The sequence below is a fragment of the Wolffia australiana genome, chromosome 3, assembly GCF_029677425.1.
Source record: "Wolffia australiana isolate 7733 chromosome 3, ASM2967742v1".
NCBI lineage: Eukaryota > Viridiplantae > Streptophyta > Magnoliopsida > Alismatales > Araceae > Wolffia > Wolffia australiana.
This window is the reverse complement of record NC_135837.1, coordinates 14309714-14367894: the sequence shown is the minus strand read 5'-3', so window position 1 is coordinate 14367894 and position 58181 is coordinate 14309714. Positions and strand designations below refer to the sequence as shown.

Genomic DNA, 58181 nt, shown 5'->3' with positions numbered 1-58181 from the left:
CCGCAGAAAATAAAATATTGACCACTCAATCTTCTTTGAAAACTTATTTCTATGCTGAGACCAAGACATTTCTTAATCCCATGATTAGGGTTGCTATAGATCATACATAAATTATAATTAACCACGAGATGTTTCAGATATGAGAACAACTTACGCAATAGTGATATGAATCAACTGGATTGAGTTTAAGGTATAAAATTATCAAGGGACTAATATGTATAAATCAAGTGTTCTCTATCTCTAAAAAGCACTAACTATCTATCTTTATTGTATCCACACAAATGATTACATGATCATCCATCCTCATATGAAAAAGCAATGGGAAAGTTACTATATATTGATATTTGTTGGCCTTCTCGAATATCCTATGAACAGAAATTTTAAGAGTATGTATTTGAAGGCAATGGATCACCATAGTTTGACCGCATGATAGTTCAGTGTAGAAACACAACATGTGAATAATAATAAACATGGTTTATTTGAATGAACTTACATGGTACATAGAAGTATGATCGGTTTACATTTCATTTAATAAAATTACACGAGTAATAATCAATATGATTAGTATTAATCAGATAGTCTTTAGATATTTTAGGATAATATTATTATGTTATCAGAATCTAATATTGGATATTCCCAACGTAGAAAGGGATATCACTATCGGTATCGATATTCTCATCCAATATAATCTGACTACATGGACCACAAAATCAAAGATTTTGGCAGCGGGATATCAGATAATTTTTCAGATAATGGATTAAACATAAAAAGACTTTTATCCAATCCCTAGGCCCTTACACGATTAGTGAGCCAGATGGAATTTTGTGATAATCAATGTGAGCCAAAACTAGTCTAGAAGCTTACCTGCAGACAAACTATTGGGTATTAATATTCCAAAAAAAATGTTTAAAAATGTAAGGCTTGCCCCCTTGCCTTAATATCGAAGCTTCTCAACATGCATGTAGGCTGATTAAAAATATTGGTTTCCAGTACCATAGGGCTTACTTTTTTATAATACTTCTTCTGCAATTCAAAGGCTTATTTATTACAAGTAATTTTTAAATATAGTTTATATTAAAAATCAGATTCTTTATATATTAAACGTGGGAAAGATCTCCCAACCAATTACTTTGTGATCATGGCTTTCCTTGCACACTAATTCATGGTTTCTAGATATTTAAAACCAATATCCAGCATCTGACATCCAATTGTGGCATTCATTATCGACCACAGGGTGGTAATATCCAAACATATATCTGAAAACCAATGTTTGATACAATAACAGCATATGTACGAGTAAATCTTATTTTCAACTACCGTCATCCCATTTTTTCGGATATCAGATATTTTATGGTCCACTATTGGATATCATGATTTTTCTGATATATGATTCTGAAAAAAAATGTATGATTGGCTTATAGATCATATAAATCCAACGATAATTTTCTTCAATAATGTGCATTCTTGTGGTGTTTTCACTTTCCAGCTTTCCTTTTCGAAAGATTGGATAAGTCCCCTCTTATTGTCAACCCACAAGTTAAGCTGGACATCATATTCTTATGATGTGTATCCCTGTCTTGGGTTAGTTCTCCTGGTGCATAACTGTTAAGAGATATTTTCAAAAGTATTTCTATTAATATCGATGAAATGATCTTTGTCGTCATCTAGAAACTCAAAAAAAAATTGTGAATTTTAAATTTCATAAATCTGTGTGGTGTCTCAATATTACCAGGGTTTACAACCAGTTGAGAAAACAGTAGGTCAGAAAATTTGACCATGTTCCTTGTTATTAGTTAAATTATATTCTGTAAATTGGATGCCTGAGAATTCCTGATTCTCTCTAATTTTCACTTTGTCTCGTGATTTTTCATCATCGTCTCCTTCATTGGATCCATGATTTGAGCAAGGAAGATTAGACATTAATGGGTACAAGGGGTTGCCAAGGTTCCAAAGTTCCCTATTATGCTTGGAATCACAAAATATTATTAGCTCAATCATAAATTAGGCTTGTCATGTTGACTTTGTCATTTGACATGTTAAATCAATTTTTTTTTATTTTTTAGAAAATTAGATAATAAATATTATTATTAATTCCATAAAATGTATGGTACAAAATCACAGATTGGATCAGTAAAAAATGCATTAAATTTATATTTTTGATCATGAAGGCAACATGTATTAATAATAGAGGATTTCTCCAGTAGAGGATTTCTTAAAATTCTGTGAATATTTATAAATGCATAAATTTTATTAAGCCAAATTTCATATGAGGTCATACCATCAAAATATGAATTTTGTAAATCAAATTAAACTTCAATAAGCATCAAAATGCTGCTATAAAGCCTCAGTAGATTTTAATTTAGAAATAACATAAAATTATGTTAGTAAATTTTTTTTTAAAGGAAGTGTGCAGATAGAGATGGGACCTGAAATAATGAAAAGAGAAAAAATGGGTGTAAGAGATAAAAAATTAATTAAAAATTGTTGATAAACAGATAAAAAATTTTAAAGAACATAAAATAAGGAAAAATAATTCATAAAATGTTTAAAATATGATACTTCAGTTACAATGCACTTTGGGTCTGGCAGTAACGGATCTTAAGGTAATTTGAGAATTAAAATTATGATATTAAAAAAAAAGCTTTTGAGACCTCCCAAAAGCAAAAAAATAGCACGTCATGATGTTGTAATATTTCAAGAAACAGATATAACAAGTGGGGAGAAATGCAAAATCAACTCATATATACACGAATGGTAGCAGTAAGATGGTGAGAGGCATGCATACCACTTGGGTGGCCCTCCGTAGAGCATTGTGATATATTTAACTACCTCGTTGTCTGTGTTTTCCCTACAACATGAAAATTTGTGAAAAGTAAACAGACATGTAGTTAATACCAGAATATCCATGTATAGAGGCTTGTTTAAATCTTAATTATGCTTCAAAAAAGTTATAAATGATTGATATTAATAAACTACAATCAAGATGGTGTGCCTTAAAAACATTCATCATCATGATAAATCTATGAAAAATTATCTTTATGTATCACTAAATAGTCCTGAAAGGGTATTTTGGGGTTTTCTTCATTTTTTGGTGACCAAGAGTTTTAGCCTCATACGTTTTAGCCTCAACTTATTTTCGTGAATTAGTCTCTTTTTTTATGGATTAAATCCAAAAGAGATATTTTTTAAAACATAATGTGGTATATTAAGCTTTACATTCTAAAAGTTGATAAAGTAACTTGATTCGTTCAGTGAATCTATTCTCCCACATCTTTGACTCTTGACAGCTATGTAGCCCAAATAACAGTGACAATCTTTTTTCTTCCCTTAAATTTATGGATTACCAACTAGTAGATTTTTTTTATTTCTAATGTGAAGGTTACACCATGTCAAAGAAACTCAGAAACATAAAGAATAAATAAGTTAAGTAAAAACAAACTTTTCGACAAAATCATATCAAGTTATGACAAAAACCTAATATTGGACATGGTTGAATAATAGAAAACTAGCTTTTTAAGAAACGGATGGCGTAATTGATTCAAAATTGATCTTTAAATTAATACATCATATGTACCTTATGGAGAACTTTTTCCAGCCTTGACTTGTGATAAACCAGAATTTAGGTTAAATAAATCATTTAAGGCTCTGATTTATGCAACAATATTGATGAAATTTTCCTTACTTAGAATAGGGTAAGTAAGGGTCCAATCCTCAAGGAGCAAGTAATGAGAAAGTAAATTGTAATTCAAATATATTTTGAAATAACTCTCTTTGATGATTTTATAGATTTTTAGATTTTTAAGTATTTTGTAAAGAGAAAACTAACTAAATCATAGAAATCTAGTCAAAACTATTTTAAATTAGTAAAATTAGTATTTATGTTGTTTATGATAACTTCTAATAATTTATTATGATTTTACAAATGTTTCTAGGGCAAGAAAAACTCTAAAGATAAATAGAACCTTAGGCCACATTTCGTGAAATTACGTTAGAAATGAGTAGTGGCCAAAATCGCTGTAACTTTTGCTACAGTAGGAATTTTTTAGTTTTATCTGATGCATTGGAAAGCTTGAATTCTAGCTATCCTCTGAAACGTTTACATAGACAAAATGGTGAGAAAATTCAAACAAAAACGTGAGGATATCACATGAACCTTGTTGTCACATCCCCCAAGAGCCAAGCGGTGCTCTTTCTCCAAGAATCTTGATCAACCTTGAAATTTCTCTCCCACACTCTTGTAGAAAAATAATGGATCACAGAAATCTGATGCACTAGGCCTCCAACAAGTTGGGAGCAGAAATCCAAGATGAGACACAAAAAGAGGAGAGAACAAAATAAATAGAAGTGACCTAACTCTCCCAGCCATTGGATTTAATTCCAAGGGATTTGAGGGCTGAGATTTCGTGATTTCCAACCTAGACCCATGTGCCGTTCTTCTCAGATTTAAAAATAGATCATTCAAATTCAAATTGGGGGTTAGTTCCACAATTCTTGCCTTTAGTTGTACCCGTCTTTAAGAAGGTTTGAATGGACTTCTAGAATGGGCTTCACGTGTATTGGGCCTCCTCTCATAATCCATTTGATTTCTAATTTCCTCCAACTAGTATCTAAAATTCACCATTACATTAACCTAAGTCCTGTCTATCAAATAAAACTCCAAGAAGATGTGAGAAATCCACTTGACTCTAAAGAATCAAGTGGGGTTAGTCTCAAAAATTAATAAAATATATAACAATAGAGCTTAGGAAAATAAAGAATAAATTTATCATTTTATCCTTAAATGGTGAATAATGCTAGTACAAATCTAAAAATATGAGGTAAAAATTAAGTATAAAAACATTATTTTACTGATATAATTTTACGTTATCAACCTGCTTACTTTTAGATTGTTATGAAGTCATTCACGTGCCTATCCTCTAGAAGTCTACATGTGATCACATTACCCTTGGATCCCACTTCTTGTCCAACTCTTCTTCAAAATCTTAAAGATCTTCTCACCATGAAGACACTCTCCTTGGTTGAGTAGAGAAGAGAGCAGATTGGAGAAATAGAGGGCTCTCAATTCTGGTTGGCATGGGTGCTTAAAATGAGTGACCCTTCCATATTTATATTTCACTTAAGTTTTTCTCAAAAACCCCATTGAGTAAAATTTATTCACCAATGCCCCTATTATCTTATGTGTGTGACCCTCTAGGCCCATCTGTCATTATAGTGGCTGAATAACAATTATTCCCCAACCTTATTAATTAACTATATCAACATATAGATTATTTAACTAAGGATTGATTTAACCCAATTGATAGGTTTATTTTCCAACCCATGAGGTGCCAAACTATACGAGATGCTCCATAAGATACCGAGTAGTTTTCAAATTCTCTTATGTATAATCCTTCATCCGCGCAAGACTCTCAAAAAATTTAAGGTATGGTTGATCATCAAACCCTAATCCATCATTTGATTAGTATTGATGTGTACCACTGATCATTGGAGAGTGTCTTCTCCAATATCCTCACTACCGTTGCCAAGGATTTACCTGCATCATATTCCTTGAGTCCATATCCTCTTATACTAAGGGTGAATGATCCCGTCTTGACCACTCAATCATCTCCATGACCTTCTTCCTAAATCTAAGCTATGACTTGTTTGAATCCCATGATTAGAAACTTGTATGTTGTAGTCAAAATATATTTGTCCATCGATGAGATGTCCTTGGTGTCTAGGTCACTGGACCACTTATACAACTGTGACATGAATCAACCAGATTTATGTTTAGGTATAATAACATTCACAGATTCTTCAGATCAATTTAGTGAACTCTTTCTCCAAAGAGTACCTACTAAATGTCCTTAGTGTCATCACACTAACATCCATAGGATCAACTGCATGTATTTTATAACTAGGATCATATAGTGATGTTCAATCTGACTATCCATCAAATACGAATATTTTGATTACATATTTAAAAAACTAGCGATCACCATATTGTGACATCATCATAATTCATTAATTCGTTGAAAATATTCGGGGAATTGATTATAAAGATCACAAAAGAATTATAATGAGTAAACATTTCATTTAATGAACATAAATAAAAATATGGTGGTGTGATTGTCTTGAAAGTTACATAATATCCATCATTATCATCCTCTCAAATTCACCTTATAGACAAAGCTATTTACCTAAGATCCATTCCTTGTGAGGATGACCCTTGGTCATAACTAACAATTCAAATTATTCATTAATGAAGGTTTATAAGTTCTATTAATTAAACTCAAATATGCAACAATGTAATTTTACCCAATTTTGATTTTATCACCGATTGAGTTGAAATTTTGAGGGCCATTTTGCCTTTTTCTCCTTTATCTAACAATACATTTGGATCTTTAAAATAAGCCGGTAATATTTCTAAAAACATCGGTGAACTTGCTTCCTCTTAGAGAGGCTGATATAAAAACAGTAAGGCTTAGAAAAACCATCAAGGTTTTCTTGCTATCCTGAATGTTTGGAGAAGGTCAAAAGAGGCATTGAGAGGCTTATGTGTATAAATAAATTGCCTAGATCATGGTGGAACATAGGTATAAGGTTAGTCTATTTCCTTACATTGCCCATTCTTCAACACATCATCTATATAAATCCACATGATCCCATCTTTCCATTTCAATCCATCTTGATTACCCCACATTTTTACATCATCTCCATCACATCCCATTTTCCATTCTCCACCCGAAGTGCAAAATCCTAAATCATCACATTCATCTCCTTCACTTATCTACTATCTTACCCAACCATCAGCTTCTCACATATCTTATTATTTCTCTTTTGTCTCTTTCTCTCATTTGATATATCTATGTATTACCTCTTATTTTGCTTCATCTCATTCATATATCCTAGACCATATCATCATCTAATATCCATATTTTTCATCACACCACTATCTATATCGTTTATGCATCCCATCTCATCCTGAAATCACTACTTATAGATTGTTAAATCCCTAAGATCCCTTCCATGTGGAGACTACAGGTACTAGATATATAAAGTGAGTATCATGTTATAAAATTTATCGATTAAACTCAAATCAAAGGATGACATAATTTTAAACCCTAATTTTTATTTTATCATATTTTATATTGTAAAATAAATCAACTTATATCTCACATCTCTTAGTGTTCTATTTTATGATATTCCTTCCATCTCTTCATCAAGATAATGAGAAGTAATTATTTAATTTTGTTTATCCTGATGTTTTATATAGTTTTCTGTCATTTTTTGTCAAGAGTGAGCTGACAGGATACAGATCTGGGAGATCATCACAATGACTTGAAACAAGATTAGTTTACTGGATTGTGATGTGATAGATGACAATAAGTCCAGATGGGGATGATGGAACGTTATGTCCCAATGACAGTGGGGATGCTCTCTCTCCATATGCTTCACTCTCTCTCTTCCACAAAATTATCATCTTATGTTCATATAGTCTGTGGTGACAGAGAGATATAAAGAGTGAAGAAGGGAGAGAGAAAGAGAGATAAATAGAGCTCTAAACTGAGCGAGAGACTGTTACTTTCACCAAGCAGTAAAAAAATGTTTTCCCCAGTTAGAAAATCTGGGAACAAAAAAGTCACCATCATGGAAACAAGGTCATGGCATGTGGACTATAGTGAGAAGATAGGAAATTTCTGATGAGGAGCAAAGTTCATCTTTTGATAATGTCTGAATGGTCCAAGATGATCTATCTGACTGTAAGATGGAGGACGATGGACATAGTTTTTTTACTTTTGTACCCTCCATAGTGATGAGAAGAAAAGGAGTTATCAGACGGATAGGTAGTATGTTGGGAACAATTACACTTTAAGACCTTCCCTACTGCTTTACTCTATTTTTATTGAATGGAATAACATATAATACCTAGGTTTATTGATTCTCATCACTTACAAACTATCCTTAACATGATGAAAAATAATTATTTAGACACAAGCTCATGTCAACATTTTTTATAGAAGCTATTGTGTTTAGGAGAATTGTTGAATTTAGGTTTGAATAATCAAGATTTTATTTTCTTCATATACAGATACCCCCAAGTATTTGGAAGTGTGAATACTCTCTCCCACAATCTTGATCAGATCACTAGCTTCATCCCCATACATCATCATTAAGGCATTTCCGCTAGCTGTGTCCAAGAGGTATTGACTATTGTCCCCTGACCATTGATAGAATATTTGGAGAAACTCTTTCTTTGTTCCCTTTTTTTTCAAGTTTTGATCCAGATTTTGTTTCTCACTTTCTAAGGAGGTGTTCAAAATGAAGAAAGAACATAATAAGAAAAATGTGGATGTAAAGGAGTTTCATCATTGACTTTATATGGTAAGGAGTCTATGGGCAACCTTGAAGTCACCTAGTAGAAGCTTCAGGGATATTTGATAAGCCGAAAATAGGGGTAAAAATTATGAATTTTTAGCCCTTGTCGTTGTGAATTCTAGCTTATGCAATAAATTTTATAAAACTCTACTTAACATGTATAGTGATAAGTGTGAGTGTCGTCCAAGGGAAGCAAGTAGGAAGTTCAATATGATTATCTTTTTAGTGTTTTAATCCTAATTAGAGTGAATTTGATCTTCAACGAGGATCAAGTCACCCTAATAAGATGAGAATTGAGAAAGGGGGGTAGAAGAGGTGAGAAGAATAGAAGAAATGTGGGCTCTAGATTGAATTAATTGCTTCAATTGGATGGATCAAAGAATTCAATTAGAGAGGTTGGTAGGAATTTTTAATTTGGGTTTGTTTGATTTTTGCAATTTGATAATTCAGAACTAAAATGGGGTAATTGAGTATCCTAAGAATTAAAACTAAAGTTTTTAGAGTTTTCTTTTGGAATGCAATTGAATGCCCAGGTGAATCCCTCAATTTCTCCTCTCAATCCTAATCAGGGCTTGTACATGCCGCTCAAGCCAAGCGATTTAGAAGTTCAGATCAGAATAGAGATGAAGAAACAAACAACTTAACCTATTGCATTCAAAATGCATAAAAGTTTGAATACAATGAAATAAAAAAATACCAAAACTGTTGATCCAGGCTGGGACTCCTCTCTGTCTTGCAGCTGTGATGAAGCACCCTCCAGAATGAGCTCCCCCTCTCTAAATTCAGCTTTTATACCTAGGTCTCATGGTGAAAATCACCATTTTACCCCTGTTTAGTATTTAATATTTATCTATCAATATAGGCTAGATCTGAATGATCCAACCATATAGATAGAAAGAGGGGATCAAGACGAGAAAATCCATAAAAAAATCATCTCAATCGGACTTCAGGATCAAAAGTTATTAATAAATCAATTTTAACCAATTTTAGCCATTGGATTAAAGTTTGATTTATTTAATAATACACGCCATGACATGTCGACAGCCCATTGGCTGCGACGTTTTAAATTCTTTTGGCGGGTGCTCTCTCGTGGCGCCACGTACCCCCTGCGAAAAAAAAGAAAACATAAGAAAAATCGAAAGTGCATAAAATGCATACGTATCATTTGCGCGCGCCTGCGTCGCGTCATGAGAAGACCCGCTGAGAAGTCGCCACGTCACCCCCCGTGCGAGCGCTTTGCATGCGCCGCACGGGCGGTGATCTTACCGTTCGCACCCTCTCTTTCTTCAAAATCCATTCCATCCGCATCCGACGGCCACCGATGCGCCACGTCGCCCCCGCCAAGCTTCTTTCTGACTTTTTTGCGCGAAACCCCTTACAAATCATTCTTTTGCAAATAAACGCCGCTCAAATGTATTTATACATATATCGTTTTTTGCCTTCTCTCTCGTCCGATTTTCTCTAAAATATTAAAACAATTAATAATGGAATTTCAATAAAACCCTGAATGATTTTAAATAGGATCTTTACGCCTGCAATGGCGACCGAGAGCCGTTTTCAGGGTCTTTTTGCAACGAAACGTTGCAAAAAGGCCCCGAAAAGTCTAGAAATTGTATAAATACATTTTTTTCTCTTATAAATATGCCCTTTTTTAATAGAATAAATGCATTTCTTCTTGAAATAAATCCCAAAAAAAATCCTACAAATTCGTAAAAAATTCTAGAAAATTCCAGAAAAATCACTGATTCATTCCCATGCTGATAAATGTCAAAATAAAATATTAAATATGCCATTTTCATCCCAAAATAATTATTTCGAGCTTCAACAAATCCTTAAAAATTCATATAATTAACAGAAAATTAGGGAAAAATCAGAAATTACTTGAAAACATTATTTTCGTGTAAATGTATGATAACAACCCAATTTTAAGCTCTTTAAATGCATAAAATCATGCTAATAACATGAAATAAAGACCGAAATTAGGGTGTTATCAATATTCTACCATTCATGGTCCACTCAAGATCACTTATTAAGGTTTAATAATCTTTTTTCATAGAAAATATGTGTCATTTAGGCCAAACAACCTTCACTCTCATTCAAGTAGAACCATTAAAGGACTCCCTTTCACTATGCAACAGTAAAAACAGAAAGGAGTAGAAAGATAAGAAATAAAGTTTTCATTTAAATCTAAATCATAATTTTTTTCATTTTCATTTTGACTTTTTTAATACATTTTGGAGTGAGTGGTATTTATAATTAGTAATTAATGATAATAACTTATCTGTAGTTTTAACTTTTAGATTTTCAAAAATATAATTATTTAAATAAATGGTATATATTTATAAAATTATTTATAAATATTTATTTAGTTTATATACTTTAGCTGGAAGAGGATACTCATTTATATTTCATAACCACAGAAATATACATGCAAAATAGTACCAGAACAGGATATACCTCTTCGCCAAGAAGGAAAATCTATGAAAATCAAATATATGTGATTCATAAAATCCTAAATTTCAATTATATATAAAGGGAAAAGTGTGCCTAATCAATTTTATGCTCCCAAATATACAACCAAAATCCCAATTTATGAAATAATGAATTATAAATATTTATTAGAAATTTTATTTGATCCAGTGTTTCAGATAAACAATTTCATAAAAATATAATACCTTTTTGTTTCTTAATTAAGCTGATAATATTTATGGTATAAAATCTGATATCAAGATGAAGTTTCAAAGAGACGTAGATCAAGCACCTATTGTTTATGTGAAGATAGCCTTGTTCAAAATCTCCCATTGGAGCAGAAGTTTGACCCAAAAATGATTTAAAATGCAAAAACTCACCACAATCAGGACCAGTGTTCATTTACAATTGTTGTACTTTTAGATTCGTCTGTATTTATGTTTTTATCAATCATTATTTAATTATGAGGCATTCATATGCTTATTGGCTCCAAATGATTTTGATTTTAGTGAGAATAAAAATAAAAAATTATTTATAAACCTAGAATTTTTCTTCGGTTCTGGATTTCACATTTGTAGTTCAAACTTTTTCTTAAAATATTAGTATATTCTTAAGTATTATATGTACATATTTAATTTTATTTTTATTTTGGTCGCACACTATTGGTTTTATATAAACACATACACGTCTATAGATTTCATGACCCTATGAAACCATAGTTAAAATAATTTGAGTGTCTTAGGCATTTTGAATTGAGTGATACATTATAATCTCTTTATAACTGTTAATTTAAAAAAATAAGATAAAATTTAAGTGGCTTGAATATCATAAAAATATATTTAATCAATATGAGTGACTTTCAATCCCCTCAACTATCAGGCACATGGAAGATCTATTATCAGTTAGAATGGGCCCATCACCATTAACTATGGTGGATGCGCATTCCAATAAAAATGTTGGAAAACTGCCAATGAATTTTATGAATTCAGTAACAATATAGTTTATTGAGTACCAATATGGTAAGATATCTAGATTAAGTTTTAATATCTCAATATATGTGTGCGTATTTATCCATAGAATGAGACTAATGGTCTTTTTAAAAAGCTAACAGAATGTATAAATTACAAAATTTATCTAATTAAAACTATAAATTTATCATAAAAATAATCTGCATAATTTTTTTTCTCTGAGTACTTATTTTTACTGATCTGATCTCAATTGTTTATTTCTGGTAAGCCAAAAAAATAGGGGTGAATTATATAATTTTATTATCCCTTATCGTTGTTGATTTTAAATTATACAATAAAATTGATAAAACCTTGTCTTAAAATTTATAATGATAAGTGTAGATCATCCAAAAGAAGCTAGTAAGGACTTCAATTAGTGATTTAGTTGAATAATTTGACCTTAATTTGAGTTAATTTAATCTTACATAAAGATGAAATCACCTTAATTAGATAAAGACTTTAGAAAAAAGGGTAGAATAGATGCGAAGACTAGGAGAATTAGGGATCTCTAAATTGACTTCTTTGATCCAATAAAAAGATTTAAAGGATTCAAGAAAAGGGGTTGAGCAGAAAAGTTGATTTTGGTTGTTTTGGGGGAATTGGGTATCAAACTTCACTAACTACAATCTCATAAACACACCCTAATCTTCCTAGAATTCAAATTTTTAATAATTTTATTGTCCTTAATTTGGAATTGGAATAGTTAGATTGAGTCAATTCTCACTCCTCTTGATCCTAATAAGGACTTGTACATTCCGCTCACGTCTAGCGATTTAGCAATTCAGACAAAGATCAAGAAGAATAATCAAATTTTTCACTACACTTGATGCAAATCACACTAAAAATCAAATACAATGCAGTAATAAGGTACCAAATACAGTTGACCCAGGCTGGTTCTCCTGTGTGTCCTGAAGCTGTGAAAGAGCCCCTTCTAGAATGACCTCCTCATCTCGAATTTCAGCTTCTATAATTAGGTTAAATGGTAAAAATTAAAATTTTACCCCCAATAATTAATTAATTTATCAATCATACATACTTGATATACAGGCTGGTTAAATGTAGACTTGATATGAATGATCCAATCATACATGTCGAGATGAGAAAATCCATAAAAAACTGACCTCAATCCGACTTCATTATCAAAAGTTGTAAATAAATGAAAATTGGCCAATCTGAGCCGTTGGATAAATTTTCATTTATTTAATTTAATTTTTTCATACATGCAATGTTGTGTCCTTCTCCCATTGGCTGTCACATTTAACTCTTCAATTTTCATAATATAGATCAATTAATGTCAGATCAATTAAACCCAACCAAAGGTCAAGTCTCCAACACGTGGGGTGCCAAGCTACACCTCGTATTCTAGAAGATACAAAGGAGTGTGTATTGACTCACTCATGGAACCTGTTCGTCATTGGTTACCATGTACGTATAATCCATCATCCACTTGACGCTCCTTGGACGACTTAGGGTATGGTCAACTATCAAACCCTAATCGGTCATCTGAGTTAGTATCGATGCATTCGGAAATCATTAGAGAACACTTCTTCGATATTTCACTGCCTTGGCCAAGGACTTCATCGCATGGTGTTCCTTAAGTTGTCACCTCTTATACCAAGGTTGGATGATCTCATCTTGACCACTCAATCGTCTTCGTGAACTTCTTGATGCACCCAAACTAAGACAGTTTAGAATCCCATGATTAGAGACTCGTTGGTCATAGTCAAAGTACAAGCATCCGTCCAGAAGATGTATTTGGTGTCTCAGATCTAAGGAACACTTACACAACCGTGACGTGAATCAACTTGATTGACAGTTCAATATAATAAAATTCAGGGATTTGTACGGATCTATTCAATGAACTCTTTCCACCAAAGAGCACCCACTAACTATCCTTAATGTCTCCATACTAATAGCTACGGGACCGGCCATACTCATCATATGAGTGAGGCTAGATAGTGCTATTCTATCTGGATACTTCGACATTCTTCTCGTGTATCCTTCAAATTGGAATGTTTAGAACAAATGCTTGAAGAATAGTGATCTCTGTATTACGATCTCATCATAATTCACCAAGTCTGATCATGTATTCATGGACTTCATTTTAAGTATCACAAGTGCATTATAATGAATATACTCTATTAATGAACATAGAACGAGATATGGAATGTGTGATTGGCTTGCTGGCCACGTATATTTCCATCAATAAATTCAAGGGTGGAATAAGCTCCCCACGGCATACTTCGTTCAATTTGTTTTAATGATCAATTAAGGATCAATAATAGCTTTTGTTGCATAGAAAAAAAATTTCTATATTTCAAATCAAGGCACCAGAATCGAACAGATTGACCATTGTAATTGAGATGAGGTGCTCCAATTTGAAAGCAAGTGATATGGATGGATGACACACAAGGTGAAATACATTTTAATTTTCAATGTGTTTTGAGAGTGCTCAATTTTGTGTCTATGTAAAAGGTGGAGGAGAGTAGTTGGATGGCAGAACTAGATGATGATTATTTCACAGGGTAATTGAAATGGAATAAATTTTATTTTTTTAGGGGAAAAATTGTATACAGTAAATAACATAATGTTTGGTATTATTTTGTGTCTATGTAAAAGGTGGAGGAGAGTAGTTGGATGGCAGAACTAGATGATGCTGATTTCACATGGTAATTGAAATGGAATACATTTTAGTTTTTTAGGGGGAAAATTGTATACAGTAAATAACATAATGTTTGGTATTATAGAAAAAAAAATTTCACAGGGTATATTTGGAAATTCTAAGATTTATAAATCTCTCATGTCTATATTTTACTTAGAAATCTCCTAATCTGTTTTACTTGAATCAGGAAAACTTCAACAATTATAAAATTCACTTGATAAAAAACTAATTACAACACTGATGCATCAATGTGGACCCTAGAATCCGCCTTGTCATTTTAGTCAACATCTACTAGAGAAAAAGACAGAATGAGGAGAGATAAAGAGAGAAATGTGAATATAGGAAGAGATTACATGTACATATGGTATGATTACCAGTGTCTCTATCCCTAATATCTTAAAGCTGAGAATCCAAGATTTAAAATTTATTTATAACTTCCCACACAAGGCTTAATGTTGCATTATCCTAATCCCAACAGGCTTTAATGATCACTTATAATGCACAATGAATTTTCCAGAGTATAGAAAAAATAATAATTCATGTAATTTGAATGCATGACATTGGAAAATACTCGCTTCTTGACTTGTACGAACGCAACACGGTAAATGTTGAAGTTGAGTAAAGAGATCCATTTTGCAACAAGTGAGATTAGACTATTAGATTGAAACGACATTTGAAGTTCTCTTAAATCCATTAGTGAACATATAAATTATGATTAAAGATAATATTTATTTTCATGAATATTCATAAATTTCAATGAATAACATACAATCATAAAACTCTTGAAATAATATCAAAAACTGGAATTCTTAGACTTATTGATTATACTAATCCTATATAATATACGTATAATCATGTATTTAAGAATATTTGTAAAATTTAAAAACCAAATCGGATCGAGAATAATATATAAGGGAACATTTCAATTTCTGACTAGGGTAATGTTGATTATACGCATATTACGAGAGACATTTTAAAGGAGAACATTGTATCAGACTGAGTAAATATAATTTGATATCAGAATTTATATTGCAAAAAGGAAAACCATTGGAGGATCTAAGTTTATCTGAACTTATTGAGAATTTGTGAATTTTACAGGGATTATAAAGTGGGTAAATATTGAATTTATTTGAATTCGCATATATGCGTAAAAATTACATCGTATGGAATTGAATTGGGTTAATGGAATTGAAGGACATTATGAATAATATTTTTAATCTGAATTGAGAGAGTCTGAGATTTTTTTTTGAATTGAAGTGTAATATTTGGAGTTAAAATTGGGATTAAGATTGAGAGAAGGTTTTTTTTCCTGAGAATGGATCAAGGGAGGCAGAAGGAAAATTCTATATTTTGTTGTTGTTGAGTTAAGTTCCAGAGGATAATATTATAACTCACTGAAATGGATATGTCTACCACATGACTTGGTACCTCAAAAATGAGATTAGATATTTACATTGTCGTGGAAGTATAAATGAAAGTGGCTAGATTTTTTAGCAACAAAGCTTTTACTTTTGCAACATATTTATTTATGTTTCATAGGAGTAAGGAATTATTGGCCTGGGCTATATGACTATAGAACACGTGAGGATTCTTAGAAAGGGAATAACCATGACATGATTAGTAAATAAAAAAACCATATACCAAACTCATTATATCATACTCAATCTCCTAATCCATTTCCTATGTAGCATTATGAATGTATAAAATCTTAATGCGCACTATCCCAAGCTCTTATAAACATACCAATATAATTTTCACAGTTCCCAATTCATCCCCAATCTATTAGGTTATCTTCAAATAGTACAGATTATAACTCCCAAAATGGGTTAACTAATTGGTAATAAATCTATTAGGTTATCAATTTATATAAAGTTAATAAGATGAAAAGGGGTCTGTCCCAAGGAGAGAGATATTTAATGGAGAGTGCCAGCCCGAAATCACCGCTACGTCTTTGAAGCCATCGTCCTCATCATCATCGACTCCTGCCGGCTCGCGTCCCGCCCGAACGGCACGCCAAGACCATGGTGAAGAAAGCCCAGGTTTAATACCCCATGAGAAAAGCACGACTGCTCCACCAACTGACTCAAATTTCTAGCCGGCTCGTGCTCGTTTAATTTGCCAATTTATCGTGTTTTCATTTTCGTCGCGTCGGTACTCGTCGTGTCACGTCTGTATCATTGTGTTTTCATGTCGGTATTGTCGTACTCGTCTGTGTAGTTTTATTTTTGCGTCATTTAATTTCCCTAGTTTCTTTTATTTATGTTCTAGAAGGGGTCCCTTATTGGACCCCCTTATTAGACTCATTGTAAAGGGCCCAGCATGGCCTTGTATAAGGCCATGATGGGCACCGCCACATTTGAGATCTGGCATTTTTTTCATTTGGCAGTTATCGTTCAAGCCTCCAGATCTCACCGTGAGGAGGAAAAGAAGAGGAAGAAGAAGAGAGGAAAGAAGAGAAGAAGGAAAGAGAAGCGCAGGAAGGAAAGCACAGACGAAGCGCTGGCAGCTACCGCTGTACTCTTTGGGCACCATCGATTCGTTGTCTTCTCTACGGCGGTCAAAAAAAATGACCGCCCTGAGGAGTATCACTACACCGCAGGAATGAATCGTCCGATTCAGTCGTGACACTCAAACCTTGGAAGTCCTATTGACGTTCGTGAGCTTGGTGTGACGACTTGCCACATTGGGATTGTGTTGCGCCTGGAAGCCTGCCCAAGGTTGCTACTCCATCACACAAACCCGCAGACAATTATGTCATTCTAGTTGTCGTCTGGGCACTGCCTGGATAGTTTCGCCACATGCAGTTGCACCGGTCGCGTCAACCAAAATTCGAAGAAACGCCTGATCCCCGGTTACTCTAGCTCGCACCTCTGACATCCTCTTCACTCTGCTCTCCATCAACGGCTCCAGCGTCACATTTACGCCGTGTGTCAAGTTAACCCTGGCCCATCAACAGCACATCCTGCCTGCCTTCCTCCATCGGCCCGTGAATTGACAAAAATACTGAACAAGGATCGCCACCACGAGGTACGTCATTCTCCTTTGCTCGTCAGTTAAATTACTTTCTATAGTATATTTTCAGCTGCACTCTACCGGGCTCGGGCTAGTTTAGGTGAGAGAAATTGTTGAGAAAACTATGAATTGAGTGAATTTATAGTGCGAGCACCAACAGAACGGCTTTCGTTCGAGGCCGTAGTCGTCGTCGCCACTCCGGCGAGGGTCGGGAGGTCACCGTCTCCATCATCGGTCGCTCACTCACGAGTTGGGGCTGCACATACATCCACGTAGGATTCACATCATCACGTAGTTACATCTCCTCTGCAAATTACCCGTCGAACGACACCATCGACGACATCCGACATCAATATTCCAAAAAATATGTATAACGTATTTATGGAAATATGTTAAATAGATATTCAAAAGAGAAATATAATTTCCTTACGTAATTTTTTCAAAACATGGAAATAATTTAAAATTTTCCTATAATTGTATTTATTGAACAAACAAGACTTATATTTCTACTTTTTAGGATCAATTTGTAGGGCAGCAGGGAGCATATTATATTAGCTGAGATAGCTTCAATTCATGTAGAAGGGCTTTCTGCAATAAACTCTCTAGAAATAGGAGCAGTCTTGAGTGTAAGCATAGCATATTAAATGGGAACAGAAAAAAATTTTGATTCAAAATTAGTTACTTAGGTTGACGTCACCTTCATCATAACCAGAGTAACTTAGAACATTCTCCTAGTGGGCCCAAATTAGCGGAGTGTTCCTTGGTCAAATAAAAGATTACATACGGATGAATGTAGCGTCGGGCACTTGATCGGCGAAGTCCAGAGATAGTCCACCAACCAAAATAAAAGACAAACAACAATACAAAAATTTTCAACAGATAGAATAAACTTGAACAAAGAAAATCTAGTTTGAAACTGAAAGGTAAAAGAAATAATTTTATGAACTCTCAGTGAGAAAATAGAGATGGAGAACTCAATTTAATAAATAAATAAATAATATTAGAGAGAGAGAGAGAAAATATTTGAAGTTAAAAATAGAAAGTCTACAAAAAATCATGGAAATTTAATTTTTAAGATTAATTTGAGTTCTATCAAATAATAATAATTAATATTCTAAGGTAAGAATTCCCTTAAGCATCAGTATCTTCCAAGGACATGCACATGATGCCCATCCCTTGGCATTTTGAAAAAGATCAAAAAATAAATCAATTGATTATGAAGAAATTTACCAAATCATTTCAAAATCAAACTGTTCCCTTCCTGGTCAACTGAGTTGGGACGAGCTTTTAAAGTGATGTTACTCCCAAAGGATAACTTCCTACAGAGTTAATGAGGGTTTATACGGGTGAAGGGTTGTAATACAAAAGTACCCTCAAATTTTCAGTTCAATTGGATGGATGGATCTCTTACACAATTTACTCATTCTCTCAGTCATTCAATGATTTACTGCAATGTGACTCTGTGAATGTAATAAAAAAGTAAAGAGTTGTTAGTTTATCAAAGAACTCATTCTGTATGGTGAGTAGCGAGGTGCCACAAAAGGCATTTCCTTCCTTCCAGAAAATCATTTTCAACCATGAGTAACATGTCAAGCGTCCTAAAAAATTTAATCCCCAAAAATTGTCCATTTTTTATTATATTTATAATTAAATTTTACCAGATTTTCACTTCTTAAAGTACCTGTGTGCTTCACATTATAATGTCAGACTGATGATGCTTCATGAAAAGGGATGTCATATTTTGAGTCCTCCCATGCAATCATTAGTGGAAGTTTTTTTTTTTAACTAGAATGAGATTGCCACAAGTGGTGGTGAGAGATAAAGTCAAATTAAACCCCGGAAAAATACTAAATCCATCTCAAAGTTCTATAAAAATATACAGTGGGTTGTAAAATTATTTCTCAATCAATACCAAGGCAAACAAAATCTCCAAAAATACCCAATTTTTGGAAACCAAATCATGGAGCCATGAAAAATTTTGAATCTGTCATTTGGATGCAGATACTCAATGACTGTGCATCATATTTCTTAGGTAATTTGCATCTTATCAATACATCAAATACTTGCATACATCTGCAGATCCATCTAAAAACGTTGAGAGAATTATCAAATTTTTAAGGGATAGTGTATATCACCATTGAATGGCAGATTCTGGATATGTTTGAGCATTATACGTTTCCAAAATTCAAACTTAGCTGGAGGACAGTATATTCTGATAGCATACTACAAACGTAAACAGCCTATGAAAAATAAGTTTTAAAAAAGTGAAAAAATGGTAATAAGTATTGATGCTTCTATACTAAGCTAATGATTTTTTTGGGTAAAATACTCTAATCATGTAATTATTTCCGACTTGCAGACATAAATCAAGGATTAAAAATGGATAAAGCATATCATGCGAAGATCTTAAAGTGCAAGTGAGCACATCAGTTCGTGTAAAACAAGGGCATATTTGTATTCTGTTTTTCTACTCGGTCTAAATCAAATCGATGAATTAATATTCAAAAGCTCGATAATTTTTCATACATCAATAAACTAGGGGATGTTATTTCCATAATTTCCTGCCAGGCCAAGCATGAGAGTGTACATCAGATCCCCATATCAAATTGATCATGATGACTAAATTGGGTTCTTGCGAGTTCAGATATCTTGATCCCCTTAAAGAGATACCATCTGATCTCCATTGGGCTCAAATGTGGTTAATGGTAGGAAGCTGAATTTACAAAAAACTACTGTTTGTAAAAATGTACGGTGGCAAGGACACCTAATAAAATCTTAAAAATTGATATTCTTTTCAGTTTAAGTCTTCCTCTTTAGTTATCTTTCATATCTTATTAAGTTTTTTCTCTCAAAAGAAAGTTCAATCATGAATACCTTTACATGAGCATGTAATCCCTTTCATCATAATCCAAATGAGAAATTGATTTACAAATTAAAATCTTGCAAATCAAACTGTTTTTCACTTTTCTGACAAAAAGTAATTGAGAATAACCCTTACTTTACTCCACATGTAATCCCTTTCATCATAATCCAAATGAGAAATTGATTTACAAATTAAAATCTTGCAATCAAATCGTTTTTCACTTTCTGGCAAAAAATAATCGAGAATACCCATGCTTTAATCCACATGATCATCTAAAAAATTATACTAGCTAACATGTTCAGTGAGCGTCAAATGATGTGAAAAGTGGGCCGAACATGTTCTGAGTTTAACCAGATTTACCATTATAGAATTGAGTCTAGGACTAGGTCAAGATTCTCATTAAGGATATGAAATAACTAGATTTAATCTTATTTTTTAGAATATACTGTGATTATTTAGATGAGCCAACTGTGCTGCTTCTTGGGTGATAGAAACTAGAGCAAGTTTTCATATTCCAAGAAGTTGCATAGATGGCAATATACTGTGTGAAGGCATTTACTGTAAAATCTGATTAAAACTGACAATGAAACAAACCGAAGCATAAACACTTACCGAAGGCGGGTTATGATCACGGTTGCTGTCTATTTAATTTTGAATTTGTAGCGGCAAATAATCCCATATCGTGAAGTGCAAAGTTTTGCACTCAAAATTGCTGAAGTTGTATTAGTTTCAGTCACACTGTGCAGCATCAACTTCCTTGAGTTTATTTTCTTCTTCCAAAAGAAGAAAATATTAACCCCCAGCAAAATCCATATCGACAGTCTGATGAATCATAGAAACAGCTGCTAATTGTGTAGAATTGAATATTCAAGCTTTGGCACCAGAATTACTTGCCACTGGTTCTTCAGTAATTGAATAGAAATACTATGAAATTTCAAGTTGCAAAATAATAATCACTGAGATAACATCCATTCAATCAAAAAACATAATGATGTGACTACGGAAGTGAGCAAATACATAGATTAAAAATAAAAATTCTTCGCAACTTCATAAAGCAACACAACAATCATTTAAGAAAAAATAATCAGATCTGTGAAGAATCGAGATACATAATGATACTATGAAAGGTATAAAGAACTTTGATTAAACATATCTACTGACCTGTCATGCTGAAATGACTGTTATCATTATTTAGTGGTAATAAACAAGTTTAGATTAGTGGGCAATAGGGGAAGAAGTCTCATTCCTATTAGATATAACTCATTGTCAAAATCGAACAAGCAAGAGAGTAGATCACACCAGATTTTTTCAAGAAAGATAGGGGATACCACACAAAATCGGTGATCCTCCCGATGTGATAAATAAATATGATCGTTAAGTGCACATAAGGCCTAAAGGGCCACCCCGCGCTCAGTCGCAGCCCTTTAAACCATCCAGAGGAAAGACCTATTTTTTATCTGAAGGAAAAAGGATAATGGATCAACTCGAGCCCACTAAATACATTGAATCCCCAAACATAAACATTTACAAGAAGCCACACCATCACCATCATCAATTGATGAATAAAACTACAGAGACCTATCGCCAGAGAGGGCTTTGAAATCTAATATTCACAAAGGATGGGATGAACACAAACTGTGGAAATATTAATTACCCTCAGCTCCATCTTGGAGTACGAAACCTGTGAGAATCATCCTTTAATCTGATGCCAAGCCGCGGTCATATGTAAATGGGTTTGATGTCATTTGGGCCAAAACTTGTCCCACACACTGGGCACTTGCGGTGGCGGCTTGCTAGAACTTTCTGGACGCATGGGTTACACACAAGATGGTAGCACTTAGCAATGACCACCTGAGAGATCGATAATAAGAACACTGGAAGTTTCAGTATTTAAAAAAAACATAAATAATATTTATTAAAAGAGAAATTCAAGCCAGAAAACTCACCTCTTTCTGCCGATCCTTGCAGATACCACATTTTAGTATTCCCCTGTACTCTTTGAGCTCATGCTGGAGCTTCTCCAGCAAGGAGGGTCCCTGATGCCGAGCCTTCAGGTGAGCTGCTTTCCTTATCTTTACTTCTATGTCTTCATCTATTCTGTTGTTCTTGAATCTGATAAGCGTTCAAAGTTAAAAGCCAATCAAAACTAGGGTTTGCAGATGAATTACGAGTACCGTTACAGCACGAATGGGCAGCATGTAACAGATTTTTGGTTAATCATCCGTCCAAAAAATATTTTCATCCGAAACGGTACCCGTCTGTTACCAGTTCTGTCCCATCCAGTATCCATCTGGGCCGTTAACCATCAACTTTCCTGACCCTTGGATGGGACATGACAGAACAGAATCGGATGGTAAGAAGGTACAGTGATGGTGAAGCTGCCTCCAACAAAGACGGCGTGGTTGACACCGACAAAGACAACGGAAGAGAAGGATGTGACAACGATGGTCGTGGCCGCATCACTACACCCAAGGCAGAGCTTGAGTTCATCTCTGGAGCCTTGGAGGGCATTGAGCAGAAGGCGCAATCGATCGAGGGAAGCTCATCTCTGAAGGCGAGCAGGTGGCATTGCCCTGGAGTCTCATCTTTCTGCCTCCACAGATCACCGTCCCGTCTAGGAACCGCTATGGGATGGATGAGATGGCAGGGATTGCGTCTCTTACGGTTCCATGCCAAACGATACCCTTCCGGGTATCATTTAGATTCTGCGTTGGCCACTGCTCAAGGCTGTGGACGGATGCCAGATGACGGTTTGGTACCAGATGAATGACGAATTGTCATCCGTCCCCAAACAGTAAACAAAACTAAGAGGGAAGAAAAGAGACAAGCAAGTAGGGTCCCACACCTTTCCTCTTCGAGACTTATCTGAAGGTTAGTGAATTCCTTCCGACTAGCTTCAGCCTTAGAAGTTAGATCCTCGACTGATCGTCTCAGCTGTAGAGAATCCCTACTCGCATCTGACAATCGCTGCTTTACATTTTCTAAGTCTGATGAACATTCGCAGCCATCCTCCACGAGCTTTCCAACCTGCTCCGCCAAATTCCTTGTCTACAGTGAAAGTATTGAAGGCTGAAGATAAAGAAGGAAAAAATGCCAATGATCTGTGCACGAAAATCACCTGGTCTTCGAATCTAACAGCTTTCAGGTTGTAAAAGTCTAACGAAATGTTGGCTTGCTCCAGATCGCTGTTCATGTTTCGTATTTCAATTTGAAGGGCTTCTTGAATCTGCCTGTCTTTCACACCGTCAAGGAGGAGCTGAAATAATCAGAGACGAAAATCACAAACCTGCTGGACCTAATGGTTACCTTCTGAAAATTATCTATATAAGCTAAGACTTTACTGAAATATTCTCGCAAGGGTTTGCCATCCAAGGATGACTTCATTGTTGTCATCATAACAAGAGTACATGATAATGAAGATGATGTTCTTGTCAGTGTCACCCTAGTGGCAGACTAGTCATGATGATAATGACGACTTTGTCATCCCCCTTGTCATCCTGGTGCAGACAAATGATGAGGACGACAAAGACTCCTTGTCCTCTCATCATCCTCTACAAGGGCACGAAGCTCGCCGGGACTGCGAGAAGGCTGTAGTACTGGCAGACGCTGGTAGAAGGCCGGTGCAGTGGTGGGGGCGGCAGCAGCACGAAAGAGAAGTTCATGGAAGCATGGACCAAGTGGGCGGTGGTTGACAAATGAAGTAACAGACACATGCAGGGTCCAGCAGGAGGTTTGGATTCATCCTTCCATTGTTATCATCATCATCATCATCATCATTGTTTACAGCTAAGATGATGACGACAATGATGTATCTGTCATCTTCATCCTAATAACTATGATAACATCAAAGTGTGGGCCGACTGGTTCACACATGTGGCTGTTTCATCAAAGGAGGCCTTCTGGGACTCCCAATGTGGTGTGGTATCCGGGGCAGGAGCTGGAATGTCTTTTTGCTGTGCACTGGGCAAGATGGATGCATCATAACGAGATTATTTTCAAGGAAAGGGAGATGTCGATAGATGGCATCTGACAAGACGTGGCGAGTCTTGTCTCAGTTTGTCATGGTCCTCTCGTCATTCTGATTAAGGACAAAAAACAGTAATTCTCATCCTAGAAATGAAATAGATCATGTTAAAGATCACTCGGGCAATTTTCCCTCTTGCATTTGTGAAACATGACTAGACATTACCTTAATGTTGTAATCATCTCTTTCAGTTATTTGCTGCAACAAATTCTGGTTTTGTGTCTGCAAATATTCGTAAGCCTGGCCAATGCTCTGGGTCACAAACACATTGATTGATTAGCGCGTCATCCATGAACTCCCATGCAAATGATTACAAAAGCGAGTTTAGTTGGTCATGAACAAACCTCAATTTCAGATAAATAAGCTTCCCCTTCTTCGCATTTGGATTTCAGGACATCTCTCAAATGGAGAATTTCCCTAAGAAGAAAAAAGATTAGCCACAACTTTTAAAGCTTGAATAAAACGTATGTTCAAAACGTGAAATGTAGGCGTCTATCTTTATTCAAATAAATAAGAATAACTGGCACCTGGTAGAGGAGTCTAATTTCTGCCTTAATTCGGCAATTTCAGCCTCTGCGTTGGCTAATCTCTGCTGAGACAAGGCCTCCGCTTCATTGGCTGCTTTAACACGCAACTCCAGTTTATGCTCGTCCAGTGAAGATTTAAGGCCCTGAACGCGAGCCCAAGCCTTGCATTCAGCGTCTCTGGCCTCTAGGATATCGCTGCAGTCAAAATAAGTATTCATCACCCAAGATTGCAGTAGAATATTGGTAAGGAATACTAGTAAAAAATAGGGTCAAAATACGAAGAGAGAAAAATGCAAACAACAATAAGAAGGGATAAATAATAAAACTTTTAAGGAATTCAAGAGCAAAGAATGCTTATTTTCAGAAGGGGCTAGCTGAAGTACTCGTTCAACGTTTTTTTTTGTTTTTTTTGGAGAAACAACTACGGTTATCACCTCGATCCTCCTTCCTTTCAATATCGGAAATAAGAAACATGAACGCAATAGCTTGACTTTTGCTTCATTACGGGGAATTGCTAAAGAATTATTCTTAAGTTGTCCCCATCTCTGTTTATTTATATTTTACTTCTTAAAAAAGAAAAGTCATATTATTATACATCAGAACCTCTATCTGATCGATTAAGAGAGGGGGATCCTGTGGCTCAGCAGGCTACTGGACCCAATCATCTTTCCATATTTTTTTTCTGAGGGAAGGAGATACGATCCTTATAAGAATATATGAAGGGAGAAAGAGACGAGGACAGAAAGATAGTGGGCCAGCTGGCGCTGAGCTGGCAAAATAACTACTGGCGTCTTGATTGTTAGCTTAGGAAGGAAATAAAGAGTAGTATAAATAAAGGAGATGGAGACGGGGGGACATCACGGAGGATTCGGGGCTTTTCTTGAGAGGGTTATTACGGGGGAGCTCCAGCTGCATTGGGCCAGAGGCTCATTCGGGGTGCGTTGCTGAGGAGAAGCACGAAGATGAAGTCGGGAGTTCTTGCGTGACAAGGAGCTAGGCGCGAGGATCAAAACTGTAAGTCCCATTTACAGAATTCTTTACCATTCGATACTGTAACGTATCAGAAGGTTGTATTATTAGTAGACTTAAGCATTTATTCATTTTCATTACATTTCTTTGCACTCTGATACCTATGTGACCATAAGAAATTTAAATATCATTGCAGGAAATTCGGAATAGCAGTTCAGAAAATGCAGCTTTGACTAATCTCTTAATGAAGCCCGTACCTTGAATCTGAAGTTTCACGTTTAAACATTTCCAGAAATGTTTTTAACTCCTGATCCCAACACTTCAAATCTTGAGCCTTCATTGGAAAATTTCTTTACTTAGTAAACGATGATCTTCAGCTTAGCTTCTATCAAAGGTCTAGCTACATAATCAATATCACCATAAAGCATTGAAGAGAATAAAGCACCACGGTATCAAAAAACTAACAATGTCGAACGATTCACCTTTATTGTCAGGTCAAAACCCATGTTTCCTCAGAAAAGACATATCAAGAGGTCACGAACTGAATTTTGCATTCATAATTCCTTCGGCTCAAAGAAAATCATGACTTTCTGAAAAGAAATGCGGTAAACTAACTTGTTCGATCTTTATTCCACACGACATAAAAAAAACTCTCCACTAAAGAACAAACCAACATTTTGAGACCCATGCAGTCCCACCATGCCAGGAAAACCACAAGAATCTTTATTTAAAACATGTAAATCAGGACGCACAGATCAGATAATTTATGGCAGGATATCGCAACACTAATCAAAGGCTATCATTCATAATTTCGTGTCTCAATTCCGAATTATAAACATGGCCATGAAGATTGCACCAAGCCCATGGCCAAAAATAAACTTTGAAGATCACGAATCATTTCTATTGCAGTTCAAAAAACACACAAAATGCAAATGGAATAGATTATCACTTCAAGAAACTTCAAGGTTAAATACTACTCTATGCATGAAACCTCAACAATAGTCTGCCACAATTGTCTTCCGTTCCACTACTTTTCATTGAATATTATAACTATATCTATCATAATTTATGGTTCTAGTCCAAGAGAATTCGCCAACTGACAAACCACAAGGCAGTACGATAAGTATCTCAGTATATATCTTTATTGAGGAAGGTTCTAGAAAGGGAGAGGAGATATAAACAAAGATAGAAGAAACCAATGACAGCAGACCTAGATTGGAGGACTCCGGCTCACATTCAATAAGTTCTGGACTGCCCTCCATACAGGAGGGCAACATGTTGCTTCTGGGAGTTGAACCTGCCACTTGGCCCTGATACCATGTTAGATTCAAGCGCTACCAGCTGTGCTAAAAACTATAGCTAATAACAAGGGTGTTACTTTTCATCTTTAAGCAGGATGTTGTTCTTCAACACCCATAAATGCCGACGTTAGTGTCAGCTTTCAGCTGATCTTGGAAAGAAGCAATGAAGAAGCTTCTTCTCCACGTGTCCAAACCCTAGCCGCCAAAGGAAAAACGAGATTGAACCAATAATAATGGTGATTTAGGTTTTACATCATAACCCAGTACTTACACTGGGTTTTACACATATCGGTTCTCGTGGACCCGATACGAGGGATCCGGTATACCCAGAGTTATAAGGGTAGATGTCCAATAAGGAAATACATGGCTTTAAGAACATTTTTTTTGAAGAAACATGGCTTTAAGAACATAAAGGAAAAGAAAAGTGGAAGTCTGCAGACACCCCCCCTCAAACTGGGGGATATATATTCTTCATGCCCAGCTTGCTCGTCAACCTTTGAAATGCACTTCCAGGTAATCCCTTGGTAAGAATGTCTGCTGCTTGATCTGCTGACTGGACATAGTTCATCATGATAATGCTTTTATCAATCGTCTCCCTGATAAAGTGTCTGTCAATCTCCACATGCTTCGTACGGTCATGTTGAACAGGATTATGCACAATGTCGATGGCCGACTTATTGTCACAATATAATAAAACTGGTCCTTGATGAAATCCAAAGTCTTCCAAAATTCCTCTCGTCCACAGTGCTTCAGATTCCTTGAGCTAATAATCTGAGTTCAGCTTCAGAGATCAATCTTGAAACTACATCCAGCTTCTTACTTCACCATGTAGTCAAGCTTCCTCCAATGAGTGAGTAACAACCTGATGTTGACTTTCTATTGAGAATTGATTCTCCATAATCTGCATCCGTGTACATCTCTAGTGAAGTATTTCCCTCTCTTTGATAAAGTAGGCCTTGTCCAGCTGTACCTTTCAAATATGACAAGACTCTGTTTGCTGCATTCAGATAAGGTTCTTTTGGATTGTGCATAAATTGACTCAGAGTTCCAAGTGCAATCATCAACAAGTACAAGGAACCAAATTTTCCCAGAAATAGATGGTGTTTTGCATGGTCCCCAAATATCACTGTGAATCATATCAAATGGACGATATCTTCTCTCACTATTGCCTGAGAATGAGGTTCGCTTGTTTTTTCCAAATTGACATGCATCACAAAATAAGTATGATAGACCACTGTTTTTAACATAAAAAGGGAACATTTTTCCAAAACATCAAAAGATAGGTGTCCAGTTCTGGAATGCAAAATCTTTAGCTCTTTCAGCTTCTCTGGTTCTGCACCCTCATCCCCCCTTGGTGTAGACCTGGAGCTCCCCACCATCAAAGCATCTCCAGGTTTCTCTTCATTCTAATAGATCCAATCCTTTGGTTGAGTACCTTGTCAAATAAAAAACATTCATCAGAGTTTAAGACCAGAACACACTTAAAATCTCTCACTAATCGTAGTGGAGGACTAAGTTGTGCTCTCAGGCCCAGTACATGCAGTACTTCTTTAAGAAGCCCCAGATGATTAATGAAGACGGTTCCAATTCCAATCATTGGAAGTATCTCTCCGCCAGCGGTGATCACCTTCCTTCGAGTGCAGCATAAAGAATATGAGGCGAAGATAGGTCGACTTGGGGTCATATGGTCTGTTGCCCCTGAGTCAATCCCCCAGTCCAGCTTCAAGGGAACAGAGTAGAATGCGGTGGAAATTAAATGTTCACCTGATTTCACAGTAGAAAACCGAGAATATTCTTCAACTTTTCTATTTCTTCTCTCAGAATGCTCAATTCGCCTCCTGGGTTAGCTTGAGAAGGCTTTCTTTCTTCTCAGTGTGTTTCTTCAAAATCGTCCTTGGTTTCTTCCTGGGCAGCAGTACTATTTGCTTGACTTGTGTGATTTGGGCGTCCATGGAGTTTCCAGCATTGATCAATACTGTGATTCCTTCTCTTACAGTACTTGCAGAATAGTCCATCCTTTGATTGGAACTTCTGATTCTTCTGATTGTTCTGGGTCGACTGAGGCTTCTGTGGTACTGTCTTGGACATAGGACTTGTGCCACTATCTACTGCAAGTGGCTCTGAAGCCACTCCAAACCTCTCTTCTTCTTCCCGAACCAGTCAAATAGCTTCCTCCAAATCTGGAACCTTCTCGCGGTTCAGAATCTGGCTTCTTACAGCTTCATATTCTGCATTCAGACCCATAAGGAACTTATATAGTCTGTTCTTCAATGCATACGCCCACTCTTCAGAATTTGGATTCCTTACAGAGCGATAATGGTTTATCTCTCTCCATATAGTTTGCAATTCATTCACATATAACGTCACATTCCTCTTGCCTTGGACCAGGTTAGCTGCCCTGGTCACCAAGCGATTAATTATCCAGTCTATGCCCTTGGAGCTTCCCTTCTGTGCATGATCCCATATATCTTTCGATGTAATCAGAAGTAGAAAATTTTTGTACTCTTCTACAGCCATACTTTGCGGGAGCCATGCACAGATTAAGGCATCTTCTCTTTCCAAACTCCGTATCCCGTATCTATAGGATTCAGGGAAACAAATAGAGGTTCTGAGAGATCCATACCTCCTAGAAGAAGCTCAATATACTGACCCCAATGCAATGTGTAGAGGCCATCATATCTTAGCTGCTCTGGAAGTCTAGGAAATATGATCTGAGTTGAACGGTCATACTCTTGAACTAGTTCTGGGTTTTGCCTGACTCCTTGCGTCATCCCAGAGCTAGCTTGATCTTTATGGACAGTCATAGATCGACCGCCTCCTTCCTTCTTGTAAAATCTACTCTGTCACACCTCAGACAGGGTGAGAGAAGAGAAGAGAACAGTGATCCGGATTAGGGTTAGACTGCACAGGGCTTCTAAGATTCCTCCGCACGAAGATGCTCTGATACCATGTCAGCTTTCAGCTGATATTGGAGAGAAGCAATGGAGAAGACTCTTCCCCACTTGTCCAAACCCTAGCCGACAGAGGGAAAACGAGATTGAACCAATAATAATGATCATTTAGGTTTTACATCATAACCCAGTACTTATACTGGGTTTTACACATTTCAGGTCTCGTTGACCCGATATGAGGGATCCGGTATACCCAGAGTTATAAGGGTAGACGTGCAATAAAAGAAATACATGGCTTTAAGAACATAAAGGAAAAGAAAGGTGGAAGTCCGCTGACAGTTAGTTACTTGGATACATCTGTACCTCAAAGGAATGGACCAACACCAGATGACCTCCCCATTCTGTGATAAGAACCCATGAGTTCCCATCAATGACAGAACGGGAACGAGGGAAAAGACGCCGTAATGGTCGTCGGTGGAAGGCCTGGCAGAATAGATGTTGGTGAGAGGAGAGGATAGGCCCTGGCAGAGTGGACGTCAATCAGGGAAGGAGCATTGGCAGAATGGACATCGCATGGAGGAGACAAAAACCAACTTGATTCTACTTCCTTGTCTGCCCTCTTAAAGGGAGGGCTGCCATATTTAAGGGGAAATACACAGAATGGAAATGGATTAGAGTGCCCCTATATGGCAGAAATGAGTAACTAATACGAGATATGATGGGGTATTGTATCATTCTGTCAATTTAGAGTGAATCATTCCACATTCTTTTTCCCATGCTTAATCATAATCCTATCACTAACCAAATACATCTATCAGCTCAGCACACTTTCACGTAGACCCTCAAACAAAAAACTGGAAGATGTACCAGCCTTATTACTCGACAAACATGAAGATCACAGCTTCAATCAGCAACCGTCTCATAAGTTACCTTAAATACAAGGGCTGTTTAAATCTGCTATAAAAGGTTGAGAAGGTATACTAATAAACTCCAAAAGAGGGAGGAAAGGGGGGGGCTCATGTTAATACCCTAATAATGTTACAGAGTTTTACCCAAATAAACCCGAATGGAGAGGGAGGCAGTGACTCCAAAGGAGGTTTAACCTAAATAAACTCCAGTAGGGTTCATAACATGGTATTTACAGAGAAGAGGACAGAGAATCCGAAATGGGCCTACACAAATGGGCCACTGCAAAGAGGCTCAACAGAAAAAAGAGATAAAGGAAGAAGCCCATTCATCAGGATATATTCAGTAAATAATTAAAAATACTTTTTGAACCAAAAAATTTCCTTTCAAAAAAACATCACTAGGTAAAAAATAAAACATCACTAGATTATAATAATTTTTTTCTAACAGGAAAAGCCCTATCCTAAGTCAATCTGATTTAGTAGAGATACATTGCAGCGACAGAGTTTTATTCAGTATTTGAAACGATCAAAGCAGGATATAACTCACAAACATTGGCAAAATGAATATTTGTGTCGGACAGAGGTGACACCATTTGCCATCCAACGAGAATACTTGATTGTTCAGTACTTTCAGAAAATGCTTGAGTCATTAAGCCAATAACGCCAATAACAGAAACACAAACATTAATACAAAAATATAAAAGCTGCTTTCGGCATAAAACTACAACCAGATTGATCGCTGAACAAAGTCAAACGCCCCAACAAGGAAACAGAATTAAATAGATACCTTCAGCTGAAGTTTCTTCATTTCGCCAACTTGTTCAGCAGACTTCTGCCTTAATATCTCCATCTCGCTTTCCTAGATCCAAATTATCTTTAGTCCATTAACGGAAGAGATGAAAAGCAGTTCAATGTTACAGAAAGAAAATTACTCACCTTTCTACTAAGAATCCGAGTGAAGGACTCAACTTTTGCTTTAAGAGAATGGACTTCCGATGCGTCTTCCTTATGCTTAGTAAGCTCGGATTGCATTGTCTCTATGCTCTTGGGAAGTGACGAGACTAGAGTTTTGAACTGAGATATAATGTCTTTTCTCCCTGAAAGTGAATAAAGTAGCTATTTAAGTAACTCTAATTGCATTCACATGAATTTATTTGGTTCAAGAGATGAAAAGTCGAATAACCTGGCTCACTGAAAGCTTCCCGTAGCTTAGCTTCTAATTCTGCTTTCTCATCCACTACTTTTGGTAACAACTTTTCCAGCTCTGCAATTTTACACTCAGAAACTGCAGATACTCTACGACAAATGTCAGCCATATCAATCTTCAAACTCACTTCTTTTTCCCGCCAGAAAAATGTATCCTTCTCAACCTGATTGGAGACAAAATAAACTAAGTAAAACATGCACAGATAACATCATAAGGGACACGCTTAAAGGAAAAAACCACCTGCAGTTTTCCCAACAAGGATTGAAACTGATCCAATTCGGCTCTTTGTTTTCCAAGTTGATCGTGCAACACTTGAAGACCTTTTGAAGACGAATCGACCTTCACATTCAGTACAGTCTGAACATCGAGAAAAAGTTTTAAATTTGAGAAAGAAATATAATATGATGAAAAGGGACGAACAAAAACCACACTTAACATGAAAAGCACAACGATGAGACCTGAATATCTGAGAGCTTGACAAGCATCGCTTTTCTTTTCTCATGGAGAGACTGTATCTCTAGTAACCGAGCTGAAGCTAATTCCTGTCAAATATTTTAAATGGAATAAGATGCAGATAAAGGATTGAGCAACTGTTTTGAGATGGATAAAATTTTACCAGCATCTGCTTATGAGCCGACTCCAGCTCATTATACTCGATGTCTCTATCTCTACCACCATTTACAACCATATGATTAGATCCCAATGTTGCTACAAGGAAAGGCGCCCCATGACCATTGTCTTGTTGAGACTTTAGGACAGAGAGCTCGTTTTTACTTTCTTTTAGCTCGGCAGTAGTATTCTCCAGTTCTCCTGTAATCCAGAAAAGGAATTGAAAATAGCTTAGAATAAGAGTGTGAGAATAAACAATGAAAAATAATATTCAAGACACAAGAAAACATGAGAACTTATAAATTTGTCCTCTTGAAAAAGATGAACTTAAGTAGACCAAAAGAGAAAGAGTGAGAAATTATGGGGAAAGAGATGGAGGAAAAATAGAGAGAGAGAGCGCGAAAGATTAGAGGGAGAGAAGATTTTTTTTGAATGAAGAGGGAGAGAAGATAGCGAGGGAGAAAGGATAGATGGAGCGAAGTTAGAGAGAGCTATCAGCCGAAGACCTTTCCTCTCTATCCTTGCCATGTTGAAATTTCCCTAGCTATAACATTTTTCCCTTCCTTATTTTGTTATAGTAACAATACGCGTAGGGTCCAGATTGTAACACCATAAGTATGATTCAGTACTACTTAGAAAGAAATGATTTAGTACTTTCCCAAAAACCCTAACAAGTTCTTTGTATCGCTATCAATAGGTCCATCGCCAATCGCCAGACACACCGTCAGCAGGCAAGGCCATTGCTGACAAGAGCAAAAAAGCAGAGGCAGAGAGGATAGAGAGAGCGAAAGAGTAGAGGAAGCAAAGATACGGAGACAGAAAGATTATAGGGAGAGATGATTCAGAGAGCGAAAGAGTGGAGAGAAAGAGTAGATAGAGCATGAGAGTAGAGAGAAAGGATAGGTAGAGCGAGAAAGAGAGTGGGAAGAGAGAAAAGACGTCAATTAAAATAACTAATATTCAAAAAATATACAATGTTTAAATATTCATGTTGGGAAATAGGTGGTGTGGCCTATTAGGTCCACTAGACCTTAGCCCACTAAGGGTTCCCTCTCTTAATCCCTGTTGGGAAATAGGTGGTGTGGCCTATTAGGTCCACTAGACCTTAGCCCACTAAGGGTTCCCTCTCTTAATCCCACATTGATAAAACTCTAATACTCTCTCTCTCTCAGCCCTATATAAGGGCATGTATCCCTTCTTTTCTAAGTAACCAAGTTCTATCCATTTTATCTTCTTCAACATGGTATCAGAGCCCCAGGTTATGTAGGGTTCTTGAAATCATTCCTCCCCTATGGTGGTGGAGGTTTCTCCTCCTCCACCCTAACTCCCTTGGTCTAAAAGTTTTCTCTCCGCTTCTGCACCGGAAATGTACGTTGCTCCACCGCCAGCAATCCTCGCCGCTCAGCCTCCGGCGATCTCCAAGCGACGTCGCTCCAAGATTAGTCTCCTCCTCGTCGCCTCCTCTCCTCACCGCCGGTTTCTCGAGCACGTTGCTTTGCTGCTGCCGGCCGCCAACCTTCTCCAGGTGCGGCGGCAACCGGCCGCGCGCCCATCCAGCTGCCTCTCCGGCCAACATCCGACGGTCGACCAGCGGATCTCTGTCCGGCCGTCCAACCGTCCTCCGACGGCCCTCTAGCGGCCCTCCGTCCAGCTGCCCAGCCGCCCTCACGGCCCTTCGACGGCCCTCAGACCGTCCAGCCACCCTCCGGCCATCCAGCAGCCCTCAGACAGCCCTCCAGCCGTCCACCCTTGCCACCCGTCCTGCCGGCCATCCTTGCCGGCCGCCCTGCCGGTCGCCCTTGGCGGCTGCCCAGCCGGTTGCATCGGCTGCCCTGCCGGCCGCCTTTCCCGGCCACCTTGCCAGCCACTATCGGCCGCCCTTGCGCCGCACCTCCGACCGCACTGCCGCCTCTGCCGCCGGCGCCCCCGCCTCTGCCGCCCTCGTCCACCGCAGTTGCGCTGCCCTGCCGTTGCCCCGAACCTGTTCGACGAAATGCCCGAGGGGGACTTCGTCTCCTGAACTGCCACAGCGCCCAGAACCTGTTCGACGAAATGCCCGAAAGGGACTTCGTCTCCTGGACTGCCGCCGCGCCCAGAACCTGCTCGACGAAATGCCCGAAAGGGACTTCATCTCCTGGAATTCCGCTGCCCGAAAGGCCCTTTCCTCCGCCACCGGAGCCTCCGCGTCGGCCGCCCTTGGCGACTTTCGGCGGCCCTTTCCGCCTCCGCTGGCACCTCCGCCTCCACTGCCCTCGACGGCCTCTGTCGCCCTTGGCGACTTCCGGCGGCCCTCCGCGAATCATCTCTGGCGATCTCCTGCGTACGATCTGCATCCCTCTGGCTTCCTACGGCTGCCTCGGTCCCCTCAGGCTTCTTCAGCCGCCTCGGCCGCCTCCGGTCGCCTCGGCTGCCTCAGGCTCCCTCCACCGCCCTCCGCCGACTCCAGCCGACTCGGTTGCCCTCGGGCTTCCTCCGGCTGCCTCGGTCCCCTCAGGCTTCTTCAGCCGCCTCTGGCACCTACGGCTGCCTTGGGTGCCTCCGGCCGCCTCGGTTGCCCTTGGGCTTCCTCCAGCTGCCTCGGTCCCCTCAGGCTTCTTCCGCCACATCTGGCGCCTACGGCTGCCTTGGGTGCCTCCGGCCGCCTCGGTTGCCCTCGGGCTTCCTCCGGCTGCCTCGGTCCCCTCCGGCTTCTTCAGCTGCCTCGGCCGCCTCCAGTCGCCTCGGGCTCCCTCCACCGCCCTCCGCCGCCTTCGGCCGACTCCAGCGCCTACCGCTGCACCGGCCGCCTCCGGTTGTCACCGGCCTTCCCCGGCCTTCGGTCCTTCTGCAACCGTCGGGCCTTCTCCGGCCTTCTCCAGCCGTCACCGGCCTTCTCCGGCCGTCTCCGGCAGTCACCGGCCGTCCCCGGCTGTCGGGTCGTCTCCGGCCGTCACTGGCCATCTCCGGCCGTCTTCTGCCGCCCTAGCTTGGACGGCCCTTGTCGGCCATCCTCAGCTCTACCTCGGCAGTCTCAGCTGCCTCGGTCACCTCCGGCCACCACCGACTGCCTCGGCTGCCTCGGTTTCCACCGGATGCCTCAGTTGCCTCGGTCACCCCGGCCACCACCGACTGCCTCGGCTGCCTCGGCAGCCTCCGGCGGCCTTGTCGCCTTGGTTTCCACCGGATGCCTCAGTTGCCTCGGTTGCCTCGGTCACCCCGGCCACCACCGACTGCCTCGGCTGCCTCGGCAGCCTCCGGCGGCCTCGTCGCCTCGGTTTCCACCGGATGCCTCGGTTGCCTCACCTGCCTCGGTCACCTCCGGCCACCACCGACTGCCTCGGCTGCCTCAGCAGCCTCCGGCAGCCTCGTCACCTCGGTTTCCACCGGATGCCTCCTGGTGCTCCCACCACCTCTGCCATCTTTCCAACCATCCTGCTCCATGCTCTACACCGCCTACTACTACATCACAATCTGGGCGTGGATGACGAGCATCCACGCTCCAGCTTGCGGGGGAGTGTTGGGAAATAGGTGGTGTGGCCTATTAGGTCCACTAGACCTTAGCCCACTAAGGGTTCCCTCTCTTAATCCCACAATGATAAAACTCTAATACTCTCTCTCTCTCAGCCCTATATAAGGGCATGTATCCCTTCTTTTCTAAGTAACCAAGTTCTATCCATTTTATCTTCTTCAACAATTCATCATATCCAACCGTCATCCAAAGTCATCGCATAGACCTTGGCATCCATTTCTCAGCATGAATATCATTGTCACAGATGCCTGTGACAATGATGATGACAATACGTAATTAAGATTTATGGATGACACTGACAAATTTATCCGGAAACGGTGAACTGTAAAATGGAAAACATTTTCCCTTTTAACTGACATGAAATAATGGATCTCAATAGATGTACCAATAGTTAGAAGGTTAATTGCTCCTTGAATAGATGAACTACAGGAGATAAGAGCACGTTGAAATTGGACATTTATAGCTCACCGATCAAAAAGAAAAGCTACCTTAGCAGATTAAGACGAAAAGGTTTCACGACCAATTTTCATAAATGCATCATAAAAATTAGTCAGCCAAAGAAAAAGTTAAGCAGAAAAGACAAAAGCTGTATAACACTGCATCGAAGTATCTACCTGACAACCGCCTATTCTCAGCCATATACTTGGCACTTGTGTCACGATGGCTTTGTACATCTTTTGATAATGATCTATGCGTTATCTGAAGATTTGCTGCAACCATCCGAAGTTTTTTGACATCATCGTGAGAATTATGGATGCTCTTATGCAACAGTCGAATACAACCTGCAGAGAGATATTTCGTAGACTAAGAAATCATTTTTGCCGCTGATCAACAATAATAATCAGTTGCGATTTCTTACCCTCATCTGGCTGCTTCCCAAGAAGAGCAGTAGTGACCTGATTATTCATAGTCCAAAGATTATTCAAAGCTGCAACTATATTTTCCAGAATTTCTGAAGGCACTTGCTGTGTTTTATGTACACTGTCCTCCAACTGACTCTGTGATGGAGATGCACAGGAACTTTCATTAGCGCCCGTTTCCAGCAGTCTGGACAATACACAATCCTCAGTTGGGGAAGATGCTTCATCTGAATTTCAAAGAAGAAGGCTTCAAATAGTTAATATTCCTAAATCTGACGACCAAAAAAGACATAATCTATAATTTCATGCTCTGAAACAAGTATGCAGTCGTTGAGAGAAAATCAAGCATGTCAACCAGAATGAGAAACTGAACTTTCAGATAGATACGGCCATTAATGGTGAAAAACAGCACAATATATATACATATATGTTACATCTTTTTGAAGAAAAAGAAAAAGGATAATATAACCACTACAGTCAAGGAGGTTTCAATCAAAAATGGTGAATGGCTGTGAGCGTAAAAGCATCGGCAACATAAATGAAAAGATGAATAAAGCAAGATAAAAATATTGTGTTTCAGAATAAAAAACTGAAGGCTAAACCTGATCACATCAAGCCATGTGGATCCCTAATTCTACATAGAAATAGTGATAGCACGATGCTATTGTTTACACCAATCTATGACAACTTGAGGAGTGAACAATTTAGAAAGAAGATATGAAAGAGTTCTTTGTAAGTTACAACAACTTTAAAAGCTTAAAACGCTACAAAAAGTAGTAAGGGCAACAGAAATGACTTATGATTACCCTTCACATGAAAGCAATCCACAATCACTATCGCAAGATAAATAAAGCCTTTTGCCCAAAACTAGAAAAAAACAAAGCAATTTTGTCGACATAAAAAATGAACTTTAAAACAATATAACTAGCGTCAAGGAAACAGTTTCCTCCCAAACACATTCCAAAATCATAATCTAAAACGCAGATAATTAGTAGTAATGTTTCCTCTCCAGAAGAAACTCTTAGACATCTAAAATTAGGCAAAGAGTTAAGAGGGAGTAAGATCATAAATTACCACATAAATTATTTTGATAAATCAATGGATGTACACGAGGCAGATTCAACGAGGAGAAAAAGGAGAGCTTCAACGGCGGCAAAAAGAATAGAAGTTAGAGCAGCACTCATCCACACAATAGTTAACTTAATTCACGAAGTATGGTAGGTGTATGGAGCTGAGTTTGATTTTTAACATCGAATTCAGGAAGATGCAACTCAGACAATTACCCTTCGATACATGGAAGCTGCTTGATGTTTTTCGTGTTTTAGTTGACAGGGATCCCAACTCATCAGTCAGCTGTTCAGTAAAGACAGGAACGTCAACGGATACATCAACCATGTTACTGGATAAATCTATTAAACGTAGCATACCTGTTCCCACGACTTTTTTACAACATTCAATGTTTCATCGTAATATTTCTGATCATCCTTTAGTTGGTTAAATTTATTTTGCAGAGTAGAATACTCGAACTTTTGAACTTCCAACTGCTGGCTGAGTTTTTGGTTCTGATATTGAAGCACAGTTGTATCAAGCTGAAACGATGTGATATGCATCCGTGAGAAAATGATGAATAAGGAACTAGAGAAGTTGTGTAAGCAAAATAAAGACATTAGGTAAAATAGATCTCTACGATTCTAACTGCTTGAAAATCATAAGTGAAAACTAAAACTAAACAACCGAAGGAAGCAGTCACAGGAACTAGCTCATGGAAATAATGATTGGAAAGTGATGACAAGCTCTTCAGGAAAGGAAAAAAGAGAGAAAATAAAGACACAGAAAATGAGTCGCAACAGAGATAATTTATTGGAAAATATAGTTCATAAATACCATGATACTAAAATCCCATTATGAAGAAAATACCTTCCAAAAATCTGTAATATTAGAAAAGTAGAGATGAGTTCACATGAACAATCAGTTGTCAACGGAGAGAAAAAATGGAACCAAAGAACATTTTCACTGATAAAAAAAGTCCCTACCTTGCTTCTCTTGAAAAAGATCTTTAGCTGAATTGTCGATCATTAAAATTACACATCGGAATTTTTGTTGGAAGCGCTTACCAACCATTGGATTGAAAACTCTATGGAATTTCTAGGCCACTAAAATTGAAACCTGTTGGATTCAAGCGCATACCGACTGTGTTAAAAGCTATAGCTAATGGTGAGGGCACTACTTTCCATTTTTAAACATGATATTGTGGCTCAACACTCCCCACAACACCTGCCACTGGCCAATTTATGGCCCACGCGTGCAGTGGGTTGCTTCTAGGATTTGAACCAGCCAACTGGCTCTGATACTATGTTGGATTCAAGAAGAACCCATACCTAGAGACAAAATTTTGATTCTGGAAACACGTTTATAATCAAAATCATTTAAATTTAGTTCAATAAGCTTATTCAAGTACACGCAATACTTTATAAATCTAGCTTCTTCATCTGTCATCAGTAAAACTCAAAGTTTGTTTAGAGTGATAGTTCAAAAAAGAGAAAAACTTACCTGATTGATCCCTATAATACTTTAGATTAAGCATAATCTATTGAAAACAGCCGGCTAAGTTATTCAAACCAAGATTATCTCGTTGAAATTAAATCAATAACAAAAAAGACCAAGAAACACCAAAAAGGAAAAGTTTTCAAATAAAAACCACTAGCCACATGTTTCAAAAAAACCATCTGTCACATTTTGGCCTAAAGATGGACGAAACTGGGCATAGCCAGCTTTGCTTGTAACCAAGATAGGATTTAAATAACGAACTTATTTTTTATTTACATAATAATTGAATTAGAGCCCGAAATCATAAGAAAAAATTTCACCTTTCTCTCCTCCGAGCATGGGAAAAGCGGATTCTTCTTCGCGGCGGTAGCTTCGGCCACGGTGGGGGAGACAGGGCTGAAGTGGCGACGCTTCATCCCCGGTTCCCCCTGAGAGGCCACACCTCTTTCGCCACTTTTCTGCCCGGAGTTCCAAAGAGAAACTATTCAAAAACAGCTGACTTAGGGACAACACAAAGGGTTCCCAAAATAGAAAACTGGAAGAAAATTGTTTAACAAAGATGCCGCAATTTTTTTAATATGATAGTGTAATTTCTTCACAAACCAGATAGTACAATTGACGTTAGAAATCTGCCCCAGTAAGAACTAGAACAGCTAGATAACCTCGAGAGATGATGCATTTGGTGAACCCATACCTAAGCTAAATATAAGTTAGCAATTTCCTATTAAGTAGTCCACGTGGCTGGAGATATCCTCTCCCTTCGATGAACAAATAACCATCGCATCAAAGCACCGAGAAGAATCAAACCGGATTCTACGCTCAACTGCCATGAAAACCCTAGCAAACAGCACACAGGCGGAGGTGGAACTATTCAAAAACATGAGACTCGGGGACAGCACGGAGGATCCTCAAAACATAAATTGGGACGAAAATTGCTTGAAAATTAATTTTTTAACACGATAATCACTCCACCAGCTTTCTTCAGAAATCGAATAGCGCAATTCACGATAAAAATCCGCACCACCAAACACTACAAAAATGACGCATTTTGCTGATCCCTCGACGAAAACGATTCTACAAACATAAGCAACCATGATAGATTAAATCGAGTGAACAACGAACTCTACACAAAATCACACTCGCATAAGAGGTAATCCACAAGGCCGGAGACATCCGCAGTGCATGACGAACACCTGAGCACCCGATCAAAGCACCAGGAAGCACCAACACAGCTCTACGCCCAATTTTCACGAAAACCCTAGCAAACAGTACACAAACGGAGATGAAACGGAGGGAAATTAAACCTGAAGCATATATGGAGCAATGGAGCCCCAAATTTCAAGCCGAAGACGATTTCCTGCTCCAAATCCAACACTGCGGGGGAGTGGCAGATGAGAAGAACAACAGCGGAAGATGGGAAGAGGAGAGCACCCCCCGATAGAAGCAGGGATTGATTTCCGTTGCCCACTGAGCTGCCTCTTAGTTAACGGGCGGTCGTCTTCCCTCCGAAGCCCACTGCTCTAGCCCAATAAGCGAGTTCATGACTTTATACTGACTTTCACTTGGGGATTCTTTTTTGGCCAAAAACACGTTGCCAGGTACCTAGACGCTGGTGCCGAGCTCATAGACCCCGTCCCATGGTGGCCATCACCGGTCGTGACTCAACTACCGCAGGAGACGTCCCGTGTCATGACACATCGTCGGTGTCAACTTCGGACCCGGGATCCAGGCGTCATTTAAAATTAGATTTTAATTTTAGAGTTATTTAAAGTTTTCTCTTCCCTCCAAGGCCTATAAATAGGTCAATGATGTACCGAACGTCTAGGTGATTTTCTTTTAGAATTGAAGTTTTTTCTTCAAAAGAAAATTTGCCCGAGTCTCCTCTCCACCCCGTCGCCGCCGCTGCCGCCGTCAAGAGCAGACCTCCCTACCTATATCATCGCTCGCACGGTCATTGTGTGTAGCCGCCATCAGCACGACTACCGCACACGGCCGCCACCCGCATAGCGAACGCCCACACAGCTCTGCACAAAGGTGCCGCCCACGCAACCCACGCTCGTGCAGCCCATCGCGCAGTTGTCGCCCACGCAGCCTCCTACACACCCACCACCAGCGCGGTCGCCACGCGCAGTTGCCCGCCCATGCGGTCACCTGCACAACCACCACTTGTCACGTCAACCGTTTAGGTTTCGGGGCATATCCCCGAGCCCCGCAAGGGGGCAACTCCCCCCCTGACCCCCCGCCAAATGACCACGCAATTGGATCTGCGTCCACCCTGTCAAAGCGCACGTCACCCGCTCTCGCCATCGACGGGTCGACAACTTTCCGCATCGGCCCATCGCACTACGCTGGTGCTAAAGGTTCACTCTTGTGTTTTCTCTTATTGGTGTTATGGATTATTTCCTCCAGTGTTTTCTCGTGTGTTTTTCCACTGACATCAAACTTAGTGTTTCTGTGTTTTTTCGCCAATGTTAGGCTTAGTGTTTTCTCGTGTGTTTTTCCACCGACGTCGGACTTAGTAGAATAGGTGAGTGTCTTCTCATAATTGACTGTTCAAGATACTGGATTTAGAGCTTTTTTTCATCGCAATGGTTGTAAGACAGTCCTCCTGCCCTCAACCAAGGAAAAGGGCTGCACCATCAACATTTTCTCCAACTTCAAATGTTCAAAGTAGATCGTGTTGATTTGTGGTATGTTTTATCCATCCTTAGTTAAGCTAGCCTATCCTACCCGCGTCAGTCCTAGTCGTCCTGCATCACCCTAAGGTCATGCTCGTGGCCGTGCCCTAGATTCCTCTAAGGGGGTTTTGTATATGTTAAGGTATTGTACTTGCGAGAGTTAATAGGCATGGTGTGATGATAACTAATACAATTTAGACACGGGACCCCACTCCTCCATGCCCATGACAAAGAAAAAAGGCATGACATTGGGGTATGAGTGCCATGATTTTTCATTGGTGTGAATTATTTTTTCTCCCAAAATTATATTCAGTGACTTGCAACATTATTGTCACTATTAGGGTTGGGCACAGCCTCGGTATGTCCTTTTGTACCATATTAATTGTACCCAATTAATATGGTACTTTAGATATTTAAAATATAGTTTAAAACATTTCTAAAGTGTATCATTTGCTCCTAAAAATAAAGTTTTAAGACAAACTTATATATTTTGTAGTTATTTTAGAAATTTTGAGTATATGTATGATACAAGAATATATTTTATAATTTATTCATAATTATATGTGTTAACATTTTGTGTTTGCAAAAGTTCGTAGGCATGGTGGGAGGGTAATTAATACATTTTACACACTGACCCCCCCCCCCTTCCTCCATGCCCATGGCAAAGAAAAAGGGATACAATGGGGATATAAATGCCATGATTTTTCGTTGGTGTGAAACTTTTTTCTCCCTAAATTTTATTCAATGAACTGCAACATTATGGTCGCTATTATGGTTGGGCACATCCTGGGTATGTCCTTTGTTCCTAATCATATAAATTTTATAGCTAAACTCTCTTGTTGTTATTGTCAAAATTTTAATACTATCAAGATCTAGGAAAATAGTTACGGCTAGTCTACTTTATTCTGAATTAACTATTTACATGGTAATTTTCATATTTAAAATATAATTTATGTCACTTCTAAAGTATGTCATTAGTTTCTAAAAAATAAAGTTTTAAGACAAACTTCTATATTTTGTATTAATTTTAGAAATTCTGAGCGCACGCGATGCAACAATATAGTTTCCAACTGCTATAATTTATTATGCATTAACTATTAATGTGATTACTTTATTTCAACACATAACTCGTGACAATTTGGAAATAGGCCTTCTTATCTCAAGAAGATAAAGTTTTAAGGTGCTAACTCTCTAATAATTATTTCCCAAAAGTTGAGTATAGTTCAACAGAATGTTAAAGTTCATGTTGTTGTATTTTATCATGAATAAAATATTACTATGGAATTTAAAATATTCAAATATAATTTTACGTCATTTTTCTCAAGTATGTCCCCAGTTCTGGATATTCCATAGCGCGAAGTGTATCTTCGCACCTCGCAGCTTAGAAATTCAACCAAGTAATTAGGTTAAACAAATTTGTGATTAATTAATCAAAATGTTGATATTGATAATTGGTTAGATTGATCTATAAATTGTATACGGTCGTTCTATTCATTGAGTAGAATGATACATCGACCTAGAGGATCACAAGAAAGTATACTTTAGGCATCAAAATACCATTTTTCTCCTTCTTTCTCACCATTATGGGTTTAAAGTTTAGGGATTTTATGAAAAAAAGGTATTGCATATATAAGAGAAGGTTATGAAAAGATTCACCCCAGCCCAAATTATTAGGTTCACATTCTTCTTTCCCTTTCATTCCTTGGCTCCCCTTCACCTTCAATGTAATCAAAATGACATGACAATGATGATGGATTGGTAATGGAGATCATCAATAGGAAGGAGGATATTCAATGTGCATGTGATCATGTGGATATGTCTAGAGGATAGGAAGATGAACATATCATCATGTCTCTGTTGAGGAATTGAGAAGTCACATATTCAATCATCATAAAGGTGATTTGATCATCTACTTTAAAGTGACATTACAGTTTTGCAACAAGTCTTATGATACATGAATTGATTAAGTTTTTACCTCAATCACACGCATTGAACCAAACATGGTATAATTGATAGCTAATAGGCCAGACACAATGTATGGTGTGGTATTATCAGCCAATTTGTGCAATCGTTTTGCGAAGCGCATTTGGATGAGGCTATGAAAATTCTTGCCTACATCAAAAGAGTTATGAGTAAAAGACGTGTTTATAAGAATTTTTGTTATCTTCTCATCAAGGATTACTCTAACTCTATATATACTAACATCAAATATGATCAGAAGTCAAATATTTAGTACTATACATAATTTGGCATTAACATAGTCACCACGTTCTCACGGAAGCAAGTAGTTGTCTTTATCAAGTAAAACTATCAATCATAGAGCTATGGATGAATATTTTATTCCGAGATAATTTTTTTTGTTATTAGCAAAAACACGGTGCCGGGTAGGACTAACCCAAGGGTTGTACTCGTAGACCATTCCAACCGTGCCCTGGATGCCACCCAAGGAGTTTTATATATGTAAGGTAGAATGTTTAGAAGAGTTCATAGGCATAGAGCAAGCATATATATCCCAATAACACAGGGACCCCACTTACCCACACCCATGACACAAAGGAAAAAGATATAATAATGATACCGATGTATGTTGTTGTAGGGACCTCAAGTGCCAACAACTCGTTTGTGCCCGCTCACAGTTGGCGATGCGCGGAGCATGTGTAATGTTCCCCCTCATCAGGTATTATCTTAGAACTCCACGAAGGGTACAATGTATAGACAGGATGCCATGCATTTCTGTGTCCAATGTTCCACGCGATACGCCACTCGTGGGGATGTTGGGAACACGAGTCAGACGTGTGCGGAGAGCTGGCACGTTGAGTCTCTCAACACAATGGCATCCTCGGGCCTCCTGAAAAGATACTTCTGAATAGTATAAAGGGAATGTGTGCGCTAGTGTATCGCATAATTGGCAAGGGCATCTACTGTTTCATTTCCCTCTCTCAACTCGTGGCAAATGCTTGTGAGGCACGTGTGACACCGCATGATGTCACGCCATATGTTGACTAAGAGGGGGGTTAATTAGCCTATTTTTGTATTTATGTGATCTAATTGTCCTTTTATTATTCCTTGTTTAATATTGTCTCTCAAGCACTCCTCTCGCCTTAACACAGTATTTTACCCTGCTTGGGGGCACAAAAGTGCCCTTAATGCAGCCGTGGGAGATCGTCTAGATCTAAGGACAGTCACAAGCTCAAAGGCCCAGTGAAAGTCCTATAAAAAAACCGCAATTCTCTATATGCGGATTGAGTGTCACTCTCGCCTTACAATTACACTTAAGTCAAGAATAAGGAAACTAGAGACGTCTCCTCCTCAGCACCATGGAGCTCCTAACGTCCACCCTCCTTGTCCTGACCCAAGCTAATCTTCTCAGCCTCGGTGACCACCTATCGGCAATAGAACAAAGCCCAATCTTCCCTAGTTGACCCTTGGTCAACACACTGACTTCTTAGATTTACCAATTTCAGCCCAAATATATTTCCCAACTAAATCGATCAAAAGACACTAGACTATCAACTTCAGAGTGATAAGTCACTTCCAGTCAAGTTCAGGTTGATATTATCTAATGTAATATGGATCAAATACGAAATCTTAATAATCAATTTCTATCAAAACAGAATCGTAGAATGAAACCTATTGGAAATTCAAATTCAATTCAATAATTCAAGTCAAAGCTAATAAGCTTAGTGTGAACAAATAAACTCTAATAACAATCTCGATTCACTTCAATTGTCTTAATCGTATTCAATCAATTATGAATGGTCAAAAATAATTGATAAAGTTAAAATCAAGTCGATTTTACAGATTGATTAAAATTTCTCCACAATGTGATCAAGTCAAACTTAGGCACACCAGATGAGATGAAGTATTATCAAATCAATGACCAGAACAAATATGATCAATTTTTCAATCAAATTTCTGATTGAAATGAATTAACAAATACAAATTGAATCAGTTGAAGACTATGGTCACAATCAAATTAATTGAATTGATATGAAATGATAAAATTCGACTAATAAATAGTTAATGTCGAATCAAATTACGTGTTATGATCAAATTATATGAATGCACTGACTTGATGAAGTTAAGGAAATATGATATGGATAAGATGAATGATTAACAATAGATTGATTATCACGAAGTCAATTTTACAAGAATGCATTTCAGAGTAGATAATGGATGATTTAAATGTGGATAAGTAGCTCAGTCTTCAAGTAATTGAATCAAGAATTTTAGAATCGAATTAAGAAAATCAATGTCAACTTTCAATTTTGTCGTTTCAGGGATCAAAAATAGAAAAGTCAATTTAGAATTTCAGATTAATAATCCCAAAAAAATATTCAAATACCCAATTCTGAATTACAGATTAAAGAATCAAGAATCGAATTGAAATTGTAAATTTCAGATTTCAGATTAGTAATCCCAAAAAAAAAAATTCAAATACCCAATTATGAATTACAGATTAAGGAATCAAGAATCGAATTGTAATTGTCAATTTCAGATTTCAGATTAGTAAACTCAGATTCGAATATTCAGTTTTGAATTTCAGATTGAAGAATCAAGAAATATAAAATGAGTGATGAATAATCTGAACTACTTATATCAGAACTTCGATTCAAGATGCATATCACAGTTTGAAACTAGTATTATATTCACAACAAGATTATGAGAATTGAATCAATGAACCAATATCTCAGGAATGAGGATTTGAAAATATCAATAGCAATTATTATGAAACGATCTCACCAGTCTTTACGAATGTAGATCCCAAAGAGTGAGTGTTGAATCAATCCACCAACAAAGCCCCAATTTCTTGAAGCTTGAAGCCCTCAAGCAAGAACAGATCTCAGATCCCAAGGTGAGCACAAAATTTGGAGAGAGAGTGAGCAACCAAAAAGTGAGCACATTTTCCAAAAAAGGTGCTTTTATAGTCCCTTTACCCTAATGGGCCGAAAAAGGTATTATATATATAATTGTTTCTTTTATATCAAAAAGTAAAGTAGGAGGAATGGTTAAAGACCCTCCTTTTTAAAACAAACTCTTGAGGTCTTGGGTTCAAAATCCAAAACAACCCTACATATATATTTAATATTTTTAAACCAAGTTTATATTGATAAAATATTATTATTTATAGAATCAAATAATAGTATTCTTTTAACTACTCTAATAACCTATATCAAGAAGGATTAATTACTCATGAAATTCAAAATGTTGATAAACCATAAAAACTCACCTTATAAAAGTTTATTCTCATTAAGATCCAACACCATACACCCTTGAGATACCACTAGGAGCATGAGTCAGCACGTAGCATATCGATTAATAATTGTGAGTCTAATTCTATGATGATGCCCTCAAGGTTTTGCTCCTCATAGAGAAGCAATCCATCATGTATCGCCATAGTCTGGGTTGATGTGTTAGTGTGAACTCCATAGAAATGTGAAAAACCAAAAATAATGCTTCTTCTGTGGTCTCAAAAGAGACGACCTCCATCAGCTAGCCTCAGGTGATGGAAATATATGTGGTCGGCAAGCCAATCACACATTCCACATCTTGTTCTATATTCATTAATAGAACATATTTATTATAGTGCACGTGTGATGCTTATAATGAAGTCTTTAAACATGTGAATTATGATGAGATCGTAACACGGAGATCACTAGTCTTTAAACATGTGTTCTAAATATTCCTATTCGAAGGATACACAAGAAGGACGTCGAAGTATTCGGATAGAATAACACTATCCAGCCTCACTCATATGATGAGCATGGCCGGGTCCCGTAGCCATTAGTGTGGAGACACTAAGGATAGATAGTGGGACCTCTTTAGTGAAAAGAGTTTATGGAATTGATCCATAAAAATCCCCAAATGGTATTACACTAAGCTATCAATTAGGTTGATTCAAGTCACGATTTTTAAGTGATCCTTAGACCTAAGACACCAAAGATGTCTTGTTGATGGACAATTGTACTTTGACTATAACCTACGAATCCCTAACCATGGGAGTTTAAATAATCTTAGTTCAGGTGCATCAAGAAGTTCACAAAAACATTTGAGCGGTCAAGATGGGATCATCCAACCTCGATATTAAAGTTGACATCTCAAGGAAGATGATGCGAGGAAATCCTTGGCCAAGGCAGTGAAATATTGGAAAAGGGTTCTCCGATGATTTCCGAATGCATCAATACTAACTCGGATGACCAATTAGGGTTTGACAGTTCACCATAACCTAAGTCGTCCAAGGAGCGTCAAGTGGACGAGGGATTATACATACAAGGTAACTGATGATGAAAAGGTTCCATGAGTAAATCGATACGCACTCATTTTTATCTTCTAGAGCATGAGGTGTAGCTTGGCACCCCACGTGTTAAAGACTCGACCAATCTATTGGGTTCAATCGATCCGACATTAATTAATCTATATGATGATATAGTTAATTAATTTGGAAGGCCAATAAAGGTTATTGGGCCACTAGAGTCATTAACTAGATTGATGCATGGGCCTAGATGGTCACACACAAATGGTCTTTTGGACGTTGAAAGATTTACTTAAGTTTTGGGAGTTTTTATGAAAATTACCCACTTAGAATAAATAGGGGAAGGCCCTAAACTAAATTCACCAAGGCCAGAATTGTTCAGGGACCTTCCCCTTGTTCTCCCTTCTCCCCACATCCCCTTCTCCACTTCGGATGAGATTGGGACGACGTAACGACAACGATGGAGGTAGAATGGGGCTTGTCAAGAGGAGAAGATCTAACGTGCCAAGGACCGCGTGGATACATCTAAATGTTGCACACTTGAGCAGCTCGACTCATCCCACGGATGAGATTTGTGCACGGGTACTTCAATTTATGATTTTATCGATGTCGTTCGATTCCGTTACATGTCTTTCATTGCGTGGAATCATCATCTTCATCTAGATCTAGGCATGTAGAACCCAACATCAGGTTCCCTTTGGCCGCACCATCCACATTGAGCTTGAGAGAACCCATCAGCGGTGGGTGCCGATAGACAATCTTTCGTTGAGTGGTGATGCAAGTCAAAGTGATTGGGATGCCCTATGTACGGAGCGCATCACAAGTAGGTAGTGAGATTCAAGCGATAGGTCATATGAGGTGATGGGTTCATCATAGCCATTGCTTAATGTTGACCTCGCAAAACGAGAAGCGTTTTACCCTTTCCATATCTCCCATAGTAAGTATGCTATGTGTAGATAAGGGCTAAGCTTAGAGCATGTTGACGAGATAAAGATCTTGTCAAAAGAATCTATCAGTGTTAGTGTAATATGGGAACACAAAAATAAACGTCAATGTTGAGCAAGTTGGCGCCAACATTCCGTAGCAACTCACTATGGAAGAAGAGGTGTTCCATAGTCTCGACTTGAAAAGATACGGGGCAACAATGGCAACGCAAACTAATGGAGTGATCAATATTGGTCACCCGATCATTAGTAGGCAAGCCACGATGCATGAATCATCAAAGGAAGAACGAGACGACGGTGATAACCGTTGGGTGCCAAATGAGTCAACCCCATTCCCACATGAAATCTCTCTCAAAAGTTATTGCAAGAGGAGCAACAAGAGAAAATCCCATCAAGCGTGAGTGTCCAACTCGGACGATCGGGGAGGTCCCTATCTCACTGGCCATAGCCGTCGGTAAGAAGCCTAATGGAAGTCCATGTTGCTTCTATAGGAGTCTCGTGTTTCCCGTTAGCAATTGGGTCATGGTCAATTGGAGTCGATTGTGTAGAAAAGTAGGGTGGGAAGCTAAGGCAGTATCCACAAGCCCAGTATAGTACGTATACTAATTGTGCCGTGGTCGACGTGTAAGCAGGTCAATATGAATATCTCTAGCCAATGGCATTGCCAAGTACACCACCATTTTGGGGCCTTGATATTAGACTCACGACGAGCCCACTGATCGTACCTAGCTGATATAAGGCTCTCGAAGGGTGAGCTCGTTGTAAGCAAATGCCGCACAAACTTCTCCTTAAGCATGTCTTGGATGTCTTGAGAGCGCCTAGTCCCTAGACCTCCCTCGTCTGTCGGTCAATGTGCTTTTTGCCAAGATATCCAATGATGGTGGTGGCCTCTGTCTAAGTGACTCGACTATAGGACGTGCACACATAGACGCTCTATGGATCGGAGAATAGTAAGGGAGATATAATGTACCGCTAGGAAATGTAGTGGAATGCTAACGAGGACATGATGTATGAGCTGAATGCACCCTCAGGGGGATAGAAAATGAAGTTTCCATCTGTCGAGTTTCTTTCTCAGCTTGGCCAATAAGGCATCAAAATAATGATGTCGTGCGTGACCAACAAAAATGGGACATCCAAGACAGTCGTGTAGAAACCAATAGATCGGGACGAAGATGAAGATTCAAGAGGAGAGAGAAAGACGTGATGTGACCACGTTCGTGAGAGAGGAGGAGCAAGTTAGGTTTTACATCGAGATATAGAAGGAGAGAGAAAGAGAAAAGAAGGAAAGAGAGTAGGTGGGCCAAGCCCACCTACTTGGCCCATATGCACTCTTCTTCTAACATTCCCCCTCAAGCTAGAACGTAGATGTCATATAGGCCCAGCTTGCCTAAGAAGGTGTCGTAGGACGTCACACTTACCCCATTAGTGAAGATATCTGCAAGTTGATCTGCAGATGCTACATAAGGTGTGGAAATAAGTCCTGCGACGATACGGTGGCGAATCACATGACAATTAATTTCGATATGCTTGGTATGCATAGAGTAGGTTTGGTTGTTGGCAATGAACATGGCCACTTGATTGTCACACATCATCGACATAGCTCCTTTTACCTGAAAACCAAGTTCATATAAGAAATTACGTACCCATAACATCTCGGACGATGTCTCAGCCATCGCTCGATATTTCTGCCTCTACACTAGATACCGATGGGACAGATTGCTTGTGACTTTGCCAAATGACCAGATTACCACCCACGTACACGCAGTAGCCAGTCGTAGACTTACGGTCCTGACAATCACCGATAAAACTTGCATCAGAGTACCCAATGACCTGTAGATGACCATGTCGTCGGAAGATAAGTCCTCGACCCGGAGCATATTTGAGATATGCAAGCAAACATAGAGTGGTCTCCCAATGAACCTCTCGAGGGGCATGCATAAACTGGCTCATAACATTTATAGTAAAGGCAATATCAGGCCGAGTCAGTGCAACATAGATAAGCTTCCCAACCAGGCACCGATATCATTTGGGCTCGGTATATAGTGGAGATGTTGTACTCCAAAGTTGAGGCTTGCTATCTATCGAAGATGCATATGGCTTGCATCCAGATAAACCAGCTTCCTGTAAAATATCAAGTATATATTTGCGTTGATTAATGACAAGAGCACCTTGTCGAGAAGCAAACTCAATGCGAAGGAAATACTTGGGTTCTCCTAAGTCTCGAATATCAAGATGCGGATGTAGGAAGGTCTTGATATGCTGAATGCATGTAAGATCACTGCCCATGATGATCATGTCATCCACATAGATAGTGAGAATAATACATCTATTCGAGGTAGTCTTGTGGAAGACAGTGGGCTCCACATCACAAGCCACTAGTCCACACGTTGAGATGAGTTCACTGAACTTCTCTAACCAAGCCCATATACTTTGTTTAACGCCATAAATAGCACAACGAAGTAGACATGCCTTATCATGTTCCCCCTCAACTCAAAAACCAAGAGGTTGCTCCATATAGACACATTCAGAAAGATCGCCATATAGGAAGGCATTAGAGACGTTGAGTTGATGCAGATGCCAGTCTTGGTTGACCGCCATGGAAAGAAGAATACGAATATAATTAAGTCGAACCACTAGAGAGAAGGTTTCCTCATAGTCGATGTCATGAACCTGCAAGAAGCCTCGAGCAACCAATCGTGCTTTGTACCGATAAATAGTGCCATCAGGATGGTACTTAAGGGTGAACACCCAACAACAACTAACAACATTTTTAGAAGTCGGTCGGGCGACAAGCTCCCACGTACCGCGATGAACTAGAGTTGAATACTCCTCCTCCATTGCCACTTTCCAATGGGGAATCAATAATGCGACCTCAGGAGATGCAAGAATAGACTCCACAGCCAAGGCCACGGCGAATGCCCGATAGGGAGCAGAAAGTCTGGCGTATGAGACCACATTAGAGTAGGGATGTAGGGTACAAGAATGTGTACCTTTCTGAAGAGCGATCGGAAGATGAAGATCATCTCACGGCAGACTGGAGGAGGGCGCAGATTGTTCTTCAACAGGGAGCTCGGAAGAGGATGAGCTAGGAGCCGAAGGAGGGGAAGAGGTGAAGACATCAAAGGGTCCAGACGTAAAGCTGGGATAGGAGCAGAAGGCAGTGGAAGGGGCAAGCCAAGAGGAGGAGTAGCCGAGTCAACGAAGGAAGAAGGAGAAGTAGTTCCGACATGTTTGCAAGAAGATGAAGATGTCGGAAAGAAAGGAGTCGACTCATGAAAGGTAACATCAACAGATACAATATATCGTCGACTCTCAATAATATAGATCTGATATCCCTTCTACGTGCGAGAGTAGCCAACAATCATTCCCTTAATTGCCCGTGGAGCCAGTTTAGATTTAGTGGCCGAGTGGTCATGAGCAAAGGCCACGCAACCAAATATGCGAGGTGGTAAGGGAAATAGCTCGCGCTGGGGATGAAGTCGATGAAGAGGGATGGCACCACCAAGAGGTGTAGAAGGAAGGCGGTTGACGAGGAATGTCGATGTCATAATAGCATCTGCCCATAACTCATGTGGGACATTCATCTCATAGAGGATCATCTGAGTCATGTCAAGAAAATGTCGTTGTTTCCTCTCAGCGACGCCATTATGTTGAGAAGTATGGGGCCACGATGTTTGGTGAATAATTCTAGTTTCCGCGCACAAATCTTGAAAGTCTTGTTGAACAAGTTCTGTCGCATTATCCATGCGGATGATCTTTGGAGTGCACAAGTACTTAGTCAAAATCTCCTGAATAAATTGTCGAATCATCGGAAGAACATCAGTGCGGTCAGTGATGAGATATACCCATGACACCCAGGAGTAATCAATAAGAACCATATAATACCAAAAACCAAGCGTAGACGGTACGCGCGAGGGTTTCCAAATATCACAATGAACTAAATCAAAAGGTTTAAGACTAATAGATTCATTAGTTTGAAAGGTAGCACGATGATGTTTTCCCATTTGACATGGCTCACAAAAAAAATCCTTAATGGTAACCCAAGGAAGAGCTTGACGGAGCTTGGTGATCCCGGGATGACCAAGACGATGGTGCCAGTCAAGAGAGGAAGAGGAATGGGAAAGGTGATAGGAAAGTCCAACGAAGGGGATGTTGGAGATGAGCTCGTAAACACCACCCCGAGTCTTACGCCCCAAACCAATCAGTACGCCGGTCCTCAAGTCCTAAAACACACGGTGATAGGGCCAAAAAGTCAAAGAGCATAAAATCACTTCAGTCAAGGTACTAATAGATATAAGGTTGATTGGAAAGCCCAGAATATAAAGAACATCATGCAGCGGACGCTGAGATGGAGGAGATGTTGTGCCTTTTCCAGTAACCGAACAAGATCGCCCATTCGCAACAAAAACAGATTCAGGGTGAGGACGTGTGGCAAGACGAGAGAGTAGCATTTGCCCGTCCCGTTACCGGTACCGGATGCAGATATCGGGATGGATACCGTATCGGATACCGGAAAGTCAATTTTTCGGTATCCATTCATTTTGATATCCAGATATCTGTCTCGATGTCGGCATCCGTCTCCATCTCAGGGGGGAGGATGACGACATCGGATATCAGTTGTGGATATCAGTTTTCGATATCCACACCGAAAGTATATTTAAAAATAATATTAATTGATAATTATTCAGTGATAGGTCAATTTATCGTGGGCCAGAGAATTAGGAGAAAACTTTTTAAGAGGTAAGTCATCACAATTAATATATACAGCTACGTATTTTTATTTTTTTCCATATAGGATAACCGGATTCGGGTTTGGTGTTAAATCCGAATCCCTTTATCCCATATGGAAGAATATAGAAATTTTCGCTTCTATTATTGCACGCTAAGATAATATATTAAATAATGACTAAATATAAGGGCCAATAAATATAGCGAATATGGGTTATAATATAATTTTACCATTTAATATAATGTCGGATTCATTTAATATATACAAAGAAAGATTTCTAAATTCTTGCATGTGGGATAACGGGATTCTGAGTTTACATTAAACTTCGAATCCTGTTATCCCATATCAAAGAAAATAAAAATTTTAAACTCTACATATTAACTGAGGTTCAAATAAAATAAAACCATTTGATCCGGATACCGGTTTCGATATCCGGATATCGAAAACCGATATCCGGCATCCAGTATCTGTCTCCGACATCCGGATATTGGAAAACCGATATCCGGTATCCGATACCTTGTTCATCTTCACCACCCCCCCCCGAAATCCGATACCGATATCCATCTAACCCCTTATAAATGGATATCGACCGATATCCGATATCCAGCCCCGTCCCATTTTTTCGTGAATATCGGATATTAGTTGTCTGATACCGGATGTCGGACGGATATCGGTTGGGCGTTTGCTAGGAGAGAGAATAGTGTTATCATCCGTGACGTGACGTGAGGCCCCGAAGTCAATAATCCAAGACCTGGAAGAAGTATAAGAAGAAGCAATACCTTGACTAGCGGGAGAAGTGCCAAGTGTAGCAATGGTAAGGGCCACAAAATTGGCCAGAGAACTACCATGCGAGGTGGCTGGATGACCACCTTGGGAAGAAGCCGAAGAAGAAGATGGGACATGACAAGGATGTCCAGGTGGATAGCCCCACTTCTGATAGCATTTAGCAGATGAGTGCGTCGGTCGGGAGCAATGAATGCAAGGAGGGCCGACGTACTTGCTACAACGACGATCAGAACGGCGATTATCCGATGGTTGAGAAGTGCCAAAACTTCTCCTAGGAGTGGCCAGAAGTGCAGGAGCCGACGCAAGAAATGCCGAGGAGTCAGATGATGCGATAGAGGTGGACAAAGAAGATCCCCTGGCAGGAGTGAGGCTGTCCACTCGTTGAGCCGCATTAAAGACATCAGCCAGAGAAGGAAGAGTCACACCACTCAAGATAGAGCCACGTATCTGAGTACTAATGGTAGTAGGGATGGAGTTAAGGAAGATAGAAACCTGTAACTCCTCCCGATAACGTCGTTGCTCCGCGAGATCCAGAGTATATGGTTGAGAAACCTGAAGCCGAGAATCACAACCCCGAAGAGTAGCATACAACGTCTTGAGAGAGCCCTCTGAACCTTGAAGTTTAAACATCCTTTCAAAGATGCCAATTGTAGAGGTGATGTTACTCTTCGGGCCATAAATTCTGAAGAGCTTGTCCCATATCTTATTCGTCGGGGAGATAAGTTGGATGGAGTCAGTGAAATTTGGAGATAGCATCTTCAATAACCATGACGTGCATGTGCGATCATGCGTAATCCAATGTGCATATTGCGGATCATCGGGTGACAGTGGATCCTCCTTCAGAAGGGACTCATGTTGATGTATTTGTAGAAATCGATGAAAACTCACCGACCATGTAATGTAATTGGAACCCCTTCTCGAGAAGATAGAACGTGGCGCCTGCAACTGTGAGGTAAACGGATTGATGGGTCCGGTATTAACCGGTGCAGACATATGATGAGATGCGGGAGAGTCCGCAAAATAGTCCATCACAGAAGAAGGCGACAATAGGGAGAAGAAAACGATGGTGAAGATCGCGCCGACAAGAGGGAATCCCGCCGGCGAATCTTGATCGACGTGTAGAGGAGGTGCGCAGAAGAAAGCATTTGTCGGCTTGAACCTTGACAGAGTCTTGAAGAGAGTACCGCCAACGTGAAGGGAAATGGCTTGAAGAGAGCGCTGCCCAAAAAAGCAGCGCTCTCTTCAAGCAGCGCTCTCTTGAAGAGAGGCTTGACGGGAAACGGCTTGAAGATAGCGGACGCGAGAAGGCCCCTTCTCTATTCTCTTCTCTATTCTCTATTCTTGAAGAAATCTCAAATAGAGAAGATGTCTTGAAGATTTTTTGAAGACCGCCGTGAAAAACGGCTTGAAGACCGCCGTGAAGATTTCTTGGAGAAATCTCGAAGAGAGAAGGGATCGCGGCCGAGAGGAGAACGCGAAGGAATCGTCGCCGTGCAGGATGCACCACTAGCTGCGGGAAGAAGCTCCAAAGCGCCGGCTGCGGGAAGAACGCCGGCCAGAAAAAAAAATTCGGCTTGAAGAACTTTCCGCCGGCTGTAAGAATGCCAGAACAAAGAAGAGTTCGCTGGAGATCCCGACCGCCGAAGAGGAGAGAAAAGGTAGGGATCGATCGCCTACCGCTCTGAAAAGAAGTGAGTTAGGTTTTACATCTAGATATGGAAGGAGAGAGAAAGAGAGAGAAAAGAAGGAAAGAGAGTAGGTGGGCCAAGCCCACCTACTTGGCCCATATGCACTCTTCTTCTAACAAGTGGAAAGATAGACATCCTCATGAGTATTGGGTGTAATGATCGATGATCTCTAAGCCTTTGAAGAGTTGGCTCGAGGCCTTCTCGTACGCAATAAGTACACTCATAATCCCCTTAATGGTTTTTTAGATCCATTACGGAAAATGATCACATCATCTGTGAATAGAGAGTGTGAGATGATTGGGCAATCCCTTTTCGAAAAATATGGTTGGATGAGACCTTGGGCGGTCGCTTGTGTGAATGATTGGCTGAAGACCTCTTTCGTCAATATGAAAAGGGTGAGTGAGATAGGGTCACCTTGCCGTATGCTGCACATAGTAGTGAAGAATCGAGTGGAGTTTCCATCCGTTGACAGAGAGAAATGATTCTCTCTAATACAAGCATCAACAAGATTGATGAATACATAAGTGAAACTAAAGCGTCGCAACACTCTGTTAAGGAAAGTCTATTCGACTCTATCAAATGCCTTCTCCATATCCACTTTGATGATGACCAATAGTGAGATAGTATAGCTACACACCTTGATAGAGACATTTGGCTTCTTGTCCTTGATATAATTGCCCATGTACTGTGATAACCAATTGTTCATCTTGACCACATGTAATCCTACCTTTCATGAATGTACTGAGCATGTCATTATATAATGCCATTTCATTTGCGATGAGGTAATGCGAGACGCCAATTCCTTTACACATGGCTTCTTCATATTTTCTGGAAAGCCTCTATGGTGTTTCCTATATTGTCGAGGGCAACAAGTTGGGAATATTTGACCTTTATGCTCCAGCTCAATGGGTAGTATGAGAAGGCCAAGTAGTGCTACTCAAAATATGGTTTATGATGTAACATGACAGTTGGGAGTCAACAGTTCATGTTACATCACGGAGGTCCAGCACTAAATTCAATATAAAAGACGTGAAATAATGATATGATTTTGAGAAAATAATAACGAGAAATATGTCAATCATCGAATGATCCGAGATGTAATCAGTTAGATCACACCAGACGGGTTATGACACAGCCAAGCTCCTAATGATCTGTGTCATCAGCTCGAAGGGATGACGCGGAGGGTGACGATCTTCATCTAAGAGTGGCCTCACTGTCGACAGGAACGAGCAGATTTGATACCGACAAGGAAAATTTCTAACATGACGATGGTGACGAAATCAATTAATGACTATTAGGTTCTCTCAAAGCAGAGGAGCAATATAAAATCGGCACTGAAGACCGTAAATAATGTTGTAAAACAAAAGGGATGTTCAATTAG

At 39.0% G+C, this 58181-nt stretch overlaps 1 protein-coding gene across 3 annotated transcripts; it reads right to left on the bottom strand.

Annotated features, from left to right (window-relative positions):
• Positions 1-21601: 21601 nt before the first annotated feature.
• Positions 21602-41227, bottom strand: HUB1 (histone mono-ubiquitination 1). 3 transcript variants are annotated; one of them, XR_013580902.1, is made up of 21 exons: positions 41027-41227; positions 40043-40180; positions 38603-38764; positions 38459-38528; positions 37175-37402; positions 36930-37097; positions 32815-33008; positions 32657-32740; positions 32439-32555; positions 32175-32361; positions 31928-32088; positions 31779-31850; positions 26149-26225; positions 24923-25117; positions 24740-24812; positions 24561-24647; positions 23490-23627; positions 23217-23419; positions 22318-22483; positions 22026-22222; positions 21602-21828 (listed from the first exon to the last, which is right to left on the bottom strand). XR_013580902.1 is itself a non-coding variant. In XM_078572617.1 (20 exons), the coding sequence occupies exons 1-20, from the start codon at positions 41033-41035 to the stop codon at positions 22091-22093; spliced, it is 2661 nt and encodes an 886-aa protein (XP_078428743.1). In that variant the 5' UTR covers positions 41036-41227; the 3' UTR covers positions 21847-22090. The 3 variants fall into 3 exon arrangements, 2 of the variants coding, with proteins under 2 accessions (XP_078428743.1, XP_078428745.1); XM_078572617.1 differs by lacking the exon at positions 21602-21828 and having other exon boundaries at positions 21847-22222; XM_078572619.1 differs by lacking the exon at positions 21602-21828 and having other exon boundaries at positions 21847-22222; positions 40043-40203; positions 41027-41218.
• Positions 41228-58181: the final 16954 nt, after the last annotated feature.

Coding starts and splice junctions, on each gene's coding strand:
- HUB1 (XM_078572617.1), bottom strand. Junction 22,484..23,216: donor ATAAGTCTCGAAGAGGAAAG/GTGTGGGACCCT, acceptor AACGCTTATCAG/ATTCAAGAACAACAGAATAG. Junction 22,223..22,317: donor GCAAGGATCGGCAGAAAGAG/GTGAGTTTTCTG, acceptor TCGATCTCTCAG/GTGGTCATTGCTAAGTGCTA.